General features: G+C 31.8%; 4 protein-coding genes across 8 annotated transcripts; 3 read left to right on the top strand and 1 right to left on the bottom strand.

The window, feature by feature from the left end:
• The first annotated feature begins 11,187 nt into the window (after positions 1-11,187).
• Positions 11,188-11,929, top strand: LOC117911755 (pathogenesis-related protein PRB1-2-like). Its single transcript, XM_034826180.1, has one exon. The coding sequence runs from the start codon at positions 11,263-11,265 to the stop codon at positions 11,752-11,754; it is 492 nt and encodes a 163-aa protein (XP_034682071.1). The 5' UTR covers positions 11,188-11,262; the 3' UTR covers positions 11,755-11,929.
• A 9,878-nt stretch (positions 11,930-21,807) lies between these two features.
• LOC117911753 lies at positions 21,808-37,107 on the bottom strand. 5 transcript variants are annotated; one of them, XM_034826174.1, is made up of 7 exons: positions 37,019-37,107; positions 28,587-28,656; positions 28,267-28,402; positions 28,050-28,151; positions 22,759-22,829; positions 22,601-22,666; positions 21,808-22,496 (listed from the first exon to the last, which is right to left on the bottom strand). In XM_034826174.1, exons 3-7 carry the CDS (start codon positions 28,328-28,330, stop codon positions 22,173-22,175), a joined length of 627 nt encoding a protein of 208 aa, XP_034682065.1. In that variant the 5' UTR covers positions 28,331-28,402; positions 28,587-28,656; positions 37,019-37,107; the 3' UTR covers positions 21,808-22,172. The 5 variants fall into 5 exon arrangements, with proteins under 5 accessions (XP_034682065.1, XP_034682064.1, XP_034682068.1 ...); XM_034826173.1 differs by lacking the exon at positions 37,019-37,107 and adding an exon at positions 32,749-32,782; XM_034826177.1 differs by lacking the exon at positions 37,019-37,107 and adding an exon at positions 32,749-32,781 and having other exon boundaries at positions 28,267-28,405.
• Positions 37,108-51,082: 13,975 nt separating this feature from the next.
• On the top strand, positions 51,083-52,672 carry LOC117911682. The gene is made up of 3 exons (XM_034826087.1): positions 51,083-51,365; positions 51,504-51,620; positions 51,804-52,672. The coding sequence occupies exons 1-3, from the start codon at positions 51,083-51,085 to the stop codon at positions 52,670-52,672; spliced, it is 1,269 nt and encodes a 422-aa protein (XP_034681978.1).
• Positions 52,673-68,105: 15,433 nt separating this feature from the next.
• Positions 68,106-69,110, top strand: LOC117911681 (transcription factor PIF3-like). The gene is made up of 2 exons (XM_034826086.1): positions 68,106-68,588; positions 68,787-69,110. Exons 1-2 carry the CDS (start codon positions 68,106-68,108, stop codon positions 69,108-69,110), a joined length of 807 nt encoding a protein of 268 aa, XP_034681977.1.
• Positions 69,111-72,089: the final 2,979 nt, after the last annotated feature.

The following is a 72,089-nucleotide window of genomic DNA, read 5'->3' as shown; positions in this document are numbered from 1 at the left end:
ATAAGGTGTATCTGATGAAGAAATTGTTCAATTTGAAGATGACAGAGAATGCATCAGTAGCACAACATCTAAATGAATTTAATACAATCACAAATCAATTGTCATCTGTAGAAATTGATTTTGATGATGAGATTCGTGCTCTAATCGTCTTGGCTTCTTTGCCAAACAGTTGGGATGCAATAAGGATGGTAGTAAGCAATTCTATGGGAAAGGAAAAGCTCAAGTACAATGATATACGAGATTTAATTCTAGTTGAGGAGATTCGCCGAAGAGATGCAGGCGAAACCTCAAAATCTGGTTCTACCCTAAACCTTAAGACAAAAGACAAAGGTAATGAAAGAAATTCAAACCGGGGTAGATCAAAATCCATAAATTTTAATCGGAACATAATCAAATCTAGATCAGGCCAACAAGTACAATGTTGGAACTGTGGGAAAACAGGTCACTTTAGAAGGCAATGCAAAATTCCTAAGAAGAAGAATGAAGATGATTTTGCTAATGCTGTAATAGAAGAGGTACATGATGCATTACTTCTTGTAGTAGACAGTCCACTTGATGATTGGGTTCTGGATTTAGGAGCTTCGTTTCATACCACTTCACACCGAGAAATCATACAGAATTATGCTGCAGGTGATTTTGGTAAGGTGTATTTGGCTGATGGTTCAACCTTGGATGTTGTGGGTCTGGGAAATGTCCGGATATCGTTGCCCAATGGGTTTGTTTAGTTACTGGAGAAGGTTCAACATATTCCTGACCTGAGGAGGAATCTGATTTCTGTTGGACAACTTGATGATGAAAGACATGCAATACTATTTGTTGGTGGTACTTGGAAGGTTACAAAGGGAGCTAGGGTATTGGCTCGTGGAAAGAAGACTGGTACTCTGTATATGACCTCATGTCCAAGAGACACAATTGTAGTTGTTGATGCAAGTACTGATACAAGCCTATGGCACCGCAGACTTGGTCACATGAGTGAGAAAGGGATGAAGATGCTGTTGTCAAAAGGAAAACTATCATAATTGAAGTCCATTGATTTTGACATGTGTGAAAGTTGCATCTTAGGAAAGAAAAAAAATGTGAGCTTCTTGAAAACTGGCAGGACACCGAAGGCTGAAAAATTGGAACTAGTACACACTAATTTGTGGGGGCCTTCTTCGGTTGCATCCCTTGGAGGTTCAAGGTACTACATCACTTTTATTGATGACTCAAGCAAAAAGGTATGGGTTTATTTTCTGAAAAATAAATATGATGTATTTGAAACTTTTAAGAAGTGGAAGGCCATGGTTGAGATAGAAACAGGTTTGAAAGTAAAATGTTTGAGGTCAGATAATGGAGGAGAGTACATAAATGGAGGATTCAGTGAGTATTGTGCTACACAGGGAATTAGGATGGAGAAGACTATTCCTGGGACACCACGGCAGAATGGTATGGCTGAGCGCATGAACAGAACTCTCAATGAGCATGCTAGAAGTATGAGGTTGGATGCTGGACTACCAAAAACTTTTTGGGCTGATGTTGTTAGCATTGCAGCTTACCTGATAAACCGAGGACCATCAGTTCTCATGGAGTTCAGACTTCCTGAGGAGGTTTTGAGCGATAAAGAGGGGAAGTTTTCACATTTAAAAGTTTTTTATTGTGTTTCTTATGTTCATATTGATTCTGATGCTCGTAGTAAACTTGATGCAAAGTCAAAAATATGTTTTTTCATTGGCTATGGTGATGAGAAATTTGGCTATAGGTTTTGGGATGAACAAAACAAAATCATCAGAAATAGAAATGTGATATTTAATGAACAGGTTATGTACAAGGACAGGTCAACTGTAGTGTCAAATGTTACAGAGATAGATCAAAAGAAATTTGAGTTTGTCAACTTAGATGAATTGACTGAAAGTACTGTCCAAAAAGGGGATGAAGAAGATAAGGAGAATGTAAATTCACAGGTAGATCTGAGTACACCTGTAGCTGAAGTTCCCAAATCTTCCAGGAACATTAGACCTTCACAACGTTATTCACCTATTTTAAATTATCTCATGTTGACTGATGGTGGTGAGCCAGAGTGTTATGATGAAGCCTTGCAAGATGAGAATTCAAGCAAGTGGGAGTTAGCCATGAAGGATGAGATGGATTCCTTGTTAGGGAATCAGACATGGGAACTAACTGAATTGTCAATAGGAAAGAAGGCTTTGCACAACAAGTGGGTATACAGAATAAAGAATGAGCATGATGGTAGCAAACGTTACAAGGCTAGATTAGTTGTTAAAGGGTTCCAATAGAAGGAGGGCATTGACTACACAGAGATATTTTCTCCAATTGTGAAGATGTCAAAAATCAGACTTGTACTAGGAATGGTGGTTGCATAAAACTTACATCTTGAGCAGTTAGATGTGAAGACAACATTCCTTCATGGTGACTTGGAGGAAGACCTTTACATGATTCAGCCAGAAGGGTTAATTGTTTATGCACAAGAGAATTTAGTCTGCAAACTGAGAAAAAGTTTGTATGGCCTTAAACAAGCTCCTAGACAGTGGTACAAGAAGTTTGACAATTTTATGCATAGAATTGGGTTCAAGAGATGTGAAGCTGATCACTATTGTTATGTTAAGTTTTTTTACAATTCTTACATCATATTACTGTTGTATGTGGATGATATGCTTATTGCAGGGTCTGGCATTGAGGAAATTAATAATCTGAAGAAGCAATTGTCCAAACAGTTTGCAATGAAGGATTTAGGAGCTGCAAAGCAAATCCTTGGTATGAGAATCATTAGAGACAAGGCTAATGGTACATTGAAGCTTTCACAGTCAGAGTATGTGAAGAAAGTTCTCAACAGGTTCAACATGAATGAAGCTAAACCAGTGAGCACACCCTTGGGGAGTCATTTTCAAACTAAGCAAAGAACAGTCACCGAAGACAAAAGAAGAAAGGGACCATATGAGCAAGGTGCCTATGCCTCAGCTATTAGCAGCTTGATGTATGTTATGGTGTGTACAAGGCCAAACATTGCACATGCAGTGGGAGTTGTGAGCAGATTCATGAGTAGGTCTGGAAAGCAGCATTGGGAAGCAGTCAAGCGGATTCTAAGATATCTGAATGGTTCATAGATACATGTCTTTGCTTCACAGGTGCAAGTTTGAAACTACAAAGTTATGTAGATGTTGATTTTGCTGGTGATATTGATAGTATAAAGAGTACTACTGGGTCTGTTTTTACTCTAGGTGGTATACCTATATCATGGGCTTCAAATCTACAGAAGATTGTTACTTTGTCTACTACAGAAGCTAAGTATGTTACAGCAACTAAAGCTAGAAAGGAGATGATTTGGCTACATGGTTTCTTATATGAATTGGGTAAGAAGCAAGAGATGGGCATTCTACACAGTGACAGTCAGAGTGCAATTTTTCTTGCCAAAAATTTGGCTTTTCATTCAAAGTTGAAGCATATACAAACAAAATACCACTTTATCTGTTACCTTGTTGAAGATAAACTGGTAATACTTGAGAAGACTTGTGGATCTAAGAACTCGGCAGACATGTTGACTAAGGGTGTCACTATTGAGAAGTTGAAGCTGCGTGCAGCTTCAATTGGTCTTCTAGCTTGAGGACAGGATGATGAGTTGCAGGGATGAGGGATTATTCTTTGGAGGATAGCGGTTTGATGTTGGTGATTGAACTAGTCTCCAAGTGGGAGATTTGTCGGGCTTTGTGGAGTCTAGTTTTGTTTGATCCAGTTTGGTGACCCAACCCGAATAATATTGCATGGCTTTTTAATGGGAGATTTACTGAGGCTTGTTGGGCCCGTTTAGCCCATTGTGGAACCATCTTTTGTAATTAGGGTTTTTTAGTGTGGTGTGGTTGTCGTGTTATATATAGAGAGAAAATATTGTAGCCGTTGGGATTGTACTCTGTATTCCTCCCTGATAATAGTGATATCCCTACAACTCCGTGGATGTAGGCAAATTGTCGAACCACGTAAATATTGTCTTGTGCATGTGATTGTTTTTTCTTTGGCGTGTGTTTTCTCTATTTTTTGTTTTCTCACAGGTTGGGAATTTGGCTTAATTCCCTACAAACACTTGTTTTCAATGAAGACACAACTTGCAGGCTCAACTTCAAGATGTCTTTTAATTTCCAAGTAGAAATTAGGCTTAGGAAATTAATACTAAGTGATATTTGTAGGAATGCTTATGCTATAATTTTTGTTTTATAGCATAATAACCCATTGATATTCAACAATATTTATGTATTAAAGCATTAAACTTTAGGTCCATTTATATTCAATAGATTCAACGTATTTTAATGTTAGACTACAAGTCCAAATATTCCTCATTTCATTAACAATTCTAACTCTGTATATATTGCATCTTTCCATTTTGGTCAAATATTTGTGTCAACGTGGCTTACATAATTCATAATTTCGAATCTTCATCATTCCTTATGATATCAAAAGTCATCTAAAAAGAAGATACATTGTCAATGACAATATTATTTTGATCTCATTTTCCTCTTATCAGGTTCATAGCTAATAAAAAATCTCTTTTACTTTCAGATATGAAGATATTTATGTCTCTTTAGGGACCATTCGTTCAATTTGTGCTTGTTTACAAACTATTTGTTCAATATGTGCCTTTTCAAGGGCTATTCATTCAATATGTGCTTTTTCAAGGAGTATTCATTCAATTTGTACCTCTTTAAGTGTTATTTGTTTATCAATATATGCCTCTTCAAGACTTATTTGTTTAATATGTACCTCTTTAAGGGCTATTTATTTTAGTTGGATCTCTTCAAGGGTTATTTGTTCAATTTGTGGATGTTAAAGGATAATTTATGCCTTTTCCACCTTTAGAGAATATATCTTTTCAACTAACATGTCTACAATACTTTAGTCATGTCTCATTCTCTTATTGAAACGTCAAGTTATTACACTTCAAAGTGTGTTTTAGATAACAATTGTAATATTATATAATTGTTCTTTAAAGATATCATTTCATATTTGTCAATAAAATATTTCCAAAAATTTCTTGTTATTCTTTCTAAATCCAAATTTTCATATCATTCTTTTGGAATTAGCTTTTCTCCCCTAATGGTGGGAAAATTGTCTCATCATAAAGACAATTTATACAACATTTTATTAAATTAGTTACTAAGTAAAAACTTCTAATTTTACAATTTATGTCCATGTGACTTTATAATGAATTGATGCATTATTGTTTATCCTAAGAGACAAAGTTGGTTATGTCAGATTCTTCTAGATCTAATAGAATGTAAAGTGTTATTCACATAGAATCAATAACATAATGTTAACTCTTCTAGAGTTTTTAATCAATTTTTCATTTTTTGACATGATATTAACATCAAATATTACCAATGTTGTACAAATGATAAGACAAGAGTTTCACCAAAATGACAACTCATAAAGCCTATTGTAAAAATCTTACCCTTTAAGGGTTTAAGAAAACTTATTATAAAGGGCGAGTTAAAACTTAAAAAGTAAAAGATTAGTTATTGTTGAGGATGTAAAAGTTTCATCCTTGGTACAAGATATTTAAGCTAACATAATTAAGCATACTAGAGACTAATCTTGAATATAAAATTTGAATTTTGCTACATGGAATTATCTCAATATTGACATAGAAACTAAAATATAAAGTGTCTCAATTCACAATTAAATTTATAAATGTGCATATTTCTTGCATGATATTAAACAAATTATCCTAGCATATTAAACAAATTATGTCATATATATAAAATATAACAAAACAGTGTAACCTTATTTTTTAATCAATTAAAAAAGTCTATGCATATATCAATTGACATACATTTTAAAGTTAAAAAGTTTCTATCAAAATCACACCATTATCATTTAATATACTTATCCACGTAATAATTATAATGCACAAATAATATAATGATAACACATGAAAATAATTTATTCAAATTTATTTATGGTTAAAATTTAATGCATGTTGAATTGCAACTATCTCATAAATATATAAAATATGATGATGGTGCAAACACGATTTTCTTTAATTCTTTTATTAATGAAATGTATAACAATCATAGCAAAGAAGTTTAAAATAATAGTATTATATATCTTCCAATAGCACTACAATATCACCTCATTAAATTTTATGAGTCTAAATTAATTTAAGATAAATATCATTTCAAGTTTATAACATCAATTTAATAATTATTGCCAAAAATATATCACCTTAATATAAAAATCATCACACATTATGAAACAAGATTATTGGAATATTATAAAGATATATATTATTGATATATATATAATATAATTAAAATTGACATGATAAGTCTCCTTGAATAATATTATTCTTAAATTAACAATATAATTATCCTTGTTTTATTTTTTTTTTTTTTTTTTGAAACATTGATAAAATTATATTAGAAAACTTTTTTTTTTTTTTTTATTGCTCTCATAGGTGTTGATAGAGGAGTATGAAAGAATTGCAATATAATTAAAATTCACAGTTGCTTGAAATATAATTATCTCATATTATATTGACCTTGATATAATTAGAAGAGGCTCCTTCACTTCTTATATGTTGATTAAAAAAAATGAAAAATAATGTCTTTTAATAAATTATTATCAAAAAGTAAAAGAAATAACTCAAAAGAGTTTAATTAGAATTAAATTCCTTTTATAAAAGGATAATATGGTAGAGTTTAAAAACTAAAGTCAATCTGTGGACCCCGCATTTCGTGCTGTGTTTCCCACTTGATGGTAAGCTCGATTTTCATTTGAAAAATGATTTTTTTTTATTGATTATTTGAAAATGACTTGGAGTCACCACTTATTTTTGTTTTATTTTTAAAAGGGTAAATAAAATAAGAAAGAAAAAACCCTAAGTGTGACTCCTTATTTGGAAAAGGTGATCTACGAAAAACCGGATCGGGTTCGGGGGTCAGGTTACTTATCGGGAAGGTACGGTAAAGACCGTAGCACCCCTCTAAGTCCCTAAAGTCAGGTCTCTACTAATAAAATGAAGCTTACATGACAATCAATGAGAAAAATCAATGAATACTTGAGCGATCATGCACATATGAGAGTCAAAAAATACATATAAACTAACCAGAGTGAGAATGAGTGTGTACCTGGGCAACGAACCATCATGCGCTATCAAGAGAGGGGGTTAGTGCACAATTAAAGAACAATAGTATGCATGTTAGAGAGTAGGATATATCAATCGTGTATCATAATCAAATCAGTCAATCAATCAATCAATCATAAATCACATATGTGGGGCCCCCACCAAAGCCCGATTTATATTGCATGAATTAATCCCATAAATTCCATTATTCGGAATTACGGAAAATTCGTTCATGCGTATTAAAGTCAAGAGGAGCAGAAGATTGTTTGAAAGCTAGAGCGGAATTAAAACTATTCGGGAGAAAATTAGATTTTTGAAATTTAATTGAAAAATTAGAATATCGAAAATCACTAGAAATTTGGAGTTTTAGAGTTTGTTTGGAATTTGGATCTTTAGGAATTAAATTTGAAAGAAATTGAAATTTTGAAAAATTAAACTTTAATGATTGGAATTTTTAAAGGAAATAAACAAATAAATAAATAAAATAATGATAATAATAACAAAAATAATAATGATTAAATAAATAAGTGTGAAAAATTAGAATTATGGGAATTGGGGATTAGAATTTGAAAACCAGAATTTATAATTATTGTTATTATTTTTTGAAGATTTATTTTTAGATGATATTTTAAAAATTAAATTTAGTAACTAGACTTTTTGAAAAATTTATATGAAGATGAAATTTAGAAAATAATAATAATAATGAGATAAACTAAAGTAAAACTTGGAGGTTAGAATGAAAACGTGTAAAACCAAAATAAAAATGGGCATGTACATTCCAGGATGGCCCACAGAAAAATCTTCCATTGACTTCATTGCCATGTGATGATTCCAAAGCAAGAAAATAATAATAAAAGAAAACCACAATGGTTCTCGGACGTAAGAGGAATGAATGGGTTTATAGGTATTTAGGTGGGGTAGGTTAGTGATTGCAGAGCGTAAAGGAAGAAAAGAAACTGAAGTATTAAAAAGCCACACTTCATTTCCTCGTTAATGGGCTTGAAAACAGGTGGATCAAAGGATTTTATTTTATTTTTTTAAATGTCATGAAGGAGGTAAAATCATTTTCGAACACAAATTAGGGCAAAAATGGGAACCATCAGCCATGGAGAACAAAACATAAATCTTCCCAAGATCAACAGAGACGCATCTCAATAATAATACATGAAGGGAAAGAAGAGAAAGAAACAAAACACAGTAGAAAACTTAAAGTTTCAGATAACTAACCCTGGACGACTCCTTTGTATCAAAAGGTTGCTTGGTTTCAAGCCAGCTGCAACCCCTCTCCTCTGTTTTAAACTTCCTCTATGAACGCCCTTTTTTTTTTTTTCTGTAACTCCTATAGGAGAAGAACCCAAATTCCTTCCTAACTCGCCAAACCTTTCTCAAAACTCTCCTTTATAGCCGGCTGCTCCTAAAAACTCCAAAAATCCTCCAAAAAGAAAACCTCACTCTCTAGCAATCCTCTTTTCTAAAACTCTCCCGCTACTACCCACCATGCTCTCCTCTTCCATCTCTAGCAAACCTGCTCTGTTTTTCTCAGCTTTCTCTCTCACCCTCCGTCCTCTCCATTAAAAAAAATATCCTCTGTTCTCTAAATCTCCTCTCCCTCTCTCACTGCAGCCTCCTCGCCATGGCAGCTCTCCCGGAATCCCTGCACCTGGCCTACTCCCCCTAAAAGCAACCTGCCCTCTGTTGCTCGCTCCCCTCAAACTTGCCTCTCCTTCTCTGCCACCCTTGCTGCCACCAACAACCCCCACCTCTGCTCCCTATCTTCACAAGCCCCAGTCCCCCTCTGTGTCTGTAACCCCCCTCCTCTCTCTAAAACTCTCCCTCTCTTTTTCTCTCTTTTCCTGCCAACCATCTCTACTCCTCTGTTCACCCGTCATCCTTCTGAAGCCCCCAACCACCACCATGGGCGAGGGCCACCTGCCTCGTCACGTGCTCCATGCGGCTGCTCCTCCAAGAAGCCCGGGTCCCCTTCAAATGTCATCCTCCCGGCGCTTCCCAAGTGGCAGTTAGGCTAAATATAAATGCACATATATATATATATATATATATATAAAACAAAGCCAAAGAGGGGGTCTACACAATCTTATTCAAATTCTTCTCTTTTGTTTTTTTTAATCTTTATAAAATAATTTATTCTCATTATTTTATCCAAATATAAAATTCATCATTTCAACTAGAAAGAAGTGAATTAAATAGTAAATAAAACATATAAAATTCAATGTTTCAAATAGAAGGAATCGAATTAAATAGTAAATAGCATAGAGAATATATAAATGGTATATCTTTATTAACATCAAATAGACATTTTCTTTTCACTCTCTTCGCTTTATCGATAATTAAGAGTGTGTTTGATAGGGATTTTAGGAAGTGTTTTTAGTTTTTTGAACATTTGAAAATTTTGATCTTTCAAGCATTAAAAATATTAGAAACATTTCGTAAAATTTTGCATCTACTCTCAAATTCCATTTAGAAAAATATGCATTTTAAGGTGTTTTTGTCTTTTGAATTATATAAAGGTCGCATTTTCTAATTGAAGTTTTTAGAGTAAATTTTTTAAAATAATTATTAATTAATAAATACCGATTTTTTTTAACTGCAAAACTGTGATTTCAAAGTGCTGTTTTATTTTGAATAAAAGAAAAAACGTGCATGGAAGTTATTTTCAATATTGTTGATTACTCCTTAGGAAAAAATTGAACATGCATGGAAGTCATTTTGATCTTGGTGCTAACTATTTTATCAGTTGTTGATGTTTACGTGTGAAGGCAGCCACACAGACTGTATCAAAGGGGGAAGTTAGGGGGAGCAAGACTTGGAGAGTATGATGCTTCTATTTTCCCCTATAAATACCCTTCAACCCAGCCCTCACTTGTCATCAAAGAAACTAAAAGATGGGGTTGTATAAGATTTCACTGGCACTCCTTGTTGGTCTCAGGGGGATATTTTAGCTTTCTGCACTTTGAAGTGGGAAAGTGATTTTTGGGTTTTTTTTTTTTTTTTTTCAAGACAAAAAATGCCATACAGGTGGTTGTGAAGAAAGGTATTTGAAAACAACATCTGCATTGTTGAAAATTTTTAATGAATATAAATGTTTATGACTTATATATAAATAAATAAATAACTAATAATTTTGAATATAGTAAAATATATAATTATTGAAATCCAAATAAATATTTTATCTTAATAATTAAAAGTTATGTATTTAATAAAATTAAAATTATTAATAATTTAATAAATCTTTGTGTTATTCTTATCATAATTTAAGTTATCAATATTAATGATAATAAAATAATAAAATGTGTTTATAATTTTTTTTTATTTATATATTTTCTCATTTTTTATATTTATTTTTAATTTTAATAATATATAAATTATATGTTTATGATATCCCAAATTTAACTAATCTTACAATTAAACCATGAATCAATCATTTTTCTAATTTAATAACAATCAATAATAACTAACATAAAATCTCATTATTAACCAATCTTATTTATTCTTGCTTTGGGTAAAGATGAAAATATTGGTAATTATGGATATATCAATACTTCGATTTTACGGATGTATCGGATATATCGGAAATATATAGGATATTTAAATATATATATATATATATATATATATATTGATTGGCTTAAACTCTGAGCCTAAATCTGGGTCTACCCGGATCCCATACTACAAATCCAGTCCTTACCTTTAAATGGAGAGCAGTTGAGGAAGTTAAGGCAGTTAAGAGGTTACAGTGTTACAGTGCTGCGGGTGGGTTTAATGAGGCCATTCAATGCCCAATCTGAAAATGCAGAATCCGGCAGTCAATATAAACTTGAAGTGGCCTTCTATTAATGTGAAAACTTGTACATACCTGCACTCAAGAAAAATTGAAACCCACTTAAAGTCACATTTATAAACGAATAGCAGTAGCCTTTGCCATATCTTAAATTTTTACACTGAATTTCTAACAGCCTCTTGCCCAATCCTAACACTTGATATTTCTCGAACCAATTTGTTTTCAAAAGCAATGGTACCATCTATAGGTTAATTGATTTGAATGGAGAGAGGTAGTCTCACTGTATATATGTGTGTGTGTGTAGCATTGTAGCCAAGTGTCCAGAACCAGCAGCCTAGAGCAAAGCGCAGAGGCAATGGACTCATCAGTACTGGAAACCCTGGTCATTGCTTGCGTCTTCCTCATGCTACCAAGCGTTTTCCTAGCTCAGAACTCGCCGGACGACTTTGTGAACGCGCACAACGACGTGAGGGGCACGGTGGGGCTGCCATGTCTGGTTTGGAACACCACTCTGCAGGAGTATGCCCAGTCATATGCGAATAACCGGAGTTCGGACTGCCTACTTTGGCTGTCTGGCGCTCCAGATTACGGGGAAAACTTGTTTATTGGTACACCGAACAACTACAGCGCCCGGGATGCTGTAAACGCATGGGCTGCCGAGAGGCAGTACTACAACTACGACACCAACACATGTATGATGGGGCGGGTTTGTGGGCATTACACTCAACTAGTCTGGAACACAACGACTAGTGTGGGGTGTGCGAGGGTGCCATGCGTGAATGGCTCGGTTTTCATCACCTGCAACTATTATCTTGCTGGTAATGTGATAGGGCAGCGCCCATATTAGTAGCTAAGTATGCAATGCATTCATGGGGTCGAATAAGTTAAATGCTCTCTCTATTTGTCTCTCTAGCTAAGTAACTGAAAATTGATGCTCTTGGGGTCTCGATGGTTTTACTACTACTACTCCATGTTTTGTTCTTGTTGAAGCCTCCACAAGTGCAGTTTCTATTACTCTTTTAGCATATTACTCCGAATTTGGTTTTTTTTCAGCCTAATTCAACATAGTCTATCAATTAAATTGTCATGCCCCAAGACCCACTCCAAGGGCATGACGGTCATTTCACACTTCAAACCCGAAGGCTTACAATGCAACCTAACCCAAACAATTATCTTGTAATCAGAAGTTACTAATTACCAAATACCTATTCAGAGTAGAAGAACAAAATCTAAAATCCTCAAAACTCAATTTCAAAACGAAAACATTCACTATCCAAAATCCATTGTCCAAATATTTGCAAACTTAAACAATTCAAGTATTAAAACAAATTTCAAAATCTCTAAAACTCAACTTTGAACTAATATAAAATTTAAAGGATCAATATCCAAATAGCTTCCAAATACCAAAAGATCCAAATAAACGTAACTAACAGTTAAACAAAATCTAACATAAAATCCTAAGTCAAATCCTAATGATACCATTCCTCAGCCTAGCCATCACTCCTCACCTGAACTAAGGGTACCTAAAAAGTAGTCAACAAATAGGAATGAGCTCACAGCCCAATAAGGAACATTAATGCAGTCCATTGATCAAATATTTCAAATTCACTTGCAAAATAGGAGATATTGTAATCAATCATTTTCATAAACTTGTGAGTTTTTTTTTTTTTTTTTTTTTGCCAATACATTCAAAATTTCTAACCGTATGCATTTATTTCTGATTCAAACATTTTAATATCAAATTCAATCAAAAAATTCCAATAATTTATTTACTCTGGTCATCAAACATCAAAGGGTGTCTGGTTAGGTGGGACTTTTCAAATGGGTGGCTAGCCTCAAATTATTCCTTTAAGGTGGATAGAACCAAACACTACTAGTACTAATAACCTCTAACCAAAACCCTTAGAGGCTAAGGTTCAAATCAATTACATTCCCCACCAAGAAATGTAAAGGTCAACTATTATATCTCATTGACAATGATCAAAAGTCAACTATTATATCCCATTGACAAGGGCCAAACAAACCAGAGTCAAATATTTATTTCATTTATTCAAATTTACAACATATAATATCTCCACATTTATTTGTCAAAAACAAAATATAAAATTCTAACATACTTTTCATGCAAAATAAGTTTGATCCATGCATAAAACGAAATATAACTCAAACATTTTCAAATAATGTATATATATATAAAAAAAAATTGTTTCAAAAAAATTTAACAACTGCATTAATTTCCCTTACCTCAAAAGAAGTCCTCAAAAACTTTGGAGAGAAAATAATCCTGAAAATCTACTCTTCACCTAACAAAATATAAGAGGAAATAACTATTACTATTTATCTATAATTTAACTAATCTATTCATTATTTAAATAAATTACTAAATTCTCAATTTGTTTCTAATAACACAAAGTCATGTCATTATTAAATAATATAGTACTCAGTACTCAAGTACCCATCAAAGTCTAACAATACGGAGTCCTGCTACTATTAAATATTACATACCCAAGTATCCATCAAAGTCTAATCATAGAGTATGTGAAAATCCACCAACTAAATTTCAACCATGAAATCCTTACAAAAAAAAAAAATTAGATGCACAATTCCCACACGCATGCAACCAGTGCACACGCGTCTTTTTTTTTTTTTTTTTTTTTTTGTTAACAAAAACTTAAGATCTCCCAAATTTCAACAATAAATCAAAATCTTAATTTTTCACTATTTGATATTAAAACGAATTAAAAAAATAATAAATTAACCCTAATCTAAATCGAAATCTTCACAGGAATCTTTTTTTTTTCTAAAAAAAAACTTAAGATCTCCCCAATTCCAACAATAAATCAAAATCTTAAATTTTCACTATTTGATATTAAAACGAATTTAAAAAAATAATAAATTAACCCTAATCTAGATTTGGGTTTTCCAAAAAACATATCTAATGTGCTTAAAAAAAATTAACTAATGAATCTAAAATATTAATCTAGGAGTTAGAATCTTACCTATAGAGATCTGTTCTTCAAACCCTGAAATCCGACTCCAATTTTACGTTCTCAAGAACTCTCTACGAACAGAAAAGTGATTCAGAAAAGAACGGGAAGAACAGAATTTTAATTTATACCTAGGGTATTTATTTGTAAAATTACCTTTTCACCCCTCTTCCTTTTTATTAAATTAATTAATTAATTAATTTAATTATTAAATTAATAATTTCCTAAATTACCCCTAAAAATAAAAACTTGGGTGTTACATAAATAATTGATATAACTAAAAACAAAATTGTGCATTAGAAAGCGTTTTTAACATATATAAAAAGTGATTTTAAAGGAATAAGCATATGGAGAAGTACTTGATAGGTAATCCTCCTAAAAACGCTTCAAGAAAAATATTTCAAATAAGAACACTCCTAAACAAAATTTAAGTAGTTTTAGATAACAAGCCAATAGCTTAATTCCTTATGAAAAATGAATTTTTGACTTCATGAATTTTTTTTAAACTTCTATCAGGTCAGGTCGAGCAAATCCACAAAAATGTTGTAAGATCATTCAATAATCATATTGACCAAGCAAAATAAACATAAGAGGAAAAAAAAAATTACACATAAGAAAAATAAAACCAAAAATCCAATCACTGTGATCTACAAACACACAATATAGAAATGGACCTGATAATAAGGCTAATTCAATGAGCTTGATCGATATATTGTGATTTCATCGTAAGGCAAAGGTCCATGACAGTAGGGTTAGCTTTAGGTGAAGGAGAGGATTGCAGTCAAGCATAGATGATTAATAAACATCAAATTAGAGGGTTATCCAAATTAAGGATAAAAATATCAATTTTGACAGATATATCCATAACTTGATTTTACAAATATATCTATAGATAGAATAAAAATATATCAAAATTCATGAAAATATTGAAAAACTTCTTAAAACTAATATAAGAAGTAATAATATATATATATATATATATTATTGATATATGAAGAAACTGATATATGAATTATGTAATTTGTAACATTTTATAATAATAGGTGGTATTTAAAAATTCATTTAATACTAAAATAATAATTTATCAAAATTAAAAATAAATTTAATATTAAAATGATGATTTACCTACTTTATAATATATGTATAATCACTACAACAAAAATAATTTATGGTGTCACTATTTATGGTGTCACTTTTAAAATAATGACACCATATGACTTAAAATTCATAAAGGTGACAGACACATCATATAAAATATTTTAATTAGGATAGATGATATTAATTTTAAGTTTAGTGTCAATTTTAAAAAAGTGACACCATATAAAATAAAAATTTTAAAATATTATAACTAAATGGGCCCACTTTGAGAATAATTATAGTATATATATAAAAAAAACTCATTGTTTCCACATTCCCACAATCCAAAAAAATCTCATTCCATAACCCATAATCATAACTTTCTTCTACCTCTCTTCTCACACCCATAATTCACACACAACTGTTCTTCTCTACTTTGTGGACTCTCAGGTAACCCAAAATCTCTTAGATCTATCATTTTTTTTTCTTTTTTTTTTATTAATGCCAAAATCTTTATTAACACAACTTATTTACATTCATTGATTTGGTATATTTGTAATGTAGATTGTGTAAATAGTGTTTTTTTTATTGAGTTGCAGGAAAGTAAAAATTAGTTTTAATATTCCACCATATCTTTTGTTTCATTGTTAAATCCATAAACCCCAAAACGAATGAAAATAAGATAAATGAATGATTTTTTAATATCTTTTATACTCAAAATGAGGGATAAACATTTTATAGTATGAAATTTTCTTTTGATCTTATAAGAAATTTCTTTTGATGAGATTTTCTGTTTGTTTTCTAGGAATATTATAGTATATTGTGATGAGGATATGTATAGGTGATATTTGAAAAATAATTTTTTAGAAAATTATTCTCAATATTGTCATCTCCCACAAATGGAAAAATGAAATAGTTTCCATATCATGTTGGAGTTGGTTTAGAATGTTGGAATTAACAATGATAAATTAATTTTATTTTCTATTTATTAATGTAAATGAATTGTTTTTTAAAATTTAAATAGGAATGAAAATTTTTATGATTATAAAAATTATCAAATCTCATATTTTGATTTTTTTTTTTAATTCTTTTACATGGTATTATGGTTAATATCTCATCTTGTCCTATTCATATTATTTTTTTAATTCTTAAAATATGTTTTTTGTTTTTTATTTTTACCTTCTTTTCTTATTGTTTTTATATGCGTTCACCAAAATTTAGAGTAATTTGAGATTGATGATGAAATTTCCCTTTCAAGGTTAAAAAATTTCTATAAAATCCTTTTATTACATAAATTTTCCTTCCATAAAACTTTTTTTTTTGAAAAAGTTATTTTATAATTTTCTTTTGATTTTCTATGAAATTTCCTTTAATTTGTTTATTTTCTAAGAATATTATAATATGTTGTGATGAAGATATTGGTTGGTAATATTTGGAAAATAATTTTTGAGAAAATTATTCTCAATATTGTCATCTCCCTCAAAAGGATTCTAAAAATTTGTTTTATTTTTGTCTTCTTTTCTTATTGTTTTTATATGCATTGACCAAATTTTGAAGTAATTTGAGATTGATGATGAAATTTTCCTTTCAAGGTTAGGAAATTTCTATAAAATCCTTTTATTACAAAAAATTTTCCAATCCCTTCCATAAAACTCTTCATTTTCTTCATTTTTCTTTTTTCTGAAAAAGATATTTGATAATTTATTGATCTAAAGAATATCAAAAGTAAAATTTAAAATATTGAATATCTTTTCCTTTGATGTTTTTAATCTTTTATTATTTTTATTTGAACATATTTTTCATATCTGGATTTTTTATTAATTATTTTAATTAGAAAAAATAAATATTAATTGGACTTATGACTGAAAAATTAATAATTTTTATGAAAGGTTCTTTAATTCTTTCTCATACTAATTTTTCTCTTAACATTTTTTAATAATGAATTAGGTTTTTTGTCTTATATACACAATCTTCAAGCTTGTTATAATATCATGTCATCTCATATTAGTAGTTGAAAACATTTTTATATTCCGTTACTAAAATTTTATTTTATATAATTGAGATGAAATTTAATGGGCATTGTTATTTCACAAAATGAACATTAAAAAAATATTGAAATTAAAAAAATCTATAAAAAGAATTAAATATTAAAAATGATTTTTAAAAGCACAATGAATTATAAAAAAAAAAAATTAAAAAGTGCATACTTTAAGTGGAAGATTACTATTTTCTAAAATTTTAGATTTATTTTTTTTATTTTCTAGTTTTGCTTTATTTTTTATTTTCTTGAATTGTTTTTATTTGAGTTCAAATGTGACTGCTTTGTTATGAGATTCATTAAAGAGATAATTGTTGATTCTACAATTATTGTATTAAAGGTTTTACTCATTTAATGAATTGTACTTAGTTTTATACTTCCAATTATTATGATATTAATGTTATTCTCATTTGATGATTAAAAAAAAAAACATGCATATTCTCAGGTAGAATTTGATGAAATTAGAGGAGAATTAACTTCTTTTGTATTACAACTAATCATGAATCATATTGATAAATCATGATCATGCATGGTGAGTCCCTTAGTTGTTATATGAATTTTCCATTGGTATTGTATAACATTACTTATTCTTTACAAACTATTTTTATATCAAAATGGGAAAAAAAAAAAAAAAAAAAACATTAGTACTTAGATTTGTTTATTTTTTATAACATCAATTAATTTTTATTTTCAATAAAACTCTAAATCTCATTAAACCATGAAATGTAGGTATACACTCTTGGGAAGACATTATGAAGAATAAAAAGAAAGGAGAAAGAAACAACAACATTTTGGGTTTTTAGATGTGACTCTTATGCCATACATTATAGGACATCAATGTTACTTTATTTGGTATTGAGAATTTTGGGTTTTTGGATGCAACTCTTGTGTCATTTTATGATTAGTCAGTTTTATGCATATGAAATGCAGGTATACATGAATGTTAGAATGCTTAACATTTCTAAATCATATTTTAATATGTATTCACTTTTCTTTTTTAGTTTCGGTGGGTTTGATGTACTATCATTTTGTAAACATTTGATATACAAATATCACTAGATGATGTAATGTATTACAGGTTAATCCATAAGCATTACGGAAATATAAGTTAAATGTGATATGATTATTATATTTATGGACAAAATATACACAAGTTGATCTTATTTGTTAATAAGCATTACAAAAATCAACAGGCTAATTAATAAAAAACAACCATATCTTCCATAATCATTTACAATGATGTGACACCATAACTCAAAGGTGATGCATTTAATATGACACCTTATATATCTCATGCAACTCTATATCAAATTAAATATAACTAAAAATATATGGTGTTGCTTCTGAATGTGTCACCATTTATCTGCTTTGGTGTCATTTCCAAATACGTCACCAATTGGTACTCTCTATGGTGTCAGTGGATAAGGTGACGCTATGTTGTAGCGACACCCTATGTTTATAGTGACTCATTATAAATGTCACCATATCTCTTTTTTCTTGTTGTGAATTATTATATTTGTATTTAATTTGTGATTTTTATGCTTTCAATAATAAATAAATAGGATTGGAAAAGAAATAATTAAAAACTAAAACTTTATTTTAACTTTTTATTTTTAAAAAAATATGTATAAAAAATTTAGGCATAAACATAAAATACATTTTATATATAAAATTTAGGCGTTCATATAAATTATATAAAATGTAGGACACATTAATAAACAATGGCATGGTTGGCCTAGTAGCATAAGGACTGCTTTTTTAAACCTAGAAAACCAAGTTTGAGTCCACATGTCGCAATGCAAAATCAGATTTTGCTCTCTTTGGTCTTAAGAATAAGTGATTGCCTTCTCCGACCCTTACTGCTCAGCCTGAGAACGAACGTTCCACTTATTGAATAAGGTTCTATGATCGGTCCACAACCCTTAGATGCCACAAGCGCCATTGGGGTGATCTTGTAGTTCCTTCGAGGTGGAGATGATGAGGTCAATCAATGGATTTTCCTTCCTTTTGCTGCATTTCGCTTAAAGGGTTAAAGGGAGATAATGCATCAAGTTGTCCGCAAAGGCCAACTTGATCCTCTTCCCCAAGGATCCGAAATGAGGGAACCCTAGGAGACCCACCGACTCCAACTACTATCCATATACGATCCATACTAGATCTGACCAACTGCTCATCCTACCTCTTCTATGTTCTTAACAACCCATCTTTGTCTCAATTTTCTTCCCCATTGCTTTGAAAAAGTGAGCCATTGGTTCAAGTACAAGTCCAACTGTAACCGCAACGACCCAATTGCAAGAGCAGAGCTCTACCAACTAAGCTTTAACTGTCAAAAAATCAGGACAATCCCGATATATTAGTCAAAAAAAGGTGGAAATACCAAAAATCATAATAAATGAGGAAAAAAATCTAGAAATATCAAGTCTAGATATATCCACCCAGATTTTGTGTGCATCTCTTCATATTTTTAGCCTTGTATACACATAAATTTCGTAAAAGTCCTGCAATGTAAGCAAACAAAACAATAGCAAAAATAATGCAAACAAAATATTTATTGAAATTTAAAATATTGTGGGTATAATCTCAAAAATAATATTATTTCCAAAAGAATATTTTTCCTCTGATTTTTTTTGCCTTAATCACACTTTGGAAGATATGATGACGTTTCCTTGATTTCAAAGATCAATCGAGGACCACAAATGGCTTATTCCTGAATGAACTCGTTAAATGGAGAAGAATATGTGTAGTAGTTTTGCAGGGAGATTTGATGAAGCTTTTTCTTTTATTGTGAAGCCTCTTTTCCTATATGGAGTTGCCTTTGGATTTTCTCCTCAAGATTTTCTTTTCTATATTTTTCTGATTTCTGAATTCCCCCATCCCCTTTCTTGAAAGAAGAGACTTCTATTTATAGGTGAAGATAAGGATTTTGAATTTTGAATTCTCGGAGTTTAGTTGATTAATTCAAGGGATTTGGTTCCTTAATTTAGCAAATTTTCTTCTCCTGGAAGGTTTTACCAATAAGATAATTATCTTTTTAATAGTTGGAGATTAGGAAAACTTATGGAGGTTGATAACCCACAAACATACATAGGTTATCAATCCTCTAAGTGTAAGGTTTAGAGTATGTGAGCATACTCTATGAAGGTCCACTGTACTGTGCTCTAATGGTGTTAGTTATCATGTCTTGAAGTTGTTGGACAGATAATGATGCCACTGAGGTAGATTCCGTCATTTGTCTCTCGACTTGCACCATCCTATACACATGTGGTGCATCATCAAGAGGAGATGCAACATTCGGAAGGTGGTTGAGTCATTGACTTGACTCACCTGTATTTTGTAATTGTGCCTCGACCTTGTTTATGAGGGATGCTATCTACATATCCTTCTCCTCGACCGTCTTGGTGAGTTTAGTGATGGCGCGAGCTATCTTTGCTAATTGTTCCTTTACAGATATAGTGTCGGTTGTCATTACCAATATGGTCATTGAGAAGGGAGAAATAAAAGAGTTGGAACGATTTGAGTAGTTTTCCTCCTTTGACATTCCAATTGGCGATTTGGAGTGTTAGTTAGTGCTGGAGTTGGCATCGGTAACAGAGCAAAGAGATTTATCCCCAAAGTCCTTTAGTGTTGAAGAGAGTTTTCCCCTACTACGAGGACTATGGCTCTTTGTCCCCACAGAGACCAAAGTGATGAGTGGTTGGTGTTCATCACACGTTCTTATCGGTATTAGCAAACAAACAGACTCACTTGTTTGTTTTGTTGAGAGTGAAGATGTTGATTTTGCTTTGCTATGAGTCATGGGACCCGTAGCGTTGTCGTGTGTCGATTGCGCAACGATGATCTTGTCATTGCCCTTATTACCATGCACAACTTGAGTTCTTTTGGGTGTCATTGACATAGTAAAGATCAATCTTCTAATCAAAAGAGATGAGAGGTAGAGAGGTCCCATCGGGCATGCCAGAAATTTGTAAGCACAAATTTCATAAAAGTCTTGCAAAATTAGCAAAACAAATAGGAAAATAATGCGAACAAAACATTTTTTTGAAATTTAAAGATTGTGAATACAATCTCAAAAATAATATTTTTTCGAAAGAATATTTTTCCTCTGATTCTTTTGCCTTTATCACACTTTGGAAGACGACAATGACGCTTTCTTGATTTTGAAAATCAATCGAGGGTCACAAGTAGCTTATTCCTGAATGAACTCGTTAAATGGCAAAGAACATGTGTAATAGTTCTACCGTTTACCGAACTTACAAGAAGATTTGATGAATTTTTTTTTTTTGCTGTGAAACCTCTTTTCCCATATGAAACTGCCTTTAGATTTTCTCCATAGGATTTTCTGATTTCTCAATTTTTTATTTCCAAATCCTCCCCCCGCCTCCTCCTCCTTGAAAGAGACCTCTATTTATAGGCAAATCTGAATTTTAAATTCTCGAGTTTAATTGCTTAATTCAAAGGATTTAATTTCTTAATTTTATCAGATTTTCTTCTCTTGAAAGGTTTTACCAACAAAATGATGATGATAATAATAATAATAATAATAATATTATTATTATTATTATTATTATTATTATTATTATCCTTTTTATAGTTGAAGATAAGAAAAACTTATCGAGGATATCTATTATTACTGTTATTTTTTTTATTTATTCATTTTGAAGACCAAATTAGTGGTAATTTAATTCACTCATTTTTTTGTTACACCTTGGTCCAAATTTCATACATTTGTCCAAAATGAGGCTGCACAAAGACATTTCTGTACCTCTCAATGAACTGGTATATGGAAAGGTATTGGGAATATAATGGAATGGAAAATTTAATTACCAAACTGAAATGTAGAAAATTTAATGACGACAACAGATTTGGGAGAACAAAAACATCACAAAGCTTCCACGACATTCACAATTTGAAGGGTACTCACAGGACTGTTTTCTCCATTGGCTGTCTGGTATGGCATATGCCCTGATAGACACTAATGAAGAAGCAAAAATCCCACTGCTGCATAAATTACAGCCTCATCAGACATTCAGAAAGCTCCCTCCTTCCTGCAGAGAAAGGTCTTTCATACTTGCTGCAACCCTTATAATCCTAATGGTTTCCCTCTCATTTCTAGAAAACAATCCCCATGAGTAGATTTCACTGTCCTACTTCTAATTAAGATTCTCACGAGAGCTCAACAATCTTTGGCCGCTTTTTTGAACCCCCATTTTTTTGGGGCACTTCCATGGAAGAATCCCCATGAGCAGACTTTGATCTTTTATGTTTCACAACAGAGCATGCTTTATTATTATTTTTGTCATCATTTTTATCATCATCGCTGTCCTCATCATCGTCATTATCACTATCATCATAATCAGAGCTATCTTCAGATTCTGTTCCACTACTGCAACCAGCTAGAGGAACCACTGGTTGAAAACCTGCAATAGAAGATTCAGCTGCTGCCAGAGCCTCAGGAGTCTGCAGATCAGCAATACCCAGCATCAAATCCTGTAATTGGATGCATCCAACAATTACAACCCATTAGCTGCTAGTTAGTCTAAAAAACAAACAAACAAACAAAATAAAGCAAAGACGAAACAAATTTCATATACCATTTCAATGTATTCAGATTCATTCCCCGTGAGCACCTCAATATCATAGTCCTTACCGGAATTGTCCTACATTTACATTATAATCTTAGAAATAAAGAGAACATGAATGGAAACCAGGCACACAATTTACTTTTTCCTCATCAGATTCATATGCATACCTTTGCATCAAGCTCCAGCTTTTTATTAGCTTCTGATATGACTCCTAGGAAATCTTTCACTTTTCCCAGAACTGCAGTAAAGTGAGGAAATTGGGCATCAAATTCTGGGGAAAAGCATATTCTATAATTCCGTTTTTTCTTTTTTCTTTTTTTGGGTAGAAGCATCAATTTCCCTCAAAGATTGTTGGTAATTTTGATAACAATACAGAAATGCTAAGTAAAATGTGAAAATTCGGTGTCATGCATCCTACTGCTTTCCCTTCATCAATATACCCTGAATGTCATTCTATCCTCCCAAGTCCCAACCAAAAATTAGCCATCAATGCCCATGATATTAAAAGGTATCAAACTATTTGTTCTTTGAGATCATAATTAGAGATATAGCATATGCTAAATACTAAAGAAACCAGGAAAAAAAGTCAACTATATTAATGATTTTAGTTCTTGTACATCAAGAACAACAGACATGGTATGTTTGAGATAACATAGAGCCCACAACTAGATGATCACTCCAAAACTAAATATCAATCACAACAATAAGAACTTCTAAATAATGATGATGAAAGATTTCATAATTGGGCAATGTTTTGTTATCACATCTGAGGGAAAAAAAAGAGGGGAAAAAGAAAGCAAAGAAAAGGCTAAGGAAAATAAAATGCAAGTCTGAGCACAACATTTTTGTTTTTTATTTTTCATCCCTCCACTCAATTTTCCTCGCATATTTGAACAGAAAGTTCAAAAGTGTTTAAATTGTATATGTAAAATTCTCCCTAATTCCATCATATTTTCTCTTCATAATCTTTGACCAAACAAGATAAACTTTTTTGTCCTCACCTCATTGTTTTGAGATTCAAACTTTAAATACTTCTAAAAGAAAGGGGAGAAAATTCAATCAGAAAATAGCATAACCATGTTAGCTTTCATACATCTCAACCAAATGACACTTACAAAGCAAAGATTGAGGAGTAGCATCCATGATGGATGTTCACAGTAGAGAACACACTATTAGATGGTCCCAGTTGACATCCTGTTCCAAAAATACAAATACTGGGCTGACTTGAAGACCCTCAAGCCTAACCAATTGTTTAAAAACTTCAAAAATCTAGAAACTAAGCTATATATGAAGGTCATTAAAAATATATTTATTAAAAATGAGATAAAATAAAATAAGAAGTTTCCTAAATTTTTAATAATAAATAAATTGCAACAATTAAGTTCTTGGTAGGGGTATGCATCCTTTGACTGGTTCTGTTTTGAGCATTAAAATCTAACTAATCCGATATAGTTAGTTTGGATGCACATAGAACTAAACTAACCAAATGTGAGAGAACTTATCAATTTGATTCAATTTATGAACAATGACTGACTAAATCAGCTATTTCTGTTTGCTTGGGATAAAACCCAACATGGCTAAAATTGAGCATGCAGGGCAAAAAACATTAATAATATACTATTGCAACATGATAAAAAAACCTTAGGCTCTATTCATATCATTCTACTACAACCCACATGAGAAACAACTAAGCTCTAGAGTTACACTAACACAACTAAATTCACATTATTATAACACACATCATCCCAGTTTGTTCAAAAGTATGAAGAATCATAAAAATTAATATTTCAAATCATAAAAATTAATATTTCAAACCATGAAAATTTACATCATAGGGAAGCCAATATAAGACAGGTATCCATATGAGTATATAAATAATTGTCTTTGCGGTTCAGTTTACTTCCAAATTTTGGAATAGGAAACTGTAGACCAAACCAGTCCAATTTGGTTTTAAGCTTATAAAACTGAAATTATGAAAAACCATGTAAAACTTAATCATTTCGGGTAGTTTTTCTGGATCACTTGGTTTTTTGTACACCCCTAGTTCTAGGTATTAGGCATGAAGATGAAATTAAAATACTAAAAGAAGAAATATATTTATCCTCCCTTTCACTCCTCATAGAGGTTAGAAACCCTTCAAATAAAAATTTAAAAAAAAAAAAAAAAAAAAGAGAAAGAAAAAGGGAACTCAATACTAAAAATATTAAACAGCTAACTAAAGCAATCCAAAAATCAAGGAAGTCTCATTTAATCACAAAGTTTTTGTTAGTTAATAATAAAATAATAATCTAAAGTATCTTCTTACAAAATGGACCTCTTTTCTGTACATAAAAAGTAGAATGGTTAACATTCATTTCCTATGAATCAAAATGAAACAAAATTTTACACTCACATCAATGTTTTAAAAAGCTAAAGGCGGTCTTCAAGCGTTTTGCCCAAGTGAGGCAGAGCGTAAGCCTCAAAGCAGAACAAGGCACAAGCCTCAACTTAAACAAATAAATAATAAAAAAATTACTAAAAAACAGAAACTTGCTCATAAAATCACAAGAAAAATGAAAAATAAAAAAAGCATAAACTTTGTAATAATAAAATTAATTATTTGTCATCGTTAATAGCTTCTAATTTAGTTCCTTTTTTCCCTCCTCTAACATTTGACCCTTTCTCATAGTTTCATCAAATAATTTTCAACGTTACTGTCACTAACCACTATCTCTAGTAAGGTCCTCTACAAGGGATATAATCATATCTAAATGCTATATTATCCACTCAATCTTCTTCTTCATTATTTTGTTAATAGTTTCTAATTTAGTTTATTTTTTCTCTTCAAACATTTTACCTTCTCTCATAGTTTCATCAAATAATTTTTAACATTACTGTCCCCATCACTAGTAGGACCGTTCAAGGGATATTATAATTGTATCTAATTGCTATATTATCCCTGTTAGTGCTAATATCCCCCCAATCTTCATTATTTTTTTCCTATCTATCAATGATAAAATAATACACACACAAACACACTAGGACAGTCAACAGTTCTACTATTCTTTTTTCGTTTTTTTTTTTAATTCATACCAATTTCTCTATTCTTGCTTCTCAAACTCTCTTTTTCCATTCCATTTAAAAGGTTAATTGGAAGTCAACTAAGTTCTTATTTTGTAAAAAGTTTAACCAAGAGGGAACCTGATACAAAACTAAAGAAATCTATATCAAAAGCCAACAAAATCATAGTTGGCAATATAACTCATTAGAACTCATTGAATATTGAGGCCTATCCCTATTAGAAAAAATATATATATATATATATATATATATCAAAAGCCCACAATGACCGAAAACCCTTTGAATATTTGAGGCTTAGGCCTCAATAACCTTGAGGCTATAGCCCATGAGGCTTGAGCCTCAACAAGGTGAGGCTTGAGCTTAATTACCTTAATTGAGGCTATAGCCTCAAGGCTAATTTTCAGAGCCTCACCTCAAGGCATAAGCCTCAATAGCTTTTTAAAACACTAACTCACATCGAACCAACTAAAACAGAGTAGCACATTATTTGCCAAGAATAACATTATTGATGAATAGCAACATTATACAACCCATATATCTAACTGAAAGTTTTATGAAGTCATGCCTAAGGAGTATCCTATTGTAGAGGCTGTGGAATACAAGAAAGATGAGATGCGGGCTAATGGAGCCATGAGCTAGAGGGAGAGGTGCTGAATACAAAGATCCCACAAAACATGAGAACCATAAAGGAGCAATGAGAAATTACAAGATCATCAGCTGGCACATACACAGACACCCCACCTGCAGCCAACCATGCTTACACACCCAATCCCCACAAGAACACGCTTACATAGGTTCTTAAAGAGTAAGCATTAACAAGCAAAAAGCATATTAAAAAGGAGGTAAATTAGCACATTATACATGGTATTAACATGCTAATTGCAATGAATTGTAGTTTCTAATTTACAACACACACACACAAAGACAGGAATCCAATTGCCTTGGGATTTCTACATATAACAAACCAAACAAATCAGGAGTTTAATCTCCATAATAATGTTGCATTACTGGAACTACAGTTGTATTAGCCACCAACACTGGAATTTTTAAAAGTCACATGAAAAGTTGATAACTCGAGAGAACACTAAGAATCAATTAGACCCCTCATCTTTGTTAAAGATAAAGGCTGTTCCATCCACTAAGCCCTTTTTCATCCATTTAAAAACACCATCCCACGACAATTTTAAGTTTTTAACTCAAGGACAACAACAATCTTAGATGAGATGGTCTGTTATCCTAAGTCTAAACAAACTTACAAATATTGGAAGTCCAATTCATCTTAATGTCTTCTTCCTAATTCCAAACAAGCTTTTCCATTGAAGCAAACAGAGAATAACAATGACATCTTTGGACATATTGCATTTCCATTCGATGCCATACAAATAATTTCTAAGCAAGAATATTCTCCAAAGAGGTTCCTATTAATATAAAAGGCTAAAAAAGAAAAAAAAAATGTAAAAAAAAATGGCTACTTAGAAGAGGTTCAAATTGCGACAAAAGAAAATCCATCAATGCAAAACATTTTCATGAAAAATTTTCTCAATCAAATGAAAGTTTTCTATACCATCTTCATTGGAGTTCATTGATTGATTGGGTGAAGGCTAGGGTGTAAACCCTGTAGCTTCTTTTTTACAGTTGCCTTCCCTTTTTCCTCTTGGTGCTCTCTATGGACCTCCTATGTACACGAGTGCTCAGTGCACCCCCTTTTCATTAGGCTCTTTTTTAATTTTATATTATTTACCTATCCAAAAAATTATAATATATGTATATATATATTACAAAACATGAGGAGGAAGTTTCCTCTAAGTTTTTGTTCACTATGGGAAGAAAAAAGGGAACCAACATACTTATTTCCATAACCAATTGCACATGTACAAACAAATTCCGATAAAATTACTGCATTCAGCGCAAATCCTGAAAAAATTGGATTTAATTTGGAATTCCAGTTCAGTGGAGCAGGGAAATCTTGCTTTCGCTAAAGAACAATTGTCTATGTAACTTAAGCTTCCAAAAACAATGGTGTATAAAGCCATCAAACTGGGTAATTGGAACTTGAGCACCCAATCCAATTTCAAGACCCCAATTCACGGGAGCCAAGCCACCCTCTCTATTCTGATATCTTCTAAAAAAAATAAGGAATTAAATATTTTCCTTAAAAAAGAAAAATAAAAAAAGCTCTAAGTCCGATGAGTATTTGTTCACGATGCATGGGGAAAGGAGCAACTATCTTTGTACACCATAAAATGCATTATATGTAGAAGAAAAAAAAAAACCCATGAAAACAGTTTGCAGCTAAACAAACAGAAAACGAAACAAAAAAAAAATACAGAAATATCCTAAAAAAAAAATCACAAGAATTAAAAAATAAAAGAGAGAGAGAGAGAGAGAACAAAGTTACCTTGGCTTGAAGGCAGTGGGGTAGTGATGGGTTTTCCCTTAGGGTGATTAGGTTTCTGCAACTTGGACTCTGACCCATTCTTGCAAACAAGAAGTGTGGATTCTGCGGCATAGACACGTAGAAAAAGGTAATTTCCATATAGATGCCACCAATAACAACCAAAAAATAAAAAGGAGAAAACAAAAAAAAAAAAAAAATGACAGGAGAAAAAGAGAACCTAGGGGTGAAGAAGAAGAGGCCTTATGCTCCAAGTGCAGAAGATCATTGCTGGTGTGCCCCATCTCTCTGTCTTTGTCTCTTGCTGTGTGTGCTATTTTTCAGATGCACACCCCTGTTTGCTTATTGGCCTTGTTCTGCTAGATTGAAAATAGAGTATATAAGAGCTCAAAAACCTCTTATGCTTTTTTTCCTCATTTATTTGTTTCTATTAATTACACTTTGAAAAGTATAGAGTGTAGTTTCATATTAAAAATTAAGAGAAAAAGAAAGGGAATTAGATACATAACCCAGATTTAGTTCTCAGATCAATATGCATACCTTTGATCAAGCACCAGCCTTCTAATACCCTTTGCTCTGACTTCTAAGTAATATTTCTCTTTTCTCAGAACTACAGGAGAGAGAGGAAATTGAATTATTTTCTAGGGAAAAACCAGACTTTAATTTTGTTTTTTTGGTAGAAGCATCCATTTCCTTCAGAGGGTATCATTAATTTGAACAATACAAGCAAAATACTTGATAAAAGGAGAAAGTTCAGTGCCATGCATCCCTTTTATTTCAAGGAGGACCTGAATATGGTTAGTTTATCCCCGAACTCAATAATGCCTATCAATATTTTTAAACTAAACAAATGATAGGAAGAGCCATGAAAAGAACCAGCTGTAGCCGCCTTTTTTTTTTTAAAGGCAAGCAAAAATATATAATAATTGCCTAAAAAACCACACAACAAAGTACATAGGTTGTATACAAAGTATGCCAAGCAGCAAAGGAAAAGAGCAAGGGGCTTAACAAACAAAAGCCTTTCGCGAAGTCCCCAACCAATTGATGAAATTATCTTGAGCTCTAGCTTATTAATCAGTATGTTTGAAGTGACACAAAAGATACCAAAATATTAGTTCTTACTTCTTAGACATAATTATTTATGATCTAGTACATCATAACTACAGATATAGAGCGGAATGTGATAAGTAACATTAAATGATGATGACCCATTTCATAGTTGGGCTATGAATCCTATGATTGATTTCAACAACTCTGAAAGATACCAAAGGCAATCATAAAAGGAAAGGAAAGAAAAAGCCCAGAGAAATAAGACTCAACTTTTAGCCAAATAAATTTTCGTCACCTATATCCTCAATTTCCTCACTTATTTAAACAGGAAATTGAAAGTTCTTAAATTTTGTACAAGCTTCCCCCTAATTTCCATCACATTTTTTTTCCTTTCTCATTTCCAACAAAAGAATTTGATTTTCCTTCTAAAACCTTTTTCCATAGTCAAGATCCAAACAAACTCCTAGGCTAATTGTAAAAAGATAGGAAGAGAAACATAAACTCAAGTTGAAGTGTCTTATTTTTGTGTCAACCATGTTATGACCAATTTTCTCTTTGGTTCCAAATCAAATAAATCCATGGGAGCATAGTATCTTAAGCTTGATAAATGGGAATCAGATATATGTGTAGAATAGAGGCATGACCACTACGTAAACCCACTTATCAAGATTTTGAAGGCCAAAAGTCCTCATATTCAATGTTGTTTAACTATCCATATATAAATAGTGAATCTAAGTAAGAGGTAAACAACATTACAACAATCCCACTATAGAACAACATTCCAACTCTAACCACCTCTCTCATATTTCCAAACCCCACACAAACTTGGATTCCAAAAGGCTACCTCCTCATTAAGGACAATAACTAACTACCAAGCTTAGAATATGCCCAATAGATCAGTTCTGAAAAGAAAGGAGAGGAAAAGAAGAAGAGAAACCAATCTTCCTGAGCCAACCCACACTCGGAACTTCGAATAATTCAATGAGTCCGATTGCGAGAAAACCTACAGCAGTGAACAAGCACTGGCACAGAGTTGAAGGGGAGGAGATGACACTAGCATAGGTGGAGTAAGTTGGCTCACAACAGGAATTTTGGAGACAGATAAACCCTAGCCATCTTTCATTTCTTTCTGTATCCCATAAGATGAACAAGTGGGTCAAGGGTTTAGGATGTTGGCCCAAGAATGGGTTGCGTTATACGTATGGACCCAACTCAACCCAATTTATACCAATTTGTAATTTAAATTGAGCTTCTGCAGAAAAAATACTAGCCAAAATAAATTTGAGTTGACTTGGCTATTCAAGCAACCTAAAATAACACAAATCTAATTATCCTAAGATACATATTATAAGTAGTAAAAGTTTATAGACTTTGTTCTTCTATGCATATACATCGCCTACTTTCCCATATATTTCACCTTTATTATTTATCTATAACAATCATTAATACCTTCATGATAAATTCACCTATTTATTATTTATGGGGTTCGAGTTATAACCTATAAAATTAAATTCATTTTATTTATTTTCCACTTTAAACTTTTCATTTTACGAGTTCAAATTGAATGCCTGAGTAAGCACATTCAAGAGAGACATTAGAGACAACCCTGCTAGAAGAGGCTATTGTTTGAGAAATCAAAAGGCAATATCAGAAGCTTGATGTGGGTAGATCAGTATACTGGGGGTTTGAGGAATACTCCAAGAGGAAAACCGATTCTACAACAAAAACAGTTATTTCGCATGAATGTTACCTATAACTTACTTGAGGAATTCAAAGCATTTTGAGCCTTGTCATTAGTTTCAATAGTCTTTAAAGTTTTTTTTCAGGGGTACATTTTTCATATCCAGTTCCAGACTTGCCTGAAGGTTGGTCGGGTTCACCCATGTCCAATAGTTTTTAATTGATCTAGTCGGTCCAAGTCTTAGGTGGTGTTTGTCTTTTTTAAATTAATGTTGAATGCAATTTACTTTTAGATTCCAACTGTTTGTTTAAAAAAAAAAAAAAATTAAACTTATAACCTTTTTACCAATATTTTTAATTGACTAGAAAAAGTTAAATATGAAGCTTTTTTCTTAATCTAAAGAGTTAGCTAATTCATACTTCTAACCCCCAACCCTCACACCCCACACTCAGTATGAAAAAAACAAACAACTTAATACGTAATACTATTAACTTGTAATTAGAGTTAAGTTAAATTAAGTTCTATTTAAATTTTAGTAAAAAAACAAACACCATCTTAGCTTTTCTTGCTACCAACAGTACTTAGTTAGTCATTCTTCAATCTTCTCCACAGGATCTTCACCCAAAATTTTCTCTTAGAAGTAATTCCCTAAAACCCTAGAAGCTACCTTGATTTTCTTCTTTCTCTAATCTGTTCTCCATAACTTCCAAATTCTCCAACCTCTATACCTAGCTTCTACAACCTTAGCAAAACCAGAAGAGTTATAGTCTTTTGACCTTAAAATTTCAAAGCAAACAATTCTAAAACAGAGACGCTCATTTCCGAAAACAAAAACAGACACAAGAAAAATAAAATAGGATAAAATAAACATCAGAGAATAAAGCACCATCTCAACATACAGAAATGACAACAACACATAACCATGATTTGGAAGTTAGTTCTACTACCGAACTACAACCCCCAAATCTCGTAAGAGTGTTTTTGACTTCTTTTCTATAGTTTCTGAAATCCATTTCTTTCCTCACACTTTCTTAGCAACAAAACGGGATATAGCCACCGTGTTCTTGCTCAGAAATGTGGGGCGACAATTCGAAGTAAGTGGAATTCCACATCCTAGAAAACTATAAGATGCAGAAACCATAACTTGTAACGGAATTGCACATCCTAGAAAACTATAAGAAGCAGAACCCATAACTTGTAATTTTCTTCTTCACCTTTTTCCTTCAATTTCTCTCCAACCAAACAGAAGAGCAAAGAGGAAAAAAAAAGATCTGATAGAGAACGCAAAGGAAAAATACCCTCTTATGAGTCTGAGGAGCCCACTGATCTTCTTCGTCCTTTTGTCTCTGGCAGGTGGCTTAGGGCTTTGTTTCACCCAAGGATGAAAGTTTCCATTTTTTTCGCCGAAATTTCGGGTTTCGGTGGTCGGGGATACGAAAGAGGGGGGCGAAATGTCGATGGGAGAAATTTCGCCAAATTTCGGTTAAAATCGGCGAAAAAATCGGCGAAAAATGGATGCAGACCAAAAATCGGCGAAATCTTCAAAAAATAGCCGGACACTGCAATTTATCGGCGAATTTTCGGTTTGTATAGCCGATTTTTTTTCCGATTTTTCTGAAAATTTCCCGATATTTCCTACCAGTCCAGCCCGCGCACAGGTGACAAAATCTGATCATGATTTGCAGGCAAAGCTTGTGTTTTTTAGCCTGGCTCAAAAATCGTGGATTTAGGGTTCGTGAAATTTAAATCCAATGGCACAAAAGCAGAGCGACCCCTAGAACAGATCCAGAAAACACAGGAAGCAAAAAAAAAAAAAGCAATCTTTCTGGTTTTCCTTGGGGGTTTTGCATGGATTTTCTCGGAAATCAAACGAGGATGAATTTTCCCAGAAATCGAATGGGGGATGGATTTTCTTGGGAATCAAACGGGGTTGCAGAAAAATAAAAATAAATAACAAGATTAGATTAGTACCTGGGAGGATTGAGAGTGGCAGAGGAAAATAGGGCCTTTTTAGGGATTCTCTCGTCTGGAGGGCAACTTCAGAAAAGGGCTTCGGGTTTCGGGCTTCGGGCTTCTTGATGCCCGAGTGAGTGAAGTGGGTGGCCTTTTTATTTTTAGATTTAGTAGAGATTAAAAAATAAACATGAGAACAATTTTCCTCTCTCTATGTAAATAATTATTAATTATCTATGATTAAATCACTACTATGGATTAAAATTTGGTTTTTATCGATGATATTTTATGAATTAAAATTAATTTGATAAGATAAATTATTAATAATTTTAATTATTTAAATAAATTAATGTTAATAAAAGAAAGTTGTTACCACATATTTTTAATAAAATTTTAGAAATTAGATCTCAAATAAAATATTTTATTGATATTTCAATTTGGACCTAATGCATCTGATGGTCCAAATTGAAACTGGATGTGATCCAATAGTCAAAATTGAACCTCAAGTTATATGATAATATGTATAAATTATTGATATTTACTAAAATAAGTTTTTCATGAAACTTCATAATGAGTGTATAAGTACAACTGACATAATATAATTATGTTTAATATCGCAAATCATATTATATATATATATATATATATAATATATATATATATATATATATATATATATATATATCAAATTCTTCACCAAAACAACTTTAAATTGTTTATTATACTTTTAATTACATTAATACGAGGTTTTTTTACATTTCCATAAATTTTGATCAATTTTTTGCTTATCAAAATTTTTTTTCAAAATATCCGTCGATATTTCTCCGATATATCCGATATATCCGTAAAATCAAGTTACCAATATATCCGTAATTACCGATATTTTCATCATTAGTTTCACCAAACAAGCCCTTCTTTTGACTCATTTATTTCACACTGTTTTTACCATAGGTGTTAAATACATTTAAAAAAATTTATTTTATCCCTTTTAACTGATTAATTCAATAATAATTTTTAAAATAATTTATTTTTTAAAAAAATATTCTTTAAAATTAATTTTAGGTGTCTTCAATTTCATTTTTACTAATAAATGTACACATGTCAAAGCACGAGAAAGAATATGAAAAAGTCCTACAAAAAAATTAGTACTCATGAATTGAATTTATTCTTTTAAGACTTGTATAGAAATCAAATAAAGATTCAAAATCAAATAATTAAGTTAAACATGAAACCAAATTTGGACATCAAATTTTATGATAATAAAATTATTTTTTACCCAATTTTCTTAGATTAAAAAAATAAATACTACTTCAGTCCTTAGTCATAACATTTACTAATTTTAACTTAATCACACTTTATATTTCTTTTACACTAAATTTATAAAAATAAATAAATAAATAAAAATTGTGTTAATTATTTTATATATGTTTAAATTTTTTTTTTCTTTTCATATAAGAGCATTTTAATAAGAACAAAAATGAATTAATTTGAGCAAAAAATTTGTGGATTAAAAAAAATCTTTAAAAAAAAATAAAATTCTCAAACTAATAGCATTGTCAAACAAAACTCCTGAGAAGAGCTAAAGTGAAAATTTTGAAAAGAATAAAAAATGACAAAAGAAGATAAAATTTTTTAAACTTTAAAGAGAATAAAATTTATAATAAATGAGAAATTTGTAAAGTTTTCAAAATTTTAATGATAAATTTTTATAACATTAATTATATTAATAGTATGGTTTTAAAGAGAATGAAATTTATAACTTTAAGACATTTTTAGAATGAAAAAAGTGAGAGTAAATAAAAATTTGAATGATTGGTTTTCATACACTTTTTTTTTCAAAAAATAAAAATAAAATAAAAAATTTATATTAAATTTTAAAATTCTTACGGAAAAATTATTAACTTGTATTATATTGTTCAAAATTATTTTTAAAAATTATATTTTTAATTCACTTTTAAAAACCATTATATATTTTTGTAAAATTTATTATTATTTTTTGTTTCTAAAGATAGAAAATAGAATCCAAATTAAATTAAATAATTTCATATCAAAGAAAAATGTATAATATATCAAATTATTCAATCAATCAAAAAAATATAAGTTTTATTTTAAAAATATTTAGAAAAATCAAAAGAATTAAAATCTCAATAGAAAATTTTTCATTATTTTGGCAAATTTTATAACAAAATCTTAATATATTTAAAATAATGTTGTAATTATCTTAATAAAATTTAAATTTGTTTAAATAAATAATATAACCGAATTGTGAAACTTTTTATTCAATAATTATCTATAATATAATAAGTGTTATTATTAATTCATTATTATTTAATTAAATATAAAAGTTTAAAAGATTTAAATATCTTAAAATGAATAAAAATCACTTGTGGTTATAAAAAATTAATAATAAATATAAGTATTAAATACATTTTATTTATTTTCATAAAACACATTCAAATATGATTTAACATGGTTCAAATTTGTTATTAAAAAAAAACACATGATTTGTGGGAGAGTTCCAAACAAATCCTAATTATTTTTCATCTCAATTCTAAATCCAAAATCGAAAAAACACTTTACGATGATCTCCTACCATAACCAAGTTTCCCTCCATACATATTATAAATAAACCAAAATTAATTATTGAGACTAATAAACAGATGTGGATGATAGGGTAGTTCATTAAATAGGATGAAGGATAGAGTAATTGTGCTAGAGGGGATGTCAGATTGTTGTGTCGAAGATGAATGTCCAATTTTAGAGGTTTCCATAAATATTAACATTTTTCTTTATAGAATCTTGAGAGCAGTTTTAGGATTGAATTTGAATATAAAATTAAAATGATCGTATTGAATTTGGATATAAAATCAAAATGAAGTTATGAACATTCATATTTCCATTAAGTCAAGTAATTAAAACATTAAATTGAATCCCAATTGAAACCATTTATGAAATAGAAATTTAAGACAAATGAAAATATTAAATTTTTCATTATATTTTAGGTTTATGATGACAATTTTAGGACTGACTTCCATTAACCCTAACCAAATAAAAAGATTAAATTCTCATTAAAGTTGATTATGAGTATAGAAAAGATTCAATTTTAAGTTATCTTATGGTAATTTCAGGAATGGTTTTCGTTACATGAAGTAATTAAAACTCTTAACTAAACGAAAAAAAATTAAATTCCTATTTAAGTTGACTATTAGTATTGAAAATATTAAATTTTGAATTATCTTTTAAGTTTGTAATGATAAGTTTAGAAATGATTTTCGTTAATCAAGTAATTAAAACTCCAACTAAATAAAAAGATTAATAACCAATTTGACAATAATTTTAGAAAGTATTTCTAATATTTTTAATACTTAAAAATTTTTATCTTTCAAGTATTAAAAAAATTATAAATATTTTCTAAAATTACTTCCAAAAACACTCTAAATTCTCGTATTTCTAGAAATAAAAAAGTGAGAATCAGCTCGTACTTTTTTTTTTTTCATTGCCATTTCTTTTCATCTGATGGCTTCCATTTACATTAGGATGGTAAAATCAGTGAATATTTATTCAAGTCAAATCATTTTTATATATAATTGTATAAGCTAATATTCCCAGACAATTAATTTTCTAAAAAAATTCTAACTTAAATTGCCCAGAAAAGAAATCCTAAAATTCAAAATTTTCAACAGAATTGACAGGTTAAAAGCATTCAAAAGAAACCCTAGCCCTCTATTTTGTTTCCAAGAAAATGGAGCAATAAAAAAACAACAACAAAAACTTATTTCTCATCTTTTGCTTCGAGAAAGAAAAAGAAAAAAAAGTTGTATTGCCGAATCATCGTTGGAGAAAATTACACGATTCAAAATTTTAATTACCTTTTTTCATATTTTAGTTCCACGGGTGTTCAATGAGAAACTCTAAAATTACAAACTTCCAGCAATAGCATATCCAACTTATAAAGCAGTTTTAGTGCAATCCGACCATCTGTTTGGTTACCAGGAAAATATAGAAATATAAAAGAAAACCACATTTTGATTACTATGTGATCTCTCTCACTCCTTTTGGCTACCAAAAATCAGAAACAAAAAAAAATAAAAATCTCAAATCAAGCGAGCCTAAGTGTCTTATGTGTTTTAGGTGAGGTGAAGTTTTATGCATTACCCAACCCTAGACGGTGAAAAATTTACGATTTAAAATTTCCTTTTAAGTTTCTCATTATTTTCTCAGCATCCAAACGATTGTATCTAACGTAGAAGTCGATTGATTGAACTGGGAAAAGAAATTGGAACAGTACCTTGAACTGAGATATCGACCAATACGCAGAGGAACGATTGAATGCTTTCGCCGAACTTCGGAGAAGTGATGTCGACCGAAACGTAGACCTGTGGAGAAAGGGATGACAGGGTGCCTTTGCCCAAACAAAAATCAGGGCTACGTTCATTCAGCTAATTATGGGCTGAGAATGGACCGGCCCAATTTTGAACTATTGGGCTGTAACTGGGCCGATTTCTAATTTATGTCATAAATATCCTCATCAAATCCCATAATCGGATATTTTTAATTCATACTCAATCTCTAGTATAGTACAAGGTGTTTTTAACCTTTTTATTTCCAAAAATACCTTTATTAATACTAATAATCAATCTAAATGTTTAATCTTTCCATCTTCAACTTCTATTTCATCAACCTTTTCATTAGCTTTAATTTAGGATTTTAATTACTTAATGTAACAAAAATCTATAATGTGGATAACTTGATTTTGATTTCATAATCGATTGAAAATGTCATCACAAACCTATTAAAATAATTGAAGATACTCAAACATAAAACTACTCTCAACTTACTTGATTTTGATATCTTATTTGGATTGTAATTACCCTCACAAACCTATAAAAATAATTGAAAATACTCCTTAAACTACTCTCAATATAACTGAAAATGTAATCTTTTCATTTGTTTCCAATTTTTACTCAACCATTTCAATAGGATTTAATTACTTATTGTAACTTAACGTAATGGAAATATATATGTTCATAATTTGATTTGGATTTCAAATTCAGATTCAATCTTGAAATTGCCTCAAGGAACAGTGAAGGAAGAGTTTGTTTTTTCATTTGAACTCAACAAGCTCAAATGATCTCAAACATTGTCAAAGGTCGATGAGGCAAATTCCTGATCTTAAACATCATCGATGAGGCCTAACCATAGATGGTAACATCATTTGTTGAATTGAATGATGGCCTAGCATTCAAACTTGTAGATTCAATTGGCATAGTTGCCTTCTGATCACATAAGTGGTGACGCTATGCCAGCAATCCAACGTCCCTCAAGACCCCTTCCGGGAATATGTCCTACAGCAGCTCAAAAACCTTGTCTTTACATTTTATTTTAGGTACCTCATCCTCCATCTTATTTGACAAAGCGCCACAAATGATCCACCAATCTGATGTTTATCAATCTCAACCCTAGAATTTGGTTTATTTACAATATTTATGGAGAGAAATCTAGTTTTAGTAGGAGAGAAGTCATAGAGTGTTTTTCGGATTTCGGATTAAAAACAGAGATGAAGAACAATCAAGGTCCATTTAAAACTCTCCAACAACTTTTTTTTTTTTTTTTCTTCTTAGTAACAAATTTGAAGTATTTTAAATTATATTTGAGTGTGTTTTGAGAAAATAAATAAAAATATATTTAATATTTATATTTATCATTAATTTTTTATTCAAAAGAGGAAAAGAAGACAACAATTGGAGTGTTATGTTGCCTATTCCATTTGTCTTCAAAGAAGGAAGGTTGAGTAAGTCAAACCATTGGCTAGGAAAATGGAAGGAAAAAAAAACAAAAAGATATTTTGGGATCTTTTTGTATTACCTTTTTATTTTTTTGTTTTCAAAGGAAAAAAAAAAAAAAAATCAAAAGAACCAATTGGTTGATTGTCTACTCCACAGGGAAAACATGATTTTTGTGCATCAACATAAAGCAATTGAGGCATTTGTATCGACTTTTTTTGTGTATTAGCATTTTTCCTCTTTTCTTTAATGTTTAACATTCTTCAACCATTATTTTGTCTTATTTCCCTTTTATTCCTAATCTTTAAATTACAAAATCATCGAACAAACAAAATATTAAGATTTTGATATAAAAATTACCAAAATGATGAAATTTTTTCTATTAATTTGATTTCTTTTGATTTTTTTTTTTAAATTTTTTAGAACAAAACTTATTTTTCATTTATATTTATTTGTTTTTTATTGAATAATTTGATATATTATATATTTTTCTCTGACATGAAATTATTTTATTTATTTGGATGGTGTTTTCTATTTTTAAAAATATAATGACTTTTAAAATCAAATTAAAAACAAAAAATAATAATATAAAATATATAGTGGTTTTTAAATATGAATTAAAAATATAATTTTTAACAAAATAATACAAGTCAATAATTTTTCTATAAGAATTTTAAATTTCAATAAATTTTTTTTTTTTTTTTTACAAGAAAACTTATGTAAATGAACCATTAATTTTTTTTTTATTTACTGATAAGTTTGCTTAGTTACCCCCTCATAATTTGTTGAACACACTTTATTTTTTAAGTTTCCTATTAATTGTAATCCATTTTTTTTACTTAATTTTATTTTCATTACTTTTTCCTTTTTCTCTTCATTATTTAACTAAAATGAATTTTGTAATTTTTATGAAACCTTAAATTTTAGTTCATTAATAAATATTAATTTTGATTTATTGCATAAAAATGAAGGAAAAAAATACTATTAAAATGTAATATTGATGTCTCCTACACACATGATGTTTTGTCTTTCTAAATCTTCATCTCTTAGATATAATTCAAGGTTCAACAATCATATTGCTCTTGGAAGTGTAGGTCGAAACAATAAGAACAATAAGAATGAGATAGGTGATGAAGAGTGGATATTGGGGGACCAAATCCTATAAAATGATAAAGGGTGTGGTTGGCAGCATAATGGAGAAGATGAAAGTTCGTATTATTGTCATTAATATAACACAAATGTTAGACCAACAAGTCTTGATTCCTCTATATCAATTTCTTTATTTATATCTACTTAATTTAAACTATACTCTTATGAAATGTAAGTGTGCCTTCAAATTTTCTATATAATTCATTCATCAAGAGATGTATTGGCTCTTGAACACAAGGTCTAATACATTTGTTTAATGTTTTTACTTATGTAAGTGTTCCTATTAATCCAATTTTATAACTTTTTCTTATATGTTTTCCCATTTCACAATTGTATTATAATTAATCTGGTTGCATTATCTTTGTTACATGCATTTTGTGGATTTTTGTGTAATGTCTTGCTTTTAGTTCAGGTATGATCTTTCTTCATCTTCATATAATATATATTGTTCTTTAATTGTATTTCCATATACTAAAATGTGTTATATTGTTATTTGATTTTGCAATTGTAAACTCGGTGATAGACATCTAATGATTTTGTGCGTGTGTGTGTATATATATTATTGTTATTTAATAGATTTTAAGGTTTTAATATAACAAAACCCTTTGTTTGAAAGAATTGAATTTTGTTTTGTTTTTCATAATAAGAAAATTGAAGGAAAGACAAAAAATAGAGAATTTTGTGCCTTTTGTTCTCAATTATAGTAAACCTAATACATCTTGAGTATATTATTAAGAGTCGTTTGCTTAATTTCATTTAATATGGAAATTCATTTTAAACTTTTTATATCAAAAAACTTTCAATGTTTTCAAAAGAAAAAAGAGTAATTGACCATGCCTTATTAAATATGAGATTTTTTTTCACCCTTTTAATAGGTATAAATTGTTCTCAAACATTAGATACAAGTTTTTAATCTTAAACCAAGATTGTTGAATGGAGTTTCCAAATCTTCAATACTCAATTTATTCATTGAAATTGAAAAATGGGCATCTAAAGAAAAGTATTCAAAGTCTTTAGAAAAGAATAGTAGTTCCTTTTTTTTTTTTTTCTTATGATAATTATTATTGTCATCTAGGGGATGCTTGGGTCTTTGAGCTAAAGAGGTTTGCTATGCTTTGACAATCTTATTTTCTTTTCTTGTGTAATCAAGTTTCCTAAATAAAAATTTCATCCAATATATTGATTAATTTCATATTTTAAGTATGATCGGAAGGTTCACTATGTCTATTGAAAAGTTATGACAAGCTTTTAAAAAGCCCTTTTAACCATTTGTACTCTTATTGTTATTATTTATAGATAATACACAACTTTTGTGCATTGCATGTGAACATTTACTAGTCTAATAAAGAATAAGAGTATGTTTGATAGTATTTTTATTCGAAGTGTTTTTAGTGGAATTGTTTTCTCTAAAAGTGTTTTAGAATAATCACTTATAAAATGTTTCTTCAAAAAATACTGCATGTATTTTTTTAATACTATAAATGATTTTTCGGGTTTTTAAAAATGTTTCATAAATTTTATCAAATATTTAATTTTTTTTAAAATACTTTTTAAGTTAAAAATGTTTTGTAGAATTACTGTCAAGCGAACTTTTAGTCGGTTTCAAGTTTCACAAATTTAATAGATAATTTATTTTTAAAAATTATATATTCTATATTCATTAATATATTAAATTTACAACTATTCAATTAAATATACCTTATTTTCAAAATCATTAGATTATTATTATGTTATTTTTATTTTTTATTTTTTTGCATAGTACACAATGCGTTGTCATTAGGTGTAAGAGGAAAGAAAAATTATCCTGAATAAATTACTTTGAAATAATTTTTAAAAATTATGTAATTTTGGGATAGTAAAATAAATTCAATCAACTTAAGATTTGATTTACTTATAAAAATATATTATAAACAACTACTATGGTTATAACTTTGATAATTAACTTAAGAACTATTTAGTTACTTAAGAATTATTTAGTTTATGTTACTTTAGATTTTTTAACTATTTTAAAATATTTTTAAAGTGTCTTTAATTTTTTTAAATACTTTTCACTCTTATCATTTTTTCATATTTTTCACTTTGTTTTACTTTGTCTTGTGATGAATTTGATAACTTTATTTATAGAAATTTTTTATGGATTTGAAACTTGTTGAAATCCACGAACTTGAACCTTGTTGAAATCCATGGACTTGATCATACTTGAAATTCAATGAAAGCTTCTTGATAAGGTTTTCTTTTGACAACTCGCAGATGAAGTCTTTAGCATGTCATGATCTTTGGTGATAGGTTCAAGGTGTTAGGAATTTTTGATGAAATTTTCAGTAAGTTAAGAATATTACTATTTATGAATAATAACTTTTCTCTCTTTATGTTTTCTCATGTTTTGATATTGCAAACTTCTCTATCTACTTTTCAGCATCTTCTTTTTCAACTTTATCTTTTTTTTTTTAAAAAAAAATCAATATTCAAGTTCTAATGAATAGTGAAGATTCCAAGACAAAATCACTATTAAGCACCATTTAAGCACTATTCAAGATTCTTGATAAGTTTCAATTGTCAACAAAAAATAGTAGTGGATTTAAAAAATGTTGAAGTTCATGGATTTCAAGACACTTCAATTCCATGGATTCAAAGGCATTTCAAGTCCATGGATTTTAATAAAACTTAAGTCCGTTAAAATTTCCTATAAATAGAGTCATCAAGTTCATCACAAGGTAGAGTGACAAATACGAAGAGCTTATAAGAGCATGAAGAGTGCTTTTGCAAAAAGCCTTAGTTTTTTTGTATCCCATTTCCTTCCAAAAAATCTTTCTTTGTAATCAAAACTTTGGATCAAGTTTAAGTTTCAAATTCAAACTCTCTATATCAAGGTATCATTTTCAATACAAAAGTTTATTTCAGATTCAATTATTGTGTTTTATTTAATGTTATTTTATGCTTTAAATTATATTTGTAGAATTTATTTTGATTTATGATTTTTTTTATATCCTAGGTCGAAATGGTATTGGAGTCAAGTTTTGCTTAAGAATTTGCTAATATTACAGCTTGGAATAGTATATAATCATTGATTGAGTCCCAAGTTAGTTCAAATTGAATTTTCTGTGAATGGTTTGGTCAACCTAGATAACAGTATTTGAAGGGCAAAATGAGTGTAAATCCTATGTTGATCCGCTTGTGGTGGTCCTTGTTTAGAAAATTATTTGAATTTAATATAGGATTAGATTGTGATTATTTTATGTGATAATAAGTAATATTACGAAGGAATTAAGTAAAACTAGTTCATCCAAACCTTTTTAGATAGATAGTTCTACATCACATAATTTTGCATATAATTTAGAAAATTATTCATGTAAGTTAGACAACTTTTCATATATTGCAAATTTATTAGTTTCATCATTTAGTCAACATGACTTTGCTAGTCAAAATTTAGATTTATTATAATCTAATTAAAAAAATAATTTAATAATTTAAAATTAGATACAGAAATGGTTCAAATTGAAAATCAGTTACAAAACTCATCAAATATTTCAAACTTTATTCCAAAAGTTCCTATTTTTAAGGATGAATCTTTGTCAAATCTCCTAATCAAACTAATACACATACTTTACATGTAAATATCATTAAAAAAATGTCATAATGAAAGAAAAAATCCTTTTGTTCCTAATGTTGAATAGATTAAATAAGATTATTTCTCCTTTTATAATGATGCAAAAAGAAATTATTTCAAAACTCTCAAACCTCAAGTTACATATGTTTTGAGAAAACAATACGAAAAATGCATGCAACAAATCTTCCCTTGGTTTTTCAAGTTTAAGAAACCTCTTAAAAGAATCGTAACATTAACAATAGAACAATCCAAGTAATAAACTCTTTAATCAAAATTCAAATCTTAAAAGAAAAATGATGAAATAATAACGAAAATGATACAAAATTTTGTTTTCTTCTACTTCAATAGAGGTAGGAGAAACAACAACATTAACAAAAATATTATTACAAATAAGACTTCTAAGAATTGAAAATTTTAAAGTTGAAAAAGTTGAAAAAGTAGGAGAAACATCAATATCATAAAAACATCAATTGAAAAAGTTGAAAAGGTTGAACCAACATCATTAAAAGCAAAAATTGAAGAAGTTGAAATGAACAAAAAGGAAAAAGACAAACAAATGGAAATAATGAATAAAATTGAAAACAAAGACAAAATAATAAATGCAATATCTTCAAAAGTAAATAAATAAATATTTTTTATATTATAGATAAAATAGATGATGTAGAGACACAAAGACAATATTTACAAAACTTAATTAAAAGATTTAATTCTCATTGAAAATACAAATAAAGTCCCAAAATATAGATCTATTCAATACACTATGAATAAAATATTTAACATGCTAAAAAAAAAAAAAAAAACCTATAACTATTGAAGATTTGCAAATTGAAATACAAGAAATAAAAGGAGAAATAACTCAATTAAAATAAGAAAATGAGCAAATTAAAATTTTAATAGAAGTTAAACAAGAAACTTATGTTGAAACACCAAATAATCAAAATCTAGGAATAATAATACTAGATAAACAAACTTTTACAAAAACATTCATTAATATAATATCTAAAGTAAATTTTCAAAGATGGTAGACGAAAATAAGAATAATAGTTGAAGACTTTGAGGTAAAAATGATAACTCTAATATATTTGGGAGCAAATATGAATTGTATGCAATAAGGAATAATACCTACTCAATATTATGAAAAAACAAGTCAAAAAGTACTTTACTTTGCAAACAATAGTAAACTAAAAATAGAATACAAACTTCAAAATGTTCATAAATGCCAAAATACATATTATTTTAGAACTCAGCTTATCTTAGTACAAAACCTAACTGAACCCTTAATTTTAGAAATTCCCTTTATTACCTTACTTTACCTTTTCCAATTAAGTCAAAAATGTGTCAAAACTACAATATTAGGAAACACAATTCTCTTTCCTTTTATATATCCATTAATTAGAAAAGAAATATATACATCTCCAAAGTGATTCAATAAATAAAAAGATAAATTTGATTCAAAGAAAACAAACTCATATAAATTTTCTATCAAAAGAAATTCAATATAAGAACATACAAGAACAACTTTTAGAAGACAAGGTTTAAAAGAAAATAAAAGAAATTCAAGATCTCTTCAAAAAGAAATTTGTTATGACCTTCCAAACACATTCTGGAAAAGAAAGAAACATGAGACAAGAATATATTCAAAATTTTGATAAGTAAAAAATACCTACTAAAGCTAAGCTAATACAAATGAATGAAAAACTTCTAGAATACTGCAAACAAAAAATTGATTCTTTATTAAAAAAGAAATTAATTAGACCATCAAAATCTCCTTGGAGTTGTGACGTCTTTTATGTTCAACAAATAAATTATTATAATGGATTAGATACTCTATACCTTGTTGGGAAGTGTCCCAAATTCCTAATTAGTAAAAATTCCTTTTTGTAAAGAATATTGTATAGAATATTTCATATATTATTATAATATTAGATTTCCTTATAGAATAAGGAAAGTTATTAGGAATATCTCTATAAATATTCTAGGTTATGAGAGGAAAAAGTCATGAGATGGATATGGGCCTATAAAGGTTATACAATGTGAATAGAGATATGAAGGAGAATGAGAGATACCTGGTGGAGCGAGAGAACTTGTGGTAGAGTATGTACAAGGAGTGAGGAAATATGAGATGTTTTGGGAACCCAGTAGTTGTATCTGGTTCTGTCCTCTATAATGTTCTCTATTGTATAGTAAAAAGATTCTCTATCATCCATGGATGTTGGCATGTTTGGTCGAACCACGTTAAAACTTCATGTACCTTATGTGTGATTATTTTGTCTTTATGTTCTTGAATTAACAATGGTTGCATGAAAGCTTCTGTTGGAAAAACAAACTAGTATTAGAGCTTTCGTTGGGATAACAAACTAGTATTAGAGTCTTAGGTTGAAGATTTTTAGAAGAATAAAATATTATAGAGCACACAAGACGAAGACAAAAGGAATTTCAATTAAAGGTGGAGTTGATTGCTCTCTTATCAATATGTGATACAAAAAGTCTATGTCATGGAGAAATGGAAGATTGACTTGGTGGAATTTGGTCCAAGGTGGAGATTGTTGGGAAGTGTCCCAAATTCCTAATTATTAAATATTCATTTTTGTAAAGAATATTGTATAGAATATTTCCTAAGTTGATATATCATTATAATATTAGATTTTCTTATAAAATAAGGAAAGTTGTTTAGAATATCTTGATTGATATTCTACGTTATGAGAGGAAAGAGTTATGAAATCGAGATGGGTTTACAAAGACTATATGAGGTGGATAGAGATGTGAGAGAGAACAAGAAATACCTGATGGAGCGAGGGAGCTCGTGGTAGGATGTGGGGAAACATGGGATGTTTCGGGAACCCAATAGTTATATTTGGTTTTGTCCTATGTAATGTTCTTTATTGTATAGTAGAAAGTTCTCTCTCATCTGTGGATGTAGACATGTTTGGTTTAAGTACATTAAAACCTCATGTATTGTATGTGATTGTTTTATCCTTATGTTCTTGGTCTAATTTTGTTTGCATGAAAGCTTTCATTGGTACAATATACCTAATAAACAAGATTTATTCAAAATAGACTTCATAGTACAATAATCTACTCAAAATTTGATATGAAACTAGGATTTTGGCAAGTATAAATTAAAGAACAAGATAGATACAAAACTGCTTTTACAGTTCTTTTCGGTCATTATGAATGAGATGTTTTGCCTTTTCGTCTCAAAAATACCCATTCTAAATTTTGAAATATTATGAATAATATTTTCAATTCTCATTTCAAATTCATTATTGTATATATAGATGATGTTTTAATATTTTTTGAGCTATTAGGAAAACACTTTGTACATTTAAAAAAAATCAATTTAATAAAAGAAAATGGAATGACATGCTCAGCTCCAAAACTGAAACTATTTCAAATAAAAATAAGATTTTTAGGCCATGAGATTTATTAAGAAATGACAAAATTGATTTAAAGATCAATAGAATTTGTTGACAAATTTCCTCATGAAATAAAATATAATAAACAATTATAAAGATTTTTAGGTTATTTAAATTATGTTTTTGATTACTTTAAAATTGTATAAATCATTTGTAAATTCTTATACAAAAGGCTTAAAAAAAATGCACTTATTTGGACTAAGTCATATATTGAACTAGTAAAAGAAATCAAGCATATATTAAAAAGTGTCAATATTTTTTTAATAGAGAAAGGAACAATAAACACCTTAGCGACTCCGCTGGGGATCTTTAGAAGGTCAAACTTGAACTCGAGTTGAGGAAAATGAGGCGTTTGATTAGTCGATCAGTGGATAACCCTCTCTATGTGTTTTTGTATGATTGGGTGTTGATTACAAGTTGAGAGCTTTGATATGTTTATCCGTGATTCATATTTAGTTATTATTGTTCATTGGAGATGTTCACATGTTTATTACATCAATTGATTCTCTTACCCACTTCAGCATAGTGACTCTTCTTGTTGTATGATTATCTTGCTTCCTGGACATGTATATTCTCATTTTTGTATATTTCATTCATCTTGACATGATTGATTCTATTTGTTGTATATTATCTTGTTTGTCTCAACATATTATCCATTCTACTATATACCTATCTTGTTTATCCTATCTCTACCTAACTAGTGTGTAGATATGAGTGATATACCTATTCTTTGCATGATTGCTTGGTGCATGACTGCTCTTCTTCTGTGTGATGCATGTGTTGTTTGTCTATGTGGGTCGCACTTCTATCCTCTTACCTCCAACCCTCTGGTTTTGATCATTTCCTTCGTTTCGGTTCTTACATTTGAAAGTGTGAGGCATTGTGTGTACTTGTTCCTCTAGCTGAGCTAGTGGTTAGGAGTAGAGTCTAGCAACGAGCTATATCGATGTTTGGAAGCATTATAAAGGAGGTGGACATACTAATGTTGATTGGAGTCCGATCTTTGAAGACCTGTATAGCCCATAGCTAGGTTTCAGGATATTTGTGTGACCAATGTGTTTTATTTTCACTTAATTTGATAGGATTTTCTGATGCACCCACACCACTCACTGTGCACTTTAGTTGACTACTAAGTGCTGAGAGTTGTGAGAGCTTTCATTATAGGAAACCCCTTGGGATGTCCAGGTAGTGCATGTGTGGAGGTGATGACCACCTTGCATGGAAGTGCCTCGTCTTTTAGGAGGCGTGCGGAGGGTTGCATACCACTGGTGGGTACGATCGCTTCTGCTAGGGATCTTTTAAAGTCAATCATTCTCTTTTTAGAGCCATTTTAACCTTGTAGGTTGAGCCTTAGATCTTTTGACTAGGACTTCTTTCCTACACGTGGGTGCATCTGAGGCCCTTCAAACCCTCTTTAGTTACAGTTTGGATCCAATACTCTCTCTTTTGTTCTTTAGTTGAGAGTGCTTAGAGATTGGTGCGAGTTTGAGTATCAGTTGGACCATCTCTTGTTATATGGTTTTGGTTTCTTCTTATTGCTCGTTGAGTCTAGCACACTTTTTCCCTAAAGCTTTAAATGGTTTTATTTTCTTGAGTTGACACATTCTTTAGGTTTGTTGTCACTTTCTACTTGACATTTTGGCATATGCTCATTGATCATGCTCATTTTTTTACATTATTCACCTATCATGGGCTCAGCACCTCATTATTTGGTCATTTTACCTATTTCTATTTTCAACTAGATATTTTCATTATAGAAAGGTGAAAGACATGTTTTCACATTCACACCATTTTTGAGAGGTTCACCTTTATCACCTTATCATTTTTTTTTTTTATAAAGTTTGGGTTGAAAGTGAATCAAAGATTTTTTATATAAATGGAGTATTGATCTCATGACAGTGTTATTTTTTACACCTCATTCATGTTTTGGATTATTGATAGAAATTCTTTAGTCATATTTGTAGGCATCTCACAGTGGACACCTTTATGACTCTAGAGTTCTCATCATACATCCAGATTTTAGATTGTCACCTCAGGACCATGTGTTTGCATGTTGTATGGTTGTCTTTTAGGGTTCTATCTTGTGTTCTTCATCCATTTTGTTTGCATTGTAGGGAGTCAGTTTAGGAGTTGGGTGAGTCTAGAGTAACATTCTTGGAGGAGAGTTGGAGGTCGATTGATCAGAGCAGATTCACATCAGAGTTCGGATAGTTCAGTTGGGATGTCAAATGAGCTACCTTCTTGATTGAAGCCAAAATATGTGCTCTAATGGCACATATTCGATATGATTTGTGCACCAAAGGACATTCAAATCACCCAACTTGACCTAAATCAATGCTAAGGCCCTAGCCATGAGTTTAATTTCTATTTTGGAGACTTATCTCAGGTTCAAGGGAAAAAAATGGTGCAAGTTGAATCACTTTAGATTTTGAAAGATCAAGAAAGGGCTAAATGAGGAAATAAGTGGGTCAAGACTCATGGACCGTAAAAAAAGGCAAGATGAGGATATCATGAGTTTGGAAGATGAGAAATGACCATTATGGAGTAAGAAAGAAGGCATGAAGCAAGATTCAGTTGCATGGAAATTTAGAACTAAAAAATTTAATGACATTATATACTTTGACTTTGAGGATAAATTTAGAGCAATTCCTAGAGTCCATTGTATGCATACTATATTTTCAAATCTCTGGAAGTCAGGAGTCCAACGCTTCAAACGGTGTGCAAATCAGAGCTGAAATGAAGAAGTTATGACCATTTGAAGACAACTGCACCAAGTTGGAGGGTCATTTTGAAATGATTTCGAAATTTGACTTATGATTTTGAAATTCAACTTATTTATTCGAAATCCACTTCGAAATGACACCAATTTCGAATTCACCCACTGCCACTTTGATGTTTCACCTCCTCTACCTCAGGAATTGCATCTATTCAACTTATGAATTTGAAATCCACTTTAAAATCACACCAATTTCGAATTCACCCACTGCCACTTTGATGTTTTGCCTCCTCTACCTCGGGAATTGCATCTAGGGCACTCCATACGCCCTAAGTGGACCCTACATGACTAGAAATCACTATTTTATTATTTTTTTAATCATTTTTAGGAAATTATTTTGTAATAAATGGCCAATGAGAGTGTGCCACATGTTAGGTAATTGATGATATTATATAAACTCTCTTAATTTTAGATTTTAGGAATCTTGGATTTTTTTTCCAGAGAGTTTGACATTGAAGGTGGAAGAAGATGAGAACTTTGATTTGTTTTCTTTTTCTTCTTTATTAAATATATTATTTTTAGTTTCTTTTGATTCAAATTATGAATTTTTACCCTATTATAGATTGTGAATGTGACATCACCCCCATGAGAGGCTAAGAGCCAACTTGAGGTTTGAAGCATGAAAACCTAAGGGCTAGGAAACCTATAGGGACAATGGGTAAATTATTATAACAATGAGATTAATTATTGGTTGGGTGACAATTTATCATTTTTTTTATTCTATCCTTGTGAGTTAGCTTAGGGAATGATACGGAAGGTTATTACCTAATAGTAGTGATTTTTGGAAATTCTTGATCATTGGTTATCCTTGTATTTCCTATCATTATTCCCCAAAACAAAGCTATAAGGAGTAGGAAGGGTTAAAAAGGCAAATCTTAAACTAGTAATTAAACTCATTCATTTGATGGTTTTAGGAATCTGTTTTAAAAAGGAAAAATTAGGTTTCGGATGCAATTTTGAGTTATAGAACTCAACTTGATCGTGAGCGACCAAGGGTCCCAAAACCCTAAGATCATATTACTTAAAAGACCCTTGTTTTCTCTAATTTTTATACCCTAGGTTGGATTGTGGAAAACCCCAAACTTGAATCAATTGAATTTAAAATCAATATTCATTTTTTTTATTATTAATTTCTTTTACTTAGTTTCACATTATTCACATATTGTTTTTCACTTAAGGATTTAAACAAAAACAATTCATTTATTCTAGTATTGACAATTTCCATAAGTCAGTCCTTGAGGACGATACCCAGAATACTACAAAAGTTGTAGTGACTGTTTCTCTAGTTTTTCTTGACCAGAGTTGCTTCGTAAAAAGGCTAAGTATTTTAGTATAATAAAGAAGTTCGATCAAGAAATTGGCGTCGTTGCCGGGGATTGGCAATCGTTATAACTAGGATATAGTGCATTACTTTGTTTTAATTCTTTTATTTTTTATCTTTATATATATTTTTCTTCTGTTTTATGCTTGGTTAGGAAATAGATCTTTCAGGTAGCCTTCAAAGAACAACCGAGGAATCTCAACCAAATATGGAGGACATTGAAGAATCCAACAGCAATAACAATAGGCCACGACTGCCTATGAAGGCATGTCACCACTAATGAAACAACTTCTCGAGACTATGTGTGGAAGAGATTTCATGAATAAAAACCCCGATGAAGCATTTCAATTCCTTGATTATGTTGCCGAGGTATCTAGAAGTTGGGAAGAAACAATTGTCAAGGAATCACCTAAAGATAGAAAAATGAACAGGGCAAGAGCTAGTGGAGTGTATACCTTACCAGAGGGTTTAGATGTCCAAGCAAAGTTTGCAACCATTATGAGAAGGTTAGATGATTTAGAAGCCAAGGGAGTTCAAGAGGTACAAATAGTTAATGAAGGGGTAACTCAATTGTGTTTGATATGTAAGTCTACGGAACATGGTGTGCAATCTTGTCCCACTCTACCTGCAGTGCAAGACATGTTTACGGAGCAAGCCAATGCCTTAGGGACATACAAACAATATTCTAGCAATTCTCCATATTCCAACACTTATAATCCAGGTTGGAGGAATCATCCAAATCTATCATGGAGAGGAGGTAACAATGACCAGTTTCAGCAACAAGGAAACAGATTTCAGGGTAATCAGACTAATGGGCAGCAAGGTTTTCAACCACAAGGTATGCCATCTCAAAATTTTCAACAGCAACATCAAACTTTATCATCTAACTCAAATCTGGAATATATGATGAAAGAGTTTATACAGAAGCAATACAAGCGTAATGAGGATCAAAATAGGATAAATGCTTAAACATCCCAAGAACTAGCAAATATTCGAACCACTTTGAGCCAACTTGTTGTAGGTTTATCTCAAGAGAAAGGAAAATTCCCAGCTCAACCACAGAAAAATCCGAGAGGTGTAAATGAAGTTTCTAAAGGGCAAAAGGAAGATTGCAATGTAGTTATCACACTCAGAAATGGGAAAGAATATGAAGGGCCCAAGTTACTTGTAAGTGAAGATATTCCTGCTAGATATGAACCAACTGTGGAGAAAAATGCTAGAAATGAGAAAGAGTATGAAAAATATGAGGAAGTCATTGTGAGCAAAGATAAAAGGATTGTTTCCAATCATTTTCTTTTCCCTTCAGTTATGCAAAGACACAAAGTGGGAAATAAAGCTTTGGAGATTTTGGAAGTTTTGAAGCAAGTGAAGATCAACATTCCATTCCTTGATATGATCAAGCAAGTGCTTGCTTATGCAAAGTTTCTCAAAGACTTATGCACTGTGAAGAGAATGATTGAATTAAGCAAGAAAGCATTCCTCACCGAGCAAGTCAGTGCCATCATTGAGAATAAGGTAATGGTGAAGTACAAAGATCCAGGTTGTCCTACCATCTCGGTCTCGATTGAAGACTCATTCGTGGAAAGGCCTTTGTTAGATTTGGGAGCTAGTGTAAATTTTCTTCCATATTCAATCTATAAGCAATTGGGACTGGGAGAGCTTAAGGCTACTACCATTACACTCTCTTTAGCAAACCGTTCGATTAAAGTACCTAGAGGAGTAGTCAAAGATATCTTGGTGCAAGTTGAAAAGTTCTACTACCTAGTGGACTTTGTGGTGTTAGATACAGAACCGTTGAAAAAGGGTGTGAATTCTGTTCCAATTATTCTTAGGATACCCTTCCTTGCTACAACCAATGCTCTCATTAATTGTCAGAATGGATTGATGTAGTTATCTTTTGGGAACATGAAATGAATGTCTTCAATTTATGCAAGCAACCAATGAACCATGATGAAGTAAAGAATAAGAAAGCATGCCTTATAGAGGCCTTGATGCAAGAACACACAGAAAAGTTAATGGAAGAAAATATAGATGAATTTTTCTCTACAATCGTGTTCAAGTTGCTACAAAATGGAAAGAAAAATGTACCATTCAATCTTTGAACAATGTTGAAAATGATGAAGAAGGCAAAAAGGAAGAGGTTGAAATCAGCAAACCAGAGTTAAAGCCCCTACCACATGGTTTAAAGTATGTTTATTTAGGGGAAAATGAAGAAAAACCTGCGGTCATTTAAGCTACATTAACTGAAGAGCAAGAAATCAAACTTTTGAAGGTGCTTAAAGAGAATAAAAAAGCAATTGGTTGGTCCATTTCAGATTTGAAAGGGATAAATCCCTTGATTTGCATGCATCATATTTATTTGGAAGAGAATGCAAAACCAGTAAGGCAACCACAAAGAAGACTAAATCCCCTTATGCAAGATGTAGTCAGAAATGAGATATTGAAGCTTTTAGATGCAAGTATTATTTATCCTATCTCTGATAGTAGTTGGGTGAGTCCCACTCAAGTAGTACCTAAGAAAAACGAGATAACTGTGGTGAAGAATGATGAAGGAAAACTCATTCCTACAAGGTTGAGTACAGGTTGGCGAGTATGCATTGATTTTAGGAAGTTGAATGCAGTCACTAAGAAAGATCATTTTCCATTACCTTTCTTAGATCAAGTTTTGGAGAAGGTAGTTGGTCATGACTATTCTTGTTTCTTCGATGGCTATTCAAGCTATTTTCAAATTGTCATTGCATCGAAGAATCAAGAGAAAACCACATTCACATGCCCATTTGGCACCCATGCTTATAGGCGCATACCTTTTGGTCTTTGTAATGCATCGGCCACGTTTCAAAGGTGTATGCTTAGTATCTTCAGTGACATGGTAGAGAGAATCATGGAAGTTTTCATGGATGATTTGACTGTTTATGGGAAGAACTTTGATGATTGTCTCTTCAATTTGAAAAAGTTTTGAAAATGTGCATTGAGAAGGACTTGGTCCTAAATTGGGAGAAGTGTCACTTCATGGCAACCTCAGGGGTAGTACTTGGTCATATCATCTCTAAAGAGGGCATTCAGGTAGATCCAGCAAAATTTGAGCTCATCTCAAAGCTATCTTCGCCTACTTCTATTAAAGAGGTGAGACAATTTTTGGGACATGCAAGTTTTTATAGAAGGTTCATACAGGACTTCTCAAAAATCTCTCAACCTTTTTATGCTTTATTACTTAAGGATGCAGAATTCATATGGACTAAAGCATGCCAAAAAGCTTTTGAGAGGCTAAAGGCACTCCTCACTACTGCACCAATTGTGAGACCTCCTAATCGGTCTCTTCCATTTGAGTTGATGTGTAATGCCAGTGACTATGCAATGAGAGTTGTATTGGGTCAAAGAGATGATGAAAAACCATATGTGGTGTACTATGTTAGTAAGACCCTTAATGATGCTTAGAAGAACTACACAACTATTGAAAAGCTCCTTGCAGTGGTGTTCACACTTGATAAATTTAGGAACTACCTTTTAGGAACTTCTATATTAATTTTTACTGATCATTTGACCTTGAAATATCTACTCAACAAAAAGGATGCCAAAGTAAGACTTATTAGATAGATCCTTATCCTTCAAGAATTTAACATTCAAATCAAGGATAAGTAAGGGGTAGAGAATGTGGTTGTTGATCATCTTTCCCGAGTTAAAGTAGAGTCACATTTCAAGGAAGCACAAATGAATGATGAGTTTTCTGATGATGCACTTTGTGCAGTGGAGAAGTTGCCTTGGTTCGTAAATATAGTCAATTACTTGGCAACCGGAGAGCTTCCCTCAGAATGAAACATGGAAACAAAGAAGTATTTTCTTTCGCAGGCAAAACACTATGCTTGGGATGATCTATATTCATATAAGTTTTGCCCAAATCAAATTATACAAAGATGTGTTCCAGAGGATCAATAACAAGACATATTGCGAATGTGCCATGAAGGAGGTTGGGGAGGTAATTTTGCTTCAAGGAAGACTTTAGAAAAAGTTCTACAGAGTGGATTCTATTGGCCAACTATGTTCAAGGATTATAACACTCACTACAAAAGTTGTACAAAATGTCAACAACTGGGGAAAATCAACACAAGGTATCAAATGCCTCAAAATTATATTTGTTGTTGAGGTCTTTGATTGTTGGGGCCTTGACTTTATGGGACCATTCCCTATTTCTTTTGGTAATCTCTATATTTTAGAGGGAGTGGATTATGTCTCTAAATGGGTAAAAGCAGTGGCATGCAAGAGCAATGATCACAAAGTGGTGCTCAAATTTTTAAAGGAGAATATTTTCTCTAGGTTTGGCATTTCAAGAGCAATCATTAGTGATGGAGGTTCACATTTCTGTAATAAGCCTTTTTCCACTCTTTTGTAAAAATATGGAGTGAGGCATAAAGTGTCCACCTCGTATCACCCTCAAACGAATGGGCAAACTGAGCTAGCAAATCGGGAAATTAAGAGAATCCTCACGAAAGTAGTCAATATTACAAGAAAAGATTGGTCTACCAAGTTGAGTGATGCACTTTGGGCATATAGGACAACTTATAAGATTGTCATTGGCATGTCACCGTATCGTACTGTTTATGGTAAAACATGTCATTTGTCTGTAGAGCTCGAACATCGTGCATATTGGGTTATAAAGAAGATGAACTTTGATTCGGATCAAGCTGGGGCTAAAAGGAAATATGATCTGAATGAACTTGAGGCATATCGAAATGAGAGTTATGAATGCTTATGTAATGCAAGGGAAAAACACAAATTCTACCATGACAAGCTTATTTTACGAAGGGAGTTCAAGCAAGGTGAAAAGGTGTTGTTGTACGACTCCAAGCTTCATATTTTTCTAGGAAAGCTTAGGTCAAGGTGGAATGACCCTTATGTGGTAAAAGAAGTCTTCCCTTATGGCACCGTGACCATTCGAAATCCGAGGACTGGTAATGAATTCAAAGTTAATGGTCAGCACTTAAAGCATTTCATTGAAAGATTTGAGACATAAGAGGAAAATCTCCATTTTCTTGATGGGGATGTTCAAAAGGGTTGAAGTATTTTCTGAAAATCCAGTAGGTAAAAATTAGATTTAGGTAAAACTTTTGTTTAATTAATTTCTATTTTATTTTGTTTCATTTTATTTATTTATTTTCCTTTATTTAGTTTTGCATTTTCAATTAGTCATTAGCAATATGGTTAGCATTTTTTATTTATTTATTTATTTTAGTTGTTTTTAACTTACTAATGAGTTTATGAGCTGTAGCAACTTAGCTTGCAAACATCCGAGTGATATAGGTAAATGCGAATTTCAAGGGAGTGAAAAGGTAAGCCTCACATGTGTTCAAGGTGATAAAGCTCCTATAGTTTATATGAAGTCCTCATAACAAACTTCTCACTCGATGATCTTGAGGTAACATATTCCTTTTTCCTTTCTTTTGACCCATTATCCTACCCATTGGGGACAATGTGTAATTTTGGTTGAGGGGGAAGGCCTATTAGCCCAAATTTTTTTCAAAAGTTTGCATGTTATCTTTGGTTAGCTAATAAGATTCTTGATTTGCCTTGGTAACTCATGGTTTATTTTGCATGAGAATGCTTTAAGTAGTATTGATTCTTTAGAATTTGAGAAAAAATACAGTTCGAGCAAGAGTATTATTTCACTTACTTTATATACCTTTAAGTGCAAAAATAGTTAGGTTGAATCCTTGGAATACCTTCAATTTTTCTTTGATGGTTATTTTCTATTTAAGACTCAAAGCACACACAAAGCATGTATAGCCTTATATTATCTTGATTAAGATAATTTCTTTAGCCTAAAAGGAGTTGTTCTTAAGCAATAAAAGGAGAAAATGAAAAAAAAAAAAAACAAAAAAAAATTGAAAAAAAAATTTTAAATGACTGATTTAAGCTTGAGCAATTATATGAGGGGGTAATGGTCTTGTGTTTTCAAGCCTTGGTGCCCGAAACCAACTAGTTAGGAGTCATCGGTATCTTGCTCGTTACATAAGCTAAACTCAGTTTTGAAAAAAATAAATAAATGTTTGGGAAATTGGGCGCCAATTTCTTGACCGAACTTCTCTATTGTACCAAAATACTTAGCCTTTTTACGTAGCAACCCTGGTAAAGAAAAACTAGAGAAAGAGTCACTACAACTTTTGTAGTATTCTAGGTATCGTCCTCAAGGACTGGCTTATGGAAATTGTCAATACTAGAATAAATGATTTTTTTTTGTTTAAATCCTAAAGTGAAAAACAATATGTGAATAATGTGAAACTAAGTAAAAGAAATTAAATTAATAAAAAAATTAATATTGATTTTAAATTCAATTGATTCAAGTTTGGGGTTTTCCACAATCCAACCTAAGGTATAAAACTTAGAGAAAACAAGGGTCTTTTAAGTAATATGATCTTAGGGTTTTGGGATCCTTGGTCGCTCGCGATCAAGTTGAGTTCTATAACTCAAAATTGCATCCGAAACCTAATTTTTCCTTTTTAAAACAGATTCCTAAAACCATCAGATGAATGAGATTAATTCCTAGTTTAAGATTTGCTTTTTTAACCCTTCCTACTCCTTATAGCTTTATTTTGGGGCAAATAACGATAGGGAAGACGAGGATAACCAATGATAAAAAATTACCAAGAATTACTACTATCGGGTAATAACCTACAGTATCAGTCCCTAAACTAACTCACAAGGATAGAATAAAAAAAAAAATGATAAATTGTTACCCAACCAATAATTAATCTCATTGTTATAATAATTTACCCATTGTCCCTATAGGTTTCCTAGCCCTTAGGTTTTCATGCTTCAAGCCCCAAGTTGGCTCTTAGCCTCTCATGGGGGTGATGTCACATTCACAATCCATAATAGGGTAAAAATCCATAATTTGAATAAAAAGAAATTAAAAACAATATATTTAATAAAGAAAAAAAAAGAAAACAAACCAAAGCTCTCGTCTTCTTCCACCTTCAATGTCAAACTCTCAGGAAAAAAAAATCCAAGATCCTTAAAACCTAGAATTGAGAGAGTTTATATAATACCATCAATTACCTAACATGTGGCACACTCTTATTGGCCACTTATTACAAAATAATTTCCTAAAAATGATTTTAAAAAATGGTGATTTCTAGTCGTGTGGGGTCCACTTAGGTCATATGGAGTGCCCTAGATGCAATTCCCGAGGTAGAGGAGGCAAAACATCAAAGTGGAAGTGGTGAATTCAAAATTGGTGTCATTTTGAAGTGTATTTTGAATTCATAAGTTGAATAGATGCAATTCTCGAGGTAGAGGAGGTGAAACATCAAAGTGACAGTGGGTGAATTCAAAATTGGTGTCATTTCGAAGTGGATTTCAAATGCATAAGTTGAATTTCAAATCATAAGTTGAATTTCGAAATCATTTCAAAATGACCTTCCAGCTTGGTGCAGTTGTCTTCAAATGGCCATAACTTCTTCATTTCAGCTCTGATTTGCACACCGTTTGAAGCGTTGGACTCCTAACTTCCCGAGATTTGAAAATATAGTATGTATACAATGGACTCTAGGAATTTCTCTAAATTTGTCCTCAAAGTCAGAGTATATAATGCCATCAAATTTTTGAGTTCTAAATTTCCATGCAGCTGAATCTTGCTTCATGCCTTCTTTCTTACTCCATAATGGTCATTTCTCATCTTCCAAACTCATGATATCCTCGTCTTGCCTTTTCTTACGGTTCATGAGTCTTGACTCACTTATTTCCTCATTTAGCTCTTTCTTGATATTTCAAAATCTAAAGTGATTCAACTTGCACCATTTTCTTCCCTTGAACCTAAGATAAGTCTCCAAAGTACAAATTAAACTCATGACTAGGGCCTTAGTATTGATTTACGTCAAGTTGGGTGATTTGAATGTCCTTTGGTGCACAAATCATATCGAATATGTGTTATTAGAGCACATATTTTGGCTCCAATTACTTCTACACTTGCTTCTATTCAAGAGTTCATGGCAGGGTCAGTAGACGTTTGAATCAGATAGAGAGTTCTCACCAAGATCATCATCCAGTTGGCATTAGCACTGACGAGACAGTTTCCCATGCATCTCAGACAGTGCAGGTTCTTCCACCTGGGACTTCACATGGTGTTCCATTCCATCTACAAATGATTGTGAGACTGCTCCACCATCTGCTACCACAGTGTCGCCTCCCATTTTTACTACTACTGATGATTCTAGATTGGTCGAGCAGGAGGCCAGGATTGAGATGTTTGAGTCTAGGATGAGACAGATCAAATTATAGGATGAAGGTTTGACTTGGGATGATAAGGATGGTGTACCGGTGGCTAGCTTGCCCGCCAAGTTTCGCATGCCGAATATTGAGCATTATAGTGGGATTGGTTGTCCTAAGATTCACTTGAGACTATACAACACAATCATGAGAGCACATAGGATATGATGCACAATTGGTGACCTTTTTTTCCCATGTCACTTACCGAGGCAGCTCAGAGATGGTTTGCCTCAATTGAGCCTTCGAGATTTCACACTTGGGATAACATAGCTCATGAGTTTCTAACTCAGTTTGCTTTCAGTGCTGACATTGATGTATCTAGGTAAGAGTTGGAGGCCACCAAACAGAGGCTAGACAAGTCTATTTCTTCATTTGTCAATCGTTGGAGGGCAAATATGGCTGGTATGATAAACCGACCTAAAGAGTAGGATCAGATTGATATGGTTCTTCGAAACCTACAATAGAGGTTTTTTAGACGCCTTGTGGGTATTTCATTTTAGGATCTTAAGAGTCTAGTTCATGCAACTTTCAGTGTTGAGGAGGTCATTGCTCGAGGATTATGAACATATATTACTCATTTCCCTAACAGTAAGGGGAAAAAGCCAATTGAATTATCTAGTATGTCTGGAGAGGTTGACACTATTAGCTATCAACATCAGAGGCCCACACATCACTCACCTTACATGTCTCCTACAGTCAGAGCTCATTTATCTCATCCACAGTATTAGTATCATCCAGTTTATGTTCAATAGCCTTACATTGCTCAGACTAGCATGCAGCCATGACCACCACATTCGAGAGCCACTACTTTCCCATTGCCTAGACCACACACACAGAGGCTCGTGAGACAATTCACTCCATTGGGCATGACTTTGACTAGAGCTTTTGAGAAGCTCAGAGATGCTAGTTTGATTGTTTCTTTGGCACCACGCCCCTTGCCACATCCTATTCCTCCTCATTTCCGCTTATATGAGCATTGTTCATTTCATCAGACTCAGGGACATGCAATAGATTACTGCTCAACTCTCCGCAATGCCATACAAGATTTGATTGATGCTGGGTTGGTCAACTTGTCTGGACCAAGTGTGACCTTCAATCCCTTGCCTATACATTCTACGCATGTAGTTCCCCCACCTTCTGGTCTTTAATAGAGCATTATGGATGTTGATGATATTCAGGTATCACTTGACATTTTGACTTTTCTTGTCTGAGGCTTTCTTTCAGTTGATATGGGTGCGTCACTTTGAGAAGTTTCAATATGGAATGCTCTTTGGTTTGGTTGTGGAAGTCCTTAGAGTTTTTTTTTTTTGTTTTTTTTATTTTTTATTTATTGAGTCTAGTTTTGTTTCAAAGTCTCAGTTTATAGTTCATGTTGGGAGTTCAGTTGTTCATAGTCCTTTACATTACACACATGATGTACTCATTGGCACATTTAGTAATACAATTTTTTTTGTTATGAGTATATTTCCTTTCTTTCTTATGAACATATTTTACATCTTTTGTATTGATATGTGTTGCATTGTCGATATGAGACATCTTTCACTTGCATATCTTGATCGCTTGAGCTTGACCTATCTGAAGGATATTGAGCCTATTGACCTAGGATCGGGGGATCGACCTAGGAAGTTTGAGACTAGTCTACATCTACATCCACATCCACATCCATACCTCGACCTTTTGGACTTCATGACCTATCCATGATGAGCTTTGTATGGCATTACTCCATCACACTTTTACATGACTCTCACTTCCTTACATATACTATTATTTACATTCCTTCTTTGTTTCGACTAGGTATGGTCTGAGATGATTGAACCTATGGTGAGCTTTGCACGTTGATGTATGGATACCATTTTACAGTTGAGATGGATAGAGATGTTGTTGTGGACCATCTAGATTGAGCCCTTACATTTGACTTTAAAGAGTTGACATGGCCATACAAGATCGATTTTATGAGATGATGATGAGTGGCTTACGATGAGCAGATGTGCTTGATGAGATCGTCGTTTACTTTGCTTTGAGAGAATTATCTTTAAGATTATTATAGAGTATTTGGAGTACGGTTGGTGCACGATTCTAGAGGGTTGACGTGGTTATATCAGATGGGCATCGATCTTTAGTATTGATCATTTGAGGGCTTGAGAGCACGATGTTTGAGACCACGGTTGTAAGATGGGTGGCCTTCATTTCAGTTAACTCACATCCTATTATCTTTATTGACATTTGGACCATTGCTAGCCCTTTGAGCCTCACATGACCATCATAGCCTTTTCTTTCTTATAGTCTTGCTCACCTTTTACACCGGGGTAGGGGCCCTCTAGTGTATATATGCTTTATTCGGGAGTCTCGTGAGTCATGGACTTGTTGACTCAATATTCTTCATTATTTTTGTTTTTTGTTGTCCTACCATTATTTTTCATCATACCTCTTTGTTTATATCATTTCTTCTATCATTTGTCTTTGTCATCATGTTTCTTTCTATGCCATGAGTGATGATCTTTCACATTTCAATGCATGGAGGACGGTCATGTCCCATTCTATTTCTGTCTCATGGACACTAGTTTGGAGATCTTTAGTTGAAAAAGTCATCTTATCAGAGATAGTTCATGTACATCATTGTTTGAGAGTATATCCATTTCATTATGTATTTTCAGTGGAGTTCATTTGTTGATATTTAGAGTATGAGCCAAAAAAAAAAGAAAAAAAAAAAGAAAAAAGTAACAAGCGCATGTATTTATGTATGTATACAGTGTTTTTCTCCATTGAATGTAGATATTGGTCATTGAGGATTGCTTCATTTGAGTAAGTTGCTTATGAAAGTTCGTATGTGAACTTTCAAAGACCCACATTTCCTTGTGTCTATCTCATTATGTATTTTACGTGTGAGAGACAAGTGACATTTTCTTAGAGACTCTGGATCATTGTCTTCTCCATCATTACATACATTGGTGATTTGACTATTCTCCATGACTTGATTTGAGTGGATTAGTGCTCATTCATTTTCCTTCAATCTTTTTGTTTCTCTCATGGTATTTCATTTGTCTTGATTGCCTACATTGTTCTTTGTTCATATCAATTTGCATTTCGTGTTCGATATTTTCCACACATCATTCTTATACATCCCATTAGTAGTTCGATATTCTTCATTTTTTCTCTTTCATCATCGATATATTCATCTTGGATTCTTTCTTCATCCCCGATATGTTCATATTGGACGTCCTCATATCCATGGTTTATGAGACTCTCTGCACATATTGCATTTTATACATGAGGGTATGAGGTTTTATCATTAGGATTATCTAGTTTCCTTTCGTTTTTTTCACCCTATTACCTTAGCCTACATTACGTCCTAAGTCTTAAGACTACCCTAAGGCCATGACATCACACTTTGTGTTTGATAACTCTTATGTGGGTGATACTTGGGATTGGTTCAAGATCATTTTGATTATGATGGACCAGGAGTTGTGGTATGACCCTACACTAGGGCATAACCACCTTAGAGAGTTTTTATCGGGTATGCATCCATTCTGCTTGATACATCACATTGGGGCGCACACATTTCTCAATCGAGGGTTGATTTTGAGATGACCACTACACAGGGGCATACTTCACTCAATTGATGATGGATTCTTAGAACATAGTCATTCCTAGGAAGTGATCAGATTCTTCTTTACATTGGATCATGAAGATTAGGAGTCCATGGGTCTTGTTGAGATGTTTTCATTTTCAACAGTGGGATGAGTTGAGATTGATTGATTTATTGACATACACTAGGGCATGGTCCCTCTCGGCAATAGTTGGTTTGGATACACTACTTTATATTGGGCCATACCTTTTTTTTGTGGTGGATATTTGGGGTGATGTGATATACATTGGGGCATACCCATCTTTTGGAGAGTGATCATATTCATTCATTATGTTAGAGCATCTGATGTGTGATATTGAGATCTTTAGATTGCTTCATGTTATCATCATTTCATACTAGGGCATAGCCACCATGTTCAATGCGTTGACATTGAGGTATAGCCATTCGATGGAGGACTTTGATGGATCATGGGTTTGGTGACACCTTGGGTTTAGTCTCCTCGGCATACTTAGATGATCCTCGATACCTACCTCCCTTATATTTCATACCCAGTTATTCCACTCTCGATATCTTTATGCTTATATCTATCCTATTAGAGTTTGACCAATATTTTCCTTCTTTTGGCCCACACATTTCACTATGACACATGACCTCACACCTTACTTTTTGGATTATGGAAGGATGTAGACCAGTCCTAGACTTTCGTAGTTGAGCTTTCATGTACCTTTTGGACTTTGAGTTCAATATTTTCCATGATAGTAGATCTTGATAGATTACCGTTTTTTTAGTGTGATGATGCTTTCATTTTGACAGTTGACGTGTTGAGCTTTAACTTGCTTGCTTTTTGCATCTTGTGTATTAGTCAACTTTATTTTTGTCCACCAGTCTGTTTTACTTTGTCAACATAGTATTCTAATACATAGTCCTGTTTGGCATTCACATTTGAGGTTAGACATCTCCATTGCATGGTTGACGAGCACATCCCAGAGTACAACAGTTCTTATGACATTCTACATCTCAGTCTTTTCACCAGCATACTAGGGCATACCCCTCTTGTTTGAATTCATCGGACCTTCAATAGATTTCACTCACCTTTCAGCTTAGTTGTTGACCCTCGTGATTTGCATACTGGGGCATACCCCATTCTTTAAGACCATTAGATCTTTAGTAGACTTCATTGCATTTTGATATAGTTGTCGATTCTTACGATTTGTCATACTGGGGCATATTCCCTTTTGTGTCGAGATTGTTTGCATCACTATCTTCGACATCCTTTGTCTTTAAGCCATTTGGTTAGATCATCATCATGTCAGTTCAATCTTATCTTTAATGTAGACCGCACCTTATACAATCGGTTACATCTTTGTTATTTTCTGTTTTAGGTGATTTCGATCATTGCAACCACGTCTCGTCTATTTAAGGTGCTTTCGATTACGGTGACTACGTTCCGTCCTTCATATGTTTTAGGTTATTTCGGTTATTGCGACCGCGTCCCGTCTGTTTTAGGTGATTTCAGTCATTGTGACCGCGTCCCATATGTTTTAAGAGATTTCAGTCATTGCGATCGCGTCCTGTATGTTTCAAGTGATTTCAGTCATGGCGATCACGTCCCATCCATCGTATGTTTCAAGAGATTTCAGTCATTGTGACCGCGTCCTATATGTTTTAGGTGATTTCGGTCATTGCGACGTCGTCCCGTTTGTTTTAGGTGATTTCGGTCTTGACGACCACTTCCTATCATTCATTTGTTTTATGTGATTTCAGTCATTGCGACCACGTCCCATTTGTTTAAGGTGATTTTGGTCATTGTGACCGTGTCCCATATGTTTTAGGAGATTTTATTCATTGCGACCGTGTCCTATATGTTTCAGGCGATTTCGGTCATGGCAATCACATCCCTTCCTTCATATGTTTTAGGTGATTTCGGTCATTGTGACCGCGTCTCGTTTGTTTCAGGTGATTTCTGTCATTGCGACCATGTCCCATATGTTTTAGAAGATTTTGGTTGTTACGACCGCGTCTCATCCTTCATATGTATTAGGTGATTTCGATCATTATGACCGCGTCCCGACTGTTTTAGGTGATTTCGGTCATTGCGACTACGTCCCGACTATTTTAGGTGATTTTGGTCTTTGCGACAGCGTCCCGTCTATTTCAGGTGATTTCGATCATGGCAACCGCGTCCCGTTCTTCATATGTTTTAGGTGATTTCGGTCATTGCGACCGCGTCCCATATATTTTAGGAGATTTCGGTCATTGCGACCGCGTCCCATATGTTTCAGGTGATTTCAGTTATTGTGATCGCATCCCATATGTTTTAGGTGATTTCAGTCATTACGACTGCATCCTTCATATGTTTTAGGTGATTTCAGTCATTGCGACCACGTCCCATATGTTTTAGGTGATTTCGGCCATTGCGATCATGTCTCATCATTTTCCTTAGTTTTGTGATTTCGGTCATTGTGATCGTGTCTCATCCTTCTTCGATTTTAGGTGTTTTTGGTCATGGCGACCATGTCCCATCCTTTCCTTTAGATTTAGGTGACTCTAGTCTTTGTACACTTTGTCCTCACAACTTCATATTCCATCCTGCTTTCGTATAGTAGATGTGTGGTTTCTTCCTTTGTACACATTTATTCATGTGCTCCTAGGTGGTTCATTGCTACTCAACTTTGACATCGATTTTCGAGTCACTTTTGGAAACTTTTATAAGGGAGTTTGGATCCATAATCTGTCTTTATAGACACCTTAGGAGTTTTCATTCTTGCAATTTTTGTAAGGTTTTAGAGTCTCTTTATTCTTGTTTTAGTTTAAGACAGCTCGTGTCATACTAGGACAAATTTGATGGTATTTCTTTTTCTTCGGTAGAGCCCACTTCGTTTCATTTGTGTATACACTCACTTTACTTGTAAACTCTACCGAAAAAGGGTATATTTATAGACCTCAAAATTTGTCTCATGTAATTTATTTATTTATTATTATATTTTTAACATAATATTTTAAACCCATTTTATTTTAATTTTTAATTTTCAACTTTAATTTTATTATTATTATTATTATTTATTTTATCTTATTTTATTTTTATTTATTATTTTAATTTATTTATTTTCTCTTTCTTCTCATTCTCTCTCTCATTCCCATGACAACCGCCACTTACTTTTTTTTTTTTGTCGTCTTATTTCTTTTCTTCCTATTTATTTCCTCATTTTCCTTTTTTCTTTCTTATTTCCTTTTTCCCCACACCCATATCCTTTATTTTCTCCTTATTTCTCCTTTTTTCTCTCTCACTCCCATCTCACATCACTACCTATAGTGCCACTGCCGATGGCCCCACGACGCCAACGACCACCATTTTGCTTCGGCCACCCCATTGTTTCTTTTTGTTTTTCTTCTTTTCTCTCTCTCTCTCTCTCTCTCTTTCCCTCTTTTTCTCTCCCTCATCCCCATGATGGCTACCCATCTCACCACTGCTACCAACGACGCCACTACAACGGCACCAATGCTGGCGACGCCATCGTCGACCGACAGTTTCCTCCATTGCCGGCAATTGCCCCCCATCTCCGACCATATCTTCCCTGTCTCTATATATCTCTCTCTATCTCTCTTTTCTCTCCACCTCAACACTCATTCTTTCCACTTTCATTTTGGAGGTAACCCTTTCTTTCTTCCTTTTGATTTCTACAGTGTTTTTTTGTTTGGAGATTTGGGTTTTGTTTGTTTGGGTTTTGGATTGTGCTTACGGGCTTTAAGGATGTTGGGCTTACATGATTGTTGATTTGGGCTACAGATTTGTGTGATTTGGGCTTACATATTATTGGATATTGTTATTAGGCTTATTTGAATCTCTTTGATTTTTGTTTTTCTTGGTGTTTGGACAAGTGTTTTGGCACTGTGCTGAGAATGGAGAAACATGGAAGCAGTTGGGGTAGGTGAAGACAGGGCATGGGTTGAGCTGATCGATGACCAAAATTTTTGGATTAAAAAGGAAAAAAATGAGAAGAAATGAACAAAGGGGAGAACAGTTAAGGGGGATGACTCTCTGGATTTTTGTGGAAAAACTCTCTGTATTTCCTTTGTTTTTTTTTTCTTTTATGATAGGTTTGAGATGTTTGTGGGCATTTCTAAGCTTTGTTGAGGAAGCTGTGGAGAGCTACTAGATTTGGGATTGCACTGTAAAGGGTATATCGATTATCCCTATCCTCTTTTTTATTTTTATTTTATTTTACATTTATTTTTGTATATATTGGATTTATTCTGCATGCCATTTTGGTATATATTGGTGTATGTATATGATTCATTTCCTTTCATATTCTGTTAAATGCTTCAATTTTTTTGTTTTATTTTTCGTTAGTTTGGTTGTTGTTGCGTATGCATTTGAGTAATTTGTTTATCTATTTATTTGTTTATTTTTTTATTCGTTTATTTTGTGTTATTCCTAATACTCAGATTAATAATAATGTTTTTCTGTTTGTAGAACATTTCAATGAACCATTTCTTTTTAATTTCAAATTGTAGACCCCCATTTGGGATTCACTTTCATGCAGCTTATTTGCCAAGTGTTGCAACCCTAAGAGACCACATGTCGTCTTTGAGTTGGATACTATGGAATCAGATGGTGTTTTTTGAGGAGCTATGAGAGTGAGACACCTAGAGAGAATATTCAGAAGGAGCGGGTTTGTTATGAAAGGCTGCAGGAGGCCATTAGAGGGGTGGTGCTTTGGTGGCTGGTTTTGAGAGATATTTTTAAGGATGGAGGCTAGCTTGGAGAGCAAGCTGCCAAGGAGGGAGGCGTTTTGGTTGTTGTTTTACAAAGATTTTGAGTGTGTTCTTTGGCTTGAGGGGATTCTTTGAGCTTGAGAAGCAAACTGGGGGGGGGTTGGTTACAGAGAGGTGTTTTCAACGAGGTTAGGAAAAAAAAAAGGCATAAGAGATATAGCGGGTGAGAGACCATGGGGAGCTAGGCAGGTAAACCATGGAAGGCAACCTGTATAGAGGAGTTTTTGAGAGCTGAGCTAACAAAAGAACCAGACAGTGAAGCTTGCTAGTGAGAAAAGAGAGATAACAAGAGGAGCGTGGGAAATCAACTGGGTTTTCTTTGTGGGGGAAGCCTAGTAGTTACCGGAGCAGGAAAGATATCTTCAGGTATGGCCATTTATGGTTTTCTTTTCCCGTATATTCTCTCATATTTCATATTTCTCCTGTTTTATTCTCTGTGATTCCTACTCTGCTTGTTGGGTTGCTTGGTTTGATGATTATTGGTTTAATATTTGAAGAGCTTAAGGCATTTTATGCTCTGTTCTGGTAAACATTTTCCACCTTAATCCACTGATTGTTGGACCCATGGATAAAATAATGAAGTGGGTTCAACACATTTGTTAAAGGTTTCATGTTCATTTGTTGTTGTTATTCTCTCTTCCCCTCTATCGTTTCTCTCTCTACCTGAATATCTACATTGGAGCTGCTTTTGCCATGAGTAATATGGAAGAACAAGGTGGGCATGAGAATCCTCTACAATTGATGTCATTTTCTTTTGGTGGGAGTATCAATGATGCTTATTATGTACCAAAAGATGATCCTAGCCATCACTTTACCAGGGGGTCTGGAAAGAATGAGAACCCTTCGAATGCTCTGTATTTGTCTCAGTGGATTCATGGCCAACCAACATCTCACAATTATGTCAAATTTCGAGAAAAAAGTTCAACATTTCCCCATAAGGCTCCTGCAAAAGATATAGTGGACGTCATCCTTTTACCGGTTGGTAGCTTGCATGCTATAAACGGGGTCTCTGAGATTCCAAGTGAGGTTTTATATAACAGTTTGGAAAATGCATGTGGTTTTAAACTTGTTGATCCTTCCCTTATCATGGATGCTTGGAAGGAAAAATTGTCTATCCCTGTACTCGATAACCACCATGAAGCTTCAACAAGTGTGGCAGGATTTTTATGCTCTAGTCAAAATGAGGTAACATACCTGAACCCACATAATGGAGGACAAGTGAACAAATTCACCAGTACACAATACCATATATGCACTTAGGATTGTACATCAAGGACACAAGAACTAAATGAAGATAATTTTAATGTTTCTATACACAAATCAAGAGTAGCAATTGTTCCACCTTGTTTCCAATTGAAACCACGCAGCATTGCATCACGATAGAGGGCATCTGCAACTGATCGTCGTCGTAGAGTAAGAATCTCTGAAAGACTCAAAGCATTGCAAGTACTGCTCCCACATTCTGAGGGTGGTAAAGCATCTGTTCTTGATGATATCATTGACTATATCAAGCATTTGCAGTTACAAGTCAAGGATTTAAGTCAAAGTCGATTGGGTGGTCAATCAACTTCTGATCCCTTTATTTTTCTTAAGGGATATGGGCACTACATTCTACATGATCAGATGCTGAAAGAACCAGTTGAAGAGATGATGGGAAAGTTACTGGAGGTGAATCCATCAGAAGCAACCCAATTAATGAGAGAATAGAGGCCTTTAGGTGATGCCCGTGATCTTGATCTTTGTTGAAGATTTACCCCTCCAAAATAGCTCCATCCCTCCTGCATGGCTTGCATGGCCATCTTGGGCATGCAACTTTAGGTTGTGTCTTTCTTCATTTTTTTTCATTATTATTATTTCCTCATCTCAGAATTTTAAAATAATTCCCTACACTCCCATTTTTCCATATAATTTCTCGAATTCTCGTTTACTTTTTAATTTTCCAAACTCCATTTTTATCAAATAATTTATTTATTTATTTTTAATTTTCATCTTTAGGATTTTTTTTAGAATCACTCAAAATCTCATTTCCAATAAAATTTTGCTGCCATATTTCTTTTTGGCAAGCAATTTTCACATTTCCTTTATTTTTAAAATGTTTTAAAATAAGCAAAAAAAATCAAATTTCATAATTCTGAATAATGGGGTTATTGGAATTAATTCATGCAAAGAAATAAAATGGGCTTTAGTGGGGCCCAACATCAAAGAAGTTTTATTTAAAATAAAAATGCACTTGAGTGAAGTGTCAAGTGGGTCATTGGTGATTCTGTATTCGATTTAGTGACATGTGAGCTATATTTTGTATTCATTAATTAGACACTAATCCCATTTCTTGATAACACATTATGGCTTGTTGCCCAGGTATGCATCCATTCCCATTCTGGTCATTCTCTATGCATGTTCTGATTCCCATATGTGCATGATCGATTTGAGTATCCATTGATTTTCTTATTGATTGTCACGTCAGCTTCATTTTATTAGTAGAGACCCGACTTTAGGGACTTAGAGGGGTGCTACAGTCTTTACCGTACCTTCCTGATAAGTAACCTAACCCCCGAGCCCGATTCGGTTTTGCACAAACCGCCTTTTCCAAAATAAGGAGTCATATTTAGGGTTTTCTTCCTTATTTTGTTTACCCTTTAAAAATAAAACAAAAATAAGTGACGACTCCAAGTCATTTTCTTAATAAATAAATGCATTTTTCAAATAAAAAAACGAGCTCGCCCTCAAGTAGAAGTGCATGAGCAGAAATACGGGGTCCACACAAAATTATCTTTTTATTTATTTGTTTATTTTATAATAATAATAGATTTAATTATTTGTAATAACCTTTTTTTAAGTAAACCAAAATTCATATTTCTAATAAACCAAAATTTTTTTTTATGTTTTTTTTAATGAATTTTTTTTTTGTCTCAAAAATAAATAAATATGAATTTGGAGTCATGAAGGTAACTTTATTTTATTTTTTTAATAGATAAACTCAGTTCTATAAAACTATTTTTTTTTTATAGAAAAACTCTTTTTTAATATATAAAAAAATCCCGAAAAATCATGTTTTTAATAAATTTGAGTTTCCCTTTTTTTTTTTTTAATAATAAATTTGACATATTCCTTTTATATTAAATTAAAAATAACCTAAAAAAAGAAATAATAATAATAAGTTGCAAAGCTTGTAGAACTTCCCTTCAAAAAGTCATTATTTTGTTTTATTTTTTTTATTCTTAATAAAGTTGGAAAAAAAAATCCCCTTTTTGTAAATAAATTTGAATCAAACTATTGCCGCAAATAAACCTTTTTTTTTTTTATAAAAAACATTTTTTTTTAGATAAATTCATAAAAATAAAAACAATTTTTTTTTTTTTAATAAAGACAACTTTCTTTTTTTTCCAAGCAAGTAAATATACTTTATTTAAAGTTATAAAATTTTAAATAAATTAGTAAATAAATAAAATTGTAAGTGAAATTTTTTTCTTGTAAATAAAATTGAATTGAGTTCTTTTTTTACATACAATTGTGAAAATATGAGTTTCTTTACTTAAACAAAATGCAAAATTTTAAAGTCCCTTTATTTTATTTTATTTAAAAAAAAAAAGAGAAGAAAAAAATTAATAATCAAATTGTATTGCTCTTATGAATAAAACTTGAAAAATCATTTTTAAATAAAATCAAATTCTTTTTATTTTCTTTTTATATATCTTTTTTTAATAAATTATTTTAATACAGTAAGTGCAAATAACTTTTTTTTAAAAATTAAATACAAATGAAATTGAGTCAAGTCATTAATTGAAAATAAATTGAAACTTTTTTTTAAAAATAAATAAATTGAAATCACTTATTCAAAATTGTTTTTAATAAAATCATTTGAAATTTTCAGAAAACTAATTTTTTAAAATATTTTTTTTAATTAGTTCAGTAAATCAATTTGCATAATTCTATTGTCATTTATTTTGTACATTTTTCTAATTTTATTTTATTATCACTTTTGTGTATATTGATTTATGTTATTAATTTTGATATCTATGATTAATTAGTTATGAATACGAGTATAGAGGAGTACTACAACTCACCACCGTACCTTTCCAATAGGTAACTTGACTCTCGAAACCATACTCGATTTTTCACATGTCTGTCTTTTCCAAATAAGGAATTACACATAGTTTTTTTTTCTTATTTTGTTTTTTTCTTTTAAAAAAATTAAAATAAGTGAGACTTCAGGTTTTTTTAAAAAATTAATATTTTTACCAAATAAATAAAAAAAGGAGTTTTGTCATTGAGTGAAACACATCATGCTAAAAATGCGGGGTCCACACTCCTTTATCCCTCTTTCCATCAAAGTTGACTTTTAATTTTTCAGATCCTCTCAAAATTGATCAGTAGGATTTCTAGCCAATAATTATTTATTAAATCAAATTGAATATATTTATCGCACCCACTAACGTCGGGTGGGGCACTTTTTCTAAAAATAAGCTAACATAGCTATCAATTTTCACATTTTTTTTCTCCTTTAGAAGCATATTATTATTATTATTATTCTCGGGTTGTTTCCCCCATTTTTGAGTTATTTTGTCTTTAAAATTATCCCATTGTCAAATGTTGTAATGATTCACTTCAAAGTTAATACCAAAATACAAAACTACAGCTTTTTATTTCCTGATAAAATTTAATTATTACCATTAATTTCTACCTTTT

This window comes from Vitis riparia, chromosome 3 (genome assembly GCF_004353265.1).
Source record: "Vitis riparia cultivar Riparia Gloire de Montpellier isolate 1030 chromosome 3, EGFV_Vit.rip_1.0, whole genome shotgun sequence".
Classification (NCBI taxonomy): domain Eukaryota; kingdom Viridiplantae; phylum Streptophyta; class Magnoliopsida; order Vitales; family Vitaceae; genus Vitis; species Vitis riparia.
Note: the sequence above shows the minus strand (reverse complement) of the source record. Positions and strands in the feature narration are given on the sequence as shown.

Excerpts from the sequence above, each read along its gene's own strand:
- LOC117911755 (XM_034826180.1), top strand. The coding sequence starts at position 11,263 with ATGGACTCATCAGTACTGGAAACCCTGGTCATTGCTTGCGTCTTCCTC.
- LOC117911753 (XM_034826174.1), bottom strand. The coding sequence starts at position 28,330 with ATGGGGCACACCAGCAATGATCTTCTGCACTTGGAGCATAAGGCCTCT. Across the intron at positions 28,152-28,266 it reads CTCTTCTTCTTCACCCCTAG|AATCCACACTTCTTGTTTGC; the intron begins GTTCTCTTTTTC and ends TCTATGCCGCAG. Across the intron at positions 22,830-28,049 it reads CCCACTGCCTTCAAGCCAAG|TTCTGGGAAAAGTGAAAGAT; the intron begins GTAACTTTGTTC and ends ACTTTACTGCAG.
- LOC117911682 (XM_034826087.1), top strand. The coding sequence starts at position 51,083 with ATGTGTGGAAGAGATTTCATGAATAAAAACCCCGATGAAGCATTTCAA. Across the intron at positions 51,366-51,503 it reads AACTCAATTGTGTTTGATAT|GTTGGAGGAATCATCCAAAT; the intron begins GTAAGTCTACGG and ends CTTATAATCCAG. Across the intron at positions 51,621-51,803 it reads GCAAGGTTTTCAACCACAAG|GTTTATCTCAAGAGAAAGGA; the intron begins GTATGCCATCTC and ends AACTTGTTGTAG.
- LOC117911681 (XM_034826086.1), top strand. The coding sequence starts at position 68,106 with ATGGAAGAACAAGGTGGGCATGAGAATCCTCTACAATTGATGTCATTT. Across the intron at positions 68,589-68,786 it reads TATGCTCTAGTCAAAATGAG|AGGGCATCTGCAACTGATCG; the intron begins GTAACATACCTG and ends GCATCACGATAG.